Source organism: Antennarius striatus, chromosome 19 (assembly GCF_040054535.1).
Source record: "Antennarius striatus isolate MH-2024 chromosome 19, ASM4005453v1, whole genome shotgun sequence".
NCBI classification, from domain to species: Eukaryota; Metazoa; Chordata; class Actinopteri; order Lophiiformes; family Antennariidae; genus Antennarius; species Antennarius striatus.
The window spans coordinates 5041127-5092500 of record NC_090794.1 but is presented as its reverse complement, the minus strand read 5'-3'; the positions used below and the strand labels follow the sequence as shown (position 1 = coordinate 5092500).

The 51374-nt window shown below is 39.9% G+C and overlaps 3 protein-coding genes across 4 annotated transcripts; 1 reads left to right on the top strand and 2 right to left on the bottom strand.

The window, feature by feature from the left end:
* Positions 1-6763: 6763 nt before the first annotated feature.
* Positions 6764-14051, bottom strand: gnpat (glyceronephosphate O-acyltransferase). The gene is made up of 17 exons (XM_068342238.1): positions 13891-14051; positions 12576-12767; positions 12306-12482; positions 12094-12223; positions 11772-11899; positions 11489-11564; positions 11181-11332; positions 10894-11024; positions 10430-10680; positions 10222-10320; positions 9826-10002; positions 9669-9748; positions 9420-9560; positions 9070-9169; positions 8863-8956; positions 8563-8624; positions 6764-8443 (listed from the first exon to the last, which is right to left on the bottom strand). Exons 1-17 carry the CDS (start codon positions 13912-13914, stop codon positions 8400-8402), a joined length of 2058 nt encoding a protein of 685 aa, XP_068198339.1. The 5' UTR covers positions 13915-14051; the 3' UTR covers positions 6764-8399.
* Positions 14052-14116: 65 nt separating this feature from the next.
* On the top strand, positions 14117-17773 carry c19h1orf131 (chromosome 19 C1orf131 homolog). 2 transcript variants are annotated; one of them, XM_068342945.1, is made up of 9 exons: positions 14117-14297; positions 14711-14866; positions 15293-15396; positions 15919-15975; positions 16118-16213; positions 16326-16412; positions 16573-16607; positions 16697-16837; positions 16941-17773. In XM_068342945.1, exons 1-8 carry the CDS (start codon positions 14219-14221, stop codon positions 16824-16826), a joined length of 744 nt encoding a protein of 247 aa, XP_068199046.1. In that variant the 5' UTR covers positions 14117-14218; the 3' UTR covers positions 16827-16837; positions 16941-17773. The 2 variants fall into 2 exon arrangements, with proteins under 2 accessions (XP_068199046.1, XP_068199045.1); XM_068342944.1 differs by having other exon boundaries at positions 16697-17773.
* Positions 17774-20579: 2806 nt separating this feature from the next.
* Positions 20580-50113, bottom strand: LOC137613211 (E3 ubiquitin-protein ligase TRIM9). Its single transcript, XM_068342235.1, has 12 exons — positions 49137-50113; positions 38225-38320; positions 34935-35057; positions 30717-30827; positions 28373-28526; positions 26330-26410; positions 24827-24990; positions 24492-24630; positions 22890-23014; positions 22615-22793; positions 20789-20951; positions 20580-20701 (listed from the first exon to the last, which is right to left on the bottom strand). Exons 1-12 carry the CDS (start codon positions 49956-49958, stop codon positions 20654-20656), a joined length of 2205 nt encoding a protein of 734 aa, XP_068198336.1. The 5' UTR covers positions 49959-50113; the 3' UTR covers positions 20580-20653.
* Between the last annotated feature and the right edge of the window lie 1261 nt (positions 50114-51374).

Here is a 51374-nt window from a genome sequence, read left to right as displayed (position 1 = left end):
TATGTGATACATGAAACCACGTACTGCTGATTTGGAAAATTTACACCTTTCTTTCTCTCCATCTGTCATGTCTCTTCCCGTCAGAGCTCATTTATAACAGATGTAACTGCCTGAGAATGACATGAACTCTAATCTAAGTGAATCTTCTCATCATGGCTCGACTTTCCTGTCATGTACGACAGGAAAGTCGAGTGTTCCTTCTCATCTGTGAGAGGGAACACTCTCTAAACATCCAGCAAGTCTCCTAAATCCTCACCTTTCCTTCAATTTACTGGGTGATTTTCAAAGACTCAAGAGAACGACTAAGTTTGTGTCGTACAGTAGTTGCCCACCACCAATAACAATCAATAACATTTATTTTCAAAATGGAACCAATTTGCCCAATAAAGTTTCATATCAGGGGAGTCCAGCAATAAAAGATGGTATTAATAGAAGGTATGAATTTTACTTTGTTTAAAACATCGCCAAGAGCTTTCAAATCTGCACTTTTAAAACTATCTAATTAAAAATTATTTACAATAAAACTTTTCAAATGTAAACTTTGCAACAGCAGGTTGAGTTGTGCAACTTTGTGGTTTTCATTGCTCCACAGTAATTCTAAATAAATAGAAACCAGATTCTCCAAACCTTTCTGTAACTCGTTCAGGATGATAAAGGACTGCAGTACATCTTTACATTTTACAAATATAAACACTTAAAAATTAAGGCTTTCCAAACATTATCACCCAGGCTTGTTTTATTTTTTGGAATTACTGAAAACAAGACACCTCTCAGCTCTCTGGTGAGAATATCCTGATCATGATCAGACAAGTCAGCCAAGTGGACTTTAATAAATTTTACTGTGACATTAATAGAAAGGTTATATTAAGAAAATGCATCCATATTTTTTCCCATTTAATGGTACTATGCTGATGCTTTATTTCATATCTATCATTAATTAATAGGAAAAATAAAAGCTATCGAAATGTAACTGTTATTCGTGATGCAAACGTAAGGCAATAAAATGTTATTATAATGTAAATTTGCAGTATTAGATTTATTGGTCACATGACCAGCTCATTTTTGGCTTATAAATGCTTTTTTCAGGAGATAAAGACAAAGTATATATGATGGTATCTAGAGTTCCCACAAATGTAACATGCTTGGATGTAGCTCACAATCTATAAGGTGTATTAAAGTTTTATGTTGTCATAGTTGTATTTACACCTCCTCCCCAGACGTCAGGTGTCAGCTGGAAATGGCTTGATGAGCGTAAGCTGTCCAAAAGACATCAATCCAAAATCCTGTCCAAATAAATCCCAGTGTTTGCACAAGTCATGACAGATAGATTACCATTTGACAGCTTTAAACCATCAAAGCTCACACCTCCACACATTCTCTTTTGAACTTTACTTTGGTGCTTTATGGGTGGGTGACAGTTCCATACGGACTCGTTCTTCTATGGATCAACCAGCATCCAATTTTCTCTTGTGATACAGAATCGCAAGCCCACACATGTAAGGTGTGAATTGATACTGATTCACGGTATCATGTTGGAAACATACATGGGGGACAAATGATTTTCCCAGAATGGTGGACTCCTCATCCAGGTCAGTGTCAGGCTTGAAGCTGGCCAACTCAGAAGTAGGAATGGTCTGGTGGTGATTAGGAAACCACAAAGTCTAATGGTTTGTTTTAGAATGTTGCAGCTAGCGTTTGAAATAGCGTTCAATGATACATAAAAACTCCAATTTAACGGCGATCAAATGAAGATGATAATAAGGCCATGGAAAAGTGTAGGAATCCAAAAACAAAGCCATTCAAGCCAAAGCAAGAAAAGCAAGAGAAGCAAGAGAAATCCAAGTCGAAGCCTCTGCAGTGAACTAAGGAGACTCGCTTAGGACAAGAAAAAGCACAAAAGACACAAACAGGTGATGAGATATCCTGACAGGATGCCTCTTCACGGTGATCAAAATTCTGTTGAGGAGCTTTATTTAACAGGTTTAGTGAAATGACATTCAGACAAGTTAGTTGCAGGTATGTTTAAGTTTAGACTACCTTTGCAGTGTGGCGTTAGTAACTTTGATTCTATTTAGGTTGCTGTGAAGGGGGGACTTTGTGGACAAGCCTCTTGTTTCTTCTCTAATAGTGTTTCTCCTCATCTTTGTATGGGTTCCAGGAACGTTAGGAAGGCTCTCTTCTCATCTCCACTCCTCTCTCCTCTGGAGTAGGGAGGGCAGGCAGCTTTGTGATAACCTTGCCCTGTCATTGCGTTCTTAGAACAAATCTGCTCTTATCAGGATCTTGTAGCAGGCAGCAAATGCAATTTCCTAGCTCCCCCGGCGGGTGCCTGCTTCAAATCCTCCACGGGCAATCTGCCTGTGTGATCTGACGTCTTTAAGAGGGACATGAACCGAGGCAGCATTAGCCCATCTGACAACTAGCTCTGCCTCTGACAAAGTGTCAGCTTTGCCCGGTGCGCTTGCCTCACTCTCTCTTTCCTTTTCACACTGATTGCTTTCTGTCTCTTTCATTCTTTCTGTGCATTAGCATCTCTCTTTTCGTCTCACGCCGTCTTTCCTTTACACCGCGGTTCCACTTGTCCGTTCTCGGGCCCACAGATCGCAAGAATGCATTAACATCTTCTCTTGTCTATTATGACCCTTTTTCCTTTCTCCCTCCCTGACACGTCGAGGAGCCACTTCTTGGTTCTAAAGTCTCATTTCTCCACATTACAGCAAATCTGTTCAGACAAGCTGCTGCCGAAGTTGGAGTGTGTACGCGTAGGCCCGATGCAGTTATGTGTGAGAGTTGTGTTGTTGTGTTTATTCATCATTTTACCAATTTATTTTACGATCATCTACCTTGTTAAAATGTGTAGAAAGATGAAATATTAAAGCTCATTCCTGAGCTGGGGTTGGACTGAAGTGTGTGTTCCTGTTTGGTGCAGCCTACAGAGCTAATTGGTATAGATATGTACTGATTGACTGAAATGATTACAAATGTCTGGTTTCACATCCCATTACAACCGCACTCGTGACAGATTGTGAAGCTCCTGTTGTGAAGCACACTGGTAATGGGGAAAGGAAGACATTATTAAAATGAGTTGAAAATCCAATCTGTGGTTGTGCATAACTTGACAGCATATGCTGGAGGGTGCAGGGGCTGTTGGAGGGATGCTAATCAGATCTGTGTCATTTTATCTTCATGTATGAATACACACCCATCTTCCCTTCATTGGAGTGAAAGTGTAAATACTGTCCAGGCAGTAAGAGGGTTGTTTTTTTCTCACAGGAATCACTGCAGTTGTTTCTGAAGAAGCTGGGTATGTCATGGAAAGTTCTTCCAAACCCCTTTTAACAAATCTTTTTCCGTGTTGTGCACAACCTACTCCAACAGATTATAGAATATAACAATACCACACTGGGATGTAAGGAAGTGTGTGGCTTCTTTTACCCACCTCCAAACTACGCCGTACATAAAAAGTCACCAGGGTGTCCAGTAAGTACCGGCTTATTTGGAGAACATATTGCAAACATCGACAGAAACAGACCTGCCAGCTGTGTTTACTGAACCTGTTCTGTCTGTGAATAAAAACCTAATGTTCCTAAATCTTGACTCAAATGACAAAACTTGATTTTCGTTTTTTCAAAGGCGGTTCCACAGATTTTTGCTCACGCACACAAAAACACACACACACTCATGCCACTACAATTAGATTCTATTGGATTTTATTAAATCTTCCTTGAGCCTTCACTTTACGACGGCATCCATCAGAGGATTATTATTTATCTTGCTGTCAGGAACTGGCAGCTCACGCAATTCCACAGAGATGGAGAGGAAAGGTGTGTGCATGTGTGTGTGTGTGTGTGTGTGTGTGTGTGTGTGTGTGTGTGTGTGTGTGTGTGTGTGTGTGTGTGTGTGTGTGTGTGTGTGTGTGTGTGTGTGTGTGTGTGTGTGTGTGTGTGTGTGTGTGTGTGTGTGTATGTGTGAGGTGCTCGTGTGTGCAGGTGCATGCACGAATGTGTGTGTGGTCGTGTGAATTCTCATGTGTTAAAGATTAAAAGCAAATGTGTTTTGAATGGGAAATCATATTCTGGCTAATTGCAGGCATTAGCACAGCACATTAGACACTCGTGTGTCTGTGTTATGCAAACATAGTTAAATATGCAAATGTTTTTCATTCAGCGCTAATCACTCATAGCAGGCGAGATTATCTTTGATGTATTATAGAATAGAAAGAAGAGGAATGCTTTAATATGAACTAGTAAAACGGGAATCTTGAAGAGCTCTTTTAGTCGAGAGAAACCACTGGCCTTATGTGGTTAAATGTTAAACTGGAAATGAACATAAATTCAGTTACACCAGCTGTTGTTGCCAGATGCCTTTTAATGTATCTGCAACAACAGCTGATCATTTTAATGCTTTAAGGTGTGGAGTAAAAGTCATAAAAGCATTAATGTTCATCGCTGCAAAGCCCCAGAGTCACTGCATAAAACTCCCTCGTGTTCCAGAGAGAGAGCGAGATAAAAAACATTTTAATATATATATAAATATACAAACAATACATAAACAACACTATACAGTATATATATACATATACATATACACACACACACACACACACACACACACACACACACACACACACATATATATATATATATATATATATATATATATATATATATATATATATATATATATATATTTACACATATATATACAACACTCAGGAATTTAATTTAACAGATAGATAGATAGATAGATAGATAGATAGATAGATAGATAGATAGATAGATAGATAGATAGATAGATAGATAGATCTGATTCTGAAAAAACCCTGATACCTGTCAAATAAAGGGCAGGCACTAAAATAAAACATGTTCGTCTCAAATGTAGTGGACGGGCCGTTGAAACCAGAACTACTCCAGTGAAGCATGAAGTCACTGTGCTCACATGACGGGCTCCAGTAAATGCATTTCATTTATTTCCTGCCACTGACAGACCGCTGTTTCTCCTACAACAATAAGCAGAAATGATGGCTTTCTGTCCAAATAAAATATCCATCTTAAAGGAAACACTGATGCTGTTCTGAGGTTTCAAATGGTCCCCACAGTGCTCACATTGCCCAGAATTAAAAAGGAGGTGTTTCCACTGGGGGTCAGAGCATTAAATACTGCAGGAGCTCCAGTCACCAGTAAACGATTATAAAGGACAAGAAAACAAAAGCAGGAGCCATTTAAGATGCTTTCTGTTCTAATTGTGCTTCTTTGGGATGTCTTTAATCTACTTTTTGCTGGAACTCACTGTTAAATTTTTATGTCATTTATGGAGGACATTTGATTACAGTTCCTGAGCCATGAGGGTGGACCCTCAATAAGGACTGAAATGAACGGTTCCAGGACTCACTCTGCAAAGTATTGTAAAGTATGGGAAAGTCCTGGTCCCTCAGCAGGGGCCCTCTGCAGGTTCTATACTGTATGGAAATAGTCGGCCTCCAGCGCAGCGCTGATGAACAGAATCTGTTGGAGCAAATGAGCTAAATCCATCAGCACTGCATTACCTCAGGTTAACTGCTGAAACATTATCCACCCGGGTCCTTTTTTCTTTCAACCTATCCTCTACATATAGACCTCCACCGGCCCCTGGGGGCACAACACAGGGCTGTGTGCACTTAGCCACACATCGACACACATCACCACTAAGGGGATGGCAGATGCCAGACTTAAAGGAGCAAACTCAACACACTGTACTCCTGAAACAGCAGCCGTCTGTTTCTTTTGTTTCCCAGAGGCCGCCACAGGTTACAGAGTAGTTTATTATTGTGTTGCCCTCTTGCATAGGCCTAGATGAATGCGTGTGCCCCCTCCCTTCAATACAGTTTGTTATAATGCTGCCGATAAAGTGCTGATATGACTGCGGCTGACACTATTACACACCACCATCAGGGAGACAGAAATGGATGGAAGGAAGGAGAAGGCAGGAGGAGGAAACGGGTGGGTGGATAGATGGATAGGTGGATAGATGGACTGGAGTGTGTATATAAGCAATTCGGTATGGTAACTTTAGATGAAACTATAATTTGTCAGAGGCTGAGTGAGTATGAGAGAAAGGGCAATATGGATGAAAAGTGGTGGATTTGCTGGCAGCGGTCTCTTACTCAGCAGCACAGCTACAAAACATGATGAAAAATGCTGCTGTGAGAGTGTGTGTTAGTGTGTGTGCATGAACAACCTGCTATGAAGAAAAGGTTCACCGAGAGGCAAGTCTGACACCTAGAGGTTGGTGATGTGTAAATCTCTCCCAACAATCAGAGCTCCAATCCGCCGCACGAGAAGTTTGAATTAATAATCATTTTATTGTCATTATGAGATTCATCATTTTTCTTCAGGATAAAGGTACTGTAAACTATTTGACATTTAAGTGAATCAATCTGAGGAATAAATTTAATATTATTTGTTCATATCAATATTTCCTTTATTTCAAGTGTTCTACATCAGCAGAGGAATATTTTTTTGACTCCAGATTTTGTATTTGCCTGCTAAAATTATATAGATGTTGTGGAATTTTTGTTGAATATTAATCTCAAAAAAATGTAAAATTTTGAATCAAGTTCTTGTGAACACACTCCCACACTGCACTACAAAATGATTTTTCAAGCAATTCAATCATCCCTGCTCACCTGGTTCTCTTGTGGATTATTTTTTGATTAACCTGCACTAGCAGTTCTTAAACTCCAGTTTACGTACAAGACAGACACGAGCCGGGCTGTGATGTGTAATGCAAAACACTTTATTAACATGCTTTAGTATTTCAGCAGGTACATTTGTTAACCAAAAAGCCAAACCCAATACAAACAGACATAAATATAGTTAAATGTAGTAATGCACACAGTCACACATACAGGAGTCAAATATTTAAACATTATTCAGTATAAAACCAGTTACTGATGCAGAAAAACAAAATGACCACCGATGAACTCGCACTGCATGAGAGATGTCCATCAGATCATCGCCGCTTGTCATCAGCTCAAGAGAAGCCTGAGGATGAGTGTTTAACAGCTTTCTATCCGTATGCAAGTTGTTCAGTGATAAAGCGTCAGATCGACACCCGTAAACAGAACTTTTTACTGTAGAAACTTCAGCACAGAACACTGACGTTTCTACAGTCGGGATGGGCAGATTAGAGATGTACAATGAGTTTTGGTTTCAATGCGCCCATGTGTGTAAAATCTCAATCTGCTGCCAACTCTGAAATGATGAAGGTCAACATGACAACACTGATAGTTAACTACCAAATAAATAGCCTCAAAAGGAGGATCTTTGTAACTAATCTAGTCTGGAAAATTGTAATTTAAAAATCTAATTAATAAAGACAATCCTGAGTCTTTAAAAAAAAAACCTCAGCAAACTCCCAATGAGTTTTTCTTCAGCTATAGAGCATTTTGAAGCTGATGCTTATCCTTATTTTTACTGTTCCTCTCCTTCTTGTAACCGATAGCATGCTGCACTGAGCAACTTAATATTCTGTTCTTTATTTCTAAGAGTAAACAAAAATCAATTGCTTTGGCCTACCTGGTAAATTTTCACTCTCACAATTCAAAGTGGTTTTTTTAATTCATAGTTTGGCATGAGAAGCATTTCCAGTAAGTAAATAAAGTTGAATGTACTGCATATCCACAAAGCTTGGGAGTGCTGCTAATGTAGTTCTTGGCTCTTTGGCAAGTGCAACTCGCAATAAATATTGACTCGTGTTCATGAAGTGCAGAAGAAAAACACCTTTTCACCAAAATAAAATAAAACACCATCCACATTTTCTCATCTTGACACTTTAGCATCATTTGTTTCCCCTCACAAAAGGTGGGGGGGAGGACAAATGAAGACACTGTAGATCAAAAGAAGGTGAAGATATAGGTCCACAATACATTAAATGAATAAAGTGCTCAAACGAGAGGAACAGGGCTGTGAGAGATGACCAGACTGAAGGTCTGATGGAAAAGAAGATAGAAAGCAGAGTGAAAGCAGATACTGAGAAACCCATTAAGGGAGGGCGTCCACTATCGCAGGTGGATTCAGATCATTCAGGAGCTTTCACCAAGCTGCTTGTAGCAAAAAGGTCGGTTATTTAGAATGAGACACATAGCATAGCTCCACACCTTAACAGGCATCGCTGAGCAGCTGGGTTAATAACACATTAAAAAAAAAATCTAAAGGAAGACAGAAGTGAGAAAAGAGAGGTAAACAAAATGAAATTAATTGGGGAAATAACGGAGGTGCAGCTTTCTCCAGATGGCAACTTTCCTGTTCCATCTCTCACAGGAACTAGTTTGGCAGAGATGAGCTGAGGTGTCGTCGCATGAAGACGAAGCAGCGAGAAAGATTTGGACTGTTTCACTGCCTCCTCCGGAGGTCGGCGGTTTAGAGGCGAGCGGTGACGGCTTTCTGAGTGGGAAGTTTTCCTCCTAGACAAACAGACAGATTTGACTTTTGCTTTCAAGGCTGGGAGGAGACAAAGCAACACCTAATCCTGCTGGGAAGGGGAGGTGGGGGAGTGGGGTGTTGGAGAAAGGCTGTTTCTTACCCAGAGCATCTTGCAGAGAGCTCAACAGTACCTTGTTGACCTTTAAAGTCCTCTGTTCCCCTCTGAAGCAGAAACAGCGACACAAAAGCAAGTTCAAGAATTTTCAACAGCGCTCAGAATTTAAACGGCATGCTTTCTTAAAAATCGATGCCACTGGCGTTATTTTTATTTTACTTACTTTTTTGTAATCACAAATCTTTTGAAGCAAAAAAACACACTTAAATTGCACAAATATTATGGAACTTCCAAAGAAGCCTTGCTTACATAACTGGATACGAAGATGATCAAGACCAAACATACCCATTGAGTTTATGTACAGCTCCAAGTCTTTGCAAAGCCGCCAGAGCGTTCTTCTGGAGGTCAGACGACAGCACCTCAGTGTATCTTAGATGGCCTTGATAACAACAAATGGAGATAAGGTAACACTGAGGTAACACAGCTGAGGTAACGATATTTATAGTGCAGAAACAGATTGGGGAAAAAAAGTCAAAGTTGTAAAATAAAAACCTGCTAGAAGTTGTTTGGTGATGAATTTGCGGACAGCAGGAATGAATTCTTTCTCTGTCAGTGGCTGATCGTCCTCTTCACAAAGAAACCGGCACACAACCTGAGAACACAAACGACACAATGAAATGTTGACAGCGCCCTCTAGAGGATTGATATGGACTAACATAGAGACGCCGTTCCTAGTATGAAATCTGAAGCTGCAAATTCAACTTATAAATGAAACAAAAGAGTTTTACATGCTTATTAACTTAAGTGTCTTTACAAATATGTGTTTTTATGCTATTTAAACCATATTTAATACATTGTCTGTAGTCGAAAGGCTTGAAATACATTGAAGGCCTGTCCCTCACCTGGTACCCCTGTAAGAACGGATCTAGCAGACTGGTGAGGAATGCCAGTGTTCTGTGTCCCGTCTCTGTCACCAGAACTTCATGCTGGGTGATCTGGAGAGCGCCGGTCTTCACCAACAGGTAACAGGCCTCCTCAAAGTCCTGCAAAACATCTCATCAGTGTCTTAATGTTGATACGGTAAATGTACTCTAGACATTCATTTGAACTTTCAAGTGCAAATGTTCAGCATTTAAATGTTGTTCCTGCACCTGCACTGTAGCTCCAGGGCAGAGGATGAACTCATTAGACATCGTGTTTCTGAGGAAGCTGAAACTGTTGAAGACCTCCTCTGAAAAAAAATAAATAAAATAAACATGAAGGAGTTTCTGTTTTTGTGCTTTAATGTAAGCCTTGTTTCAGTCTTACGTTTCACGCTGGAGGCGGCGGAGTGGATGGCGGAGGCCAGCAGAGCTGGTCGGAGGAACACGTGCAGCCCTTGGTTCCTGTAGGAGGTGCAGGACAGTATCACCACCGCCTGCTTCAAAAGCTCCTCTTCTGGAGAGGCTTTGCTGTCAGGCTGATCTGGCATCGCTTGTTCTTCATCTTTAAGACAAGGTTGGAAGTCAGAGCATTGCTAAAGCATTGATAAGAGCGTGCGACATCCATAAAGGCAGCCACTGGTGTTTGAACAGCTGATAAAGAGTCGCAGGTCCGCCAAGGACCAACAACCCTCCTGACTGATGTCCCACCCCTTCACTACCGTCACACGGATTACCAAAGACAAACAGAAACAAAGCAGAAATCAAAGTAAGGAAATCAAACCTTGCTCCAGCGCGAGCCGGACTCTGTCCTCATCGATCCTCACAAGATCTCGGTGCAGGGAGAGACTGGAGGAAACCACCTCTGATGGAGGGGTGTGGTCTGAGAGAAGAAGTAATGGGTTCGCACTTTATCAAGACTGCATCAAATATTCAAACTTCATTAAACTCTCGAATGACACTTTAGGACGGGTACAGGGTTCATACGGTACCAGGCCAGTGGAGGAAAGCTCCGTATTCCCTGGAAATGTCCCTGAGCCACACAGCTTGAGTGGTCAGCTCATTCAGCGTCATGCCCCGCTTCTGCCCTGCCACCTGGTTGTGGTAGTGGTCTGTGAGCAGCAGGGACACCAGAAGGACCCACGGCTTCTGGACCACGTTCTCCTCCTGGGTCCTCAACAGCTTGTAGGCTGAGTCGTTCACAAAGTTTTGGATCTCCTCGCTGGGCTTCCTGGGGATGAATCTGAAAATGGAAAAGTCACAATTATGATTTTGAGGAGTGTTTTGTTTGATTATTTCCCTTTTCTGCTACTTTATACTTTTACTGTGCATGCATTACCTGAAAGTTGATTGTTTCTTATGATAATCCATTATAGTAAACCAGCTGAAATCAATCAGCACTCCATAGGATGTGTTACCGTTCTATTAAACCAAACACGACCAGTTCATGCCATACCTTGGCAGCAGGTTGAACTGGCAGCGGTTAACTCTGTCCTGCGCTAAACTCCTAACAGACACGGGTTGACCAAAGTAAACGTGGATGCTGCCATAATCCTCACTGAGGATCTTTCTGGCTTTAAACAGGCCCTACAGAGGAGAGATGAGGACCTGGGTTAAAGACAATCATCACGCTGCAGACTATGACATGTTGTTTCAAGATTTTATATTTTTAAATACTTTGCATAACCGTAACTCGTTTCCATTTGACATTAATTAATAATTCAGATTATTAAAATGACTCACTGAAGTGGACTCTTTTGGTTTAGGAACACCCAGCAGTTCTCTGGCGTACAGCGTCTCTTCTAAAATCCTCTCGTAGCTGATGCTGACGGGGACCACACTAACGTCAAACACCTCCCCCTTAAGGAAAGGCTCCATGACTATATTCAACAAACCTGCAACGGGACAGGTTAACTTTGCCGGTGTAAAGATGCTGGGATCCACTTCATGACAGATGCTGAGTGTGTAAATGTATGAGCTAAAAGAAGATTATATAATGGACACATTCCTTGCATGTGATTTTGTTGTTGTTGCTTTTAGTTGCAACTAACCTAATTTCGGTGTCAAAGACTTGTTTGTTCGACTTCTGGTCCCCTCTAGGAAAAATTCAACTGGAGCAAATCCATTCTGAGAAGATATATATTTTTAAATTGTTAAAAAAAATTACTTATTCCAATATTATCCATCTACAGCATAAAGGAATAGTCGTCAATCACAAGAAAGTCTGATGTATCGTATGGACACTTAAAACAGTCATCAATAAAAAGTAGTGACTCCTCTTCCACCTTCAATGCAGTCACTTACAAAAGATTTAGGTGAAAACAGCACCCTCACCTTGAGAATCGTCTTGACGTACTCTGAGAAGACACACCAGTACAGTTTGTCTCCGCCGAACGACCTGCGGATGAAGAAAGCTCCTGACATCCGCAGCATCTCACCGACGAATTTCATGCCCATGAAATCTGCAGGGAAACACAATGTGAAGTTTTATGTATATAAGTTTCATGTATAAATCACGTTATGAAGAGGAGCCACATCTTCTATTAAACAAGAATCTTTGTTGATGCTTTCAGATTCATTTCGAAACATCCTAAAACAATCAAAATATCTGCTATCTCAATATGGTCTATATGCTCTTGTTCTTTTTAAGGCTAACCCATGCCGGCTGCAATGACAGGCAGAGCCAGGTCGTAGGTGTACAGGATGTACGACATCAGCAGGAAGTCCATGTAACTGCGGTGGCTGGGCAGCAGGACTACTGGGTGATCTTGAATGGCCTGTTGGAGCTAAAAAGCAAACAAAGAGGAGATTAGCTTTGTGTCGGTGGTAAATTTTGACTCATCTTTCACCGTTTGTGTTTGTTCTCACCCTCTGAATGCCATCCTCATTGACACAGATGCTCCTGAACAAGGTTTTAAAAGCCTTGGTGAGAGTGAAGGCAAAGAAGCGAACAGTGCTGAGCTGCAGAGAGTGAGCCATCTCCTCCAAGATGGCTGACGCCTCCTCCCGAAGATCATCAGATGCCCTGCCCGTTTCTCTGGTAACCTTGACAATAAAAATATACCATATAATATATGTAATACACCAGATTCATCCTTTAGAGCATCAGAGCCTGGTCTCAGTCACCTTCTGACTCACCTGAGTGATGACGTAATGCAGCTGATCAGACTGAAGCACCATGCTCTTCAGCATGTTGGCGTTACAAGGCACAATTCCTTTGTAAAGTACAGGAGCGTAACATTTGAGAGCGTATCTCAGGTCACTTGAATGCCTCCTCTCCTCCAACATGTCCTCAAAGTCATCTCTCTTCTTCAGCATTGGTTCTCTATGCTATAGAAAACAGCATCGTAGCACATTAGAATCAAACATACATATCTCTTACATTTAAACATTTAGAATGAGTGCATTGTCCTGTTTTTAATTCACACCCTGTGACAACTGAGGGTTTACAAAACAGAACAGCCCTAATGTTTGACCAAATATTTTCAGTTGAGGTGTTATTTAGGACAGGAAAATCTGCAGATCAAAATTTGTGTACATTCAATGTAAAAAACGAAAACAAGACACAATTAACGACACTGAGACATGCGAACATTATTAGTTTTTAGTAATCAATCCATCCAGACATGTTCATAAATAAATTAGAGTAGGTCACCATGTCAGTACGCATACATTGTTGTGGAACTACACAAACACACTTTATTCAATCAGAAATAAAAACCCTTTCAGCAATTTGTGTCAACACAGATCTCTAAAAGAAGAAATACTTGAAATGCATGTTTGTCAGTGTGTAGAATGCATGCATTCCATTTTGCATCATTGCAAGAACATTTTTGAGTTGCTGCATATGTGCACAGAGAACACAGCACTATGGCACAAAAAAAAGGGAGGGCTGCCTCACGTCACATTAATACCACCAAATTAATTTATTCAAGAAAAACACCCCTAGTAATGGTGTGTTCATGAGACATGCGTTTATTATCCTCAGCTTAAAAAATGTCTGGGGGTTGGTAAAAGGATGGAAAAATAGCACACTTCAATCTGGAGGAATAATATTCAAAATTCCAGACGCAACTTTAAAGCGATGAAAACAACTCATGTGACCGTTATCACGTGACGAAGCCCAGGTTATAAATCTAGGAATGGATGCGCCGTTAATCTCCATGACCAGAAGAACTGTGGATTAATTCTTTTGGGTACGCATGTAAAGAAGTATTTACTTCACAATCTTTTGCATTATTTTAACGCTGCAAATTAAAATATCAACCGATCAGATTAAATGTATGTTACTATTCGTTAAAAGCAAGAACAGCGCGTTCCGATGCCGTGTTGTTACCGGTATGGATTAGGCGTGCACCTGATTGAACTGAATGTCAAATGTCAGAGTCCGTCCACCAAGCTGTCACAGCGGCGTGCTAAACGAGCTTAGCCACGGAAATCAAAGCATACATACCGAATAAGTCGTTTCCGACGCCATAATTTATCACACTTTATTGATTCGTAGACCTTGCATCCAGTCAAGTTACATGTGCACAAATATTTGTCCGGTGTTGGTTCTTGGACGACACTTCAAGTTGAGAAGATTCGCCTGAATAAGTTCGTATGGGCGTTTAAAAATGCATTTCCGTGTCATTTCCGCAAGTACGGCAGCCGAGAAGGACAAACGCGGTTGTGCCGACCCCACGTGCGTTACCGGTTTGTTGACATCAATGGCTGCACTGGTTTCTTTGAGCCCCAAGCAGTTCGTATTTTCATTAAGCCGACTGTAACAATTGTTGAAAATGAACTCGGAAACGAACAGAGAACCAGACGAAGATTGTCAGTTTCTTGAGCATATTCTGGATAAACTTTATGACTTTGGTAAGTGTGGTTAGCCGGGTAGCTAGCTTTACCGCTAACATTAACAGTCGTGTTTTGAAATGTTTCTTCCTTTTTACACTTTCCGGAAACTGTTTGCACAATAGCACTGTTAAAACAATTTAATGCATTTATTGTTTTACTTTTCATACTAAATCTAGCTACATCAGCTGTGCTTATTACTTTAATACTAGCAAACATCAGCTATCAGATGAAATGCTACATTGATGATAACTCGGTTTGTGAAGCCTTAGTTCTTCCAGGCACGTGTACTTCGTGCTATAATCAGTCCACATGGGTTGTGTTGCCATATAAAAAGAAGAAAGCCGAACCAAAGTGTATTTTAAGAGCATTGTTGATTGTGTTTACCAAAGGGGGTGACATTTATTTCATGCTCTTGTTAACTGACTGTGCAGGTAATGGTCCAGCATCCAAAAAGAAGCTCAAGTCTCAGAAGAAGAAGAAGCGAAAAAGATCCGTAGAAGATGAGGAGGAGGAAGAATTGTGTGCTGTCAAGGATGTCAGCAGAGGAAGTGAAGACAGAGCAAATCAGACTGGTCCTGAACAAACAGGTAGCAATGCACAGCAAGCCCAACACAATTCTCATTGTAGGGTTGTGCTCAATTGACTCCAATACATGGAGTTGATTAACAAGCAGATTTATTTAAATATTCTGTCAATGCATACATATGATGCTATGGTAATACAGTATATTTGAAAGAACATAAACATGGTTTATGCAGATCAGTTATAAAATCACTTACGGGACAGACTTGAGTCAGGAGATGGATGTATTACAAGAAATCATGTTAAACTAAAAACATTTGCTTTCATAAAATGCTACTATTCGGTTTGGAAATAACCAACAAATGTCTTTTTTAAATTTTGGCCTACTTGTTTTGTGTCATATCTGTTTGGGAGATAGCCTTAAGCCTCCTATATTCCAAAGCTTGGTATTCTAGTCTTCCTTTTCTCAATGGCTTTCATGTCTTCTTCAGGTCCAGCCATTCAGCTGGGGAGCCAAGTGGAAGTTGTCACATTTCATGACCCCAGAAAGAAACTGAAAACCACACAATCATCAGGCCCTTATGATAAAGTGCCTGTAAGTGTGCAATTTTTTTTTTTATTCTTGTTGGGAACACCGGCGAGGTCAACGTCTTGTTTTGACTATCTATGTTAACTTTGCTGTTCCTAGGAAGAATGTAAACATCATTATGCTCTAGGTTACATCTGGGACAAGGGCTAATATCTGGAATTGCAGAAAATGGATGTAATGACACTGATAAGGAAATAAACGGTGGAAACAACAATGTGTCACGACGAGTGTCAAAATTCAATGTATAAACTGGTTGAAGACATTTGATGTATGAATCGGTTGACAACATATTGTCATGAGAGAGGTGTTTGATTCTGGAGGATGGACATTTCACAAGCCAAATGGCTTCTACACAATTTGTACAAGTTTGTGCAAATTCAATTACTTTATCATTTTTGTTAAACTTTTGTTAAACTTTAAATACCTGACACTCAACTGTTTGTTCCTTAGTCTATTTTTCTTTATTCATATTCTTCATCAATATTTATTGATGCCACTTTGCCTCTTCCTTCTTGTCCTCATTTCCAGGCCCCTCAGGTGATAGAGAAGAAAAATGAAGCACTTGAAGAACTCAACCTGGAAAAGGTATGTAAATTTAAATTTACATCATTTAAAATTATGTCCAACTAATTATTTTTCAGTTGCACAATCAGCAACACATATTCAGCCTCCTTTACCTCTGGTATGTGTCAGGATTAATTCACTTATTAGTGAGTGTTTCCATCAGGCTCGTCTCGAGGTGCATCGATTTGGAATCACAGGCTACAAGAAGGAGCAGCAGCGTGTTTTTGAACAGGACAGAGCTGTCATGCTGGGAGCCAGAGTAAGAACAACGCATGAACATACATAATCAACATCACACCACTAGATTCTACTGCAGCAGATATTTTAATGCTTGAGAGGCAGGTTAACACTTGGATTTGTCTATTAATCAGCCTCCCAAAAAGGAATACGTCAACTACAAAATACTGCAGCAGCAGATTAAAGACAAGAAACAGAAACCAAAAGAGGAAGTCCAGCCGGTAAGAGCTGCTCCTCAATGCTCAGCTTTATATTCACAGCACATTGTGAGAACTTCTTCTGATTTGTGTTTGTATTTTAAAGGATTATTTGGGCTGTAACTGAATCATGTTTTGAAACCTTGCGCTTATCTTTGTTGAACCTTCTGTAAATGTTCTGCAGGACCTAAAGAAAAAGAAGAAGCAGAATAATCAAAGGTGGGTGTAATTCCCATTACGTTGCCATTAGCAGTTCTTAGAGTGGCAGGTAGTACTAAATTGTGGGGTTATGGTTCCATCTCCACCAGGGATAAGAAGAAGGTGTCCTCTGGTTCTGGCGACGCCCCCACAGGTCAGGTGGGCCGCTTCAAGAACGGCATGCTGATCCTAAACGCCAAGGAGATCCAGAAAATCAAAAGCAGCAAGCGAGGAAAATGATCGCTGCTGAGGTTGTTGGTGTAAAGATTCTTCTGACACCATTGGAATTTAAAGCTGAAGTCAAGATTTAGGATTCCAAATAAGCATCTGGTGAAGTCCTACGTTTGTTTGCAGGTGAAATTTTCCATGATGGGAAAACAGAAGAAACCAAAAGGAAGAATGGTATCCCAGATCGACAACAGAGCTCACTGCAGGACTGTGTGCAGTGTTTGATGAAGAGGAGTAGAGCCGAGTAGATGATCAGCCACCATAAAATATGTGTCTGAGTCACCAATGGCTGCTCAGCCATGGAAACGGTTGCAGCAGGACATCTTATGAAACTGGAGCCGTCAAACGTATTTCATCACAGTTAATTTATTTAGTTTTTATAAATGGCAAAAAGACATTTGTGTGGTTTTTTTTTTCACATTGTCAAGTTTTAAAATTTTTGCAGTTACAATACATTTCTCAAATATAAACCATATAGTCGTACAAAACATTTACATTGGCATGACTGGGGCGGAGGAGGCAGGGCATGGCAAGACAGATGTGGGTGATTATTAAAAAAACACAGGTAAAGTCCTGACAGACATTTTCATGATGCGATACACACACACACACACAAACACTGAATGATTTTTATAAAAAGAAAAACCAGGCCTGGTGTTACCATTGTAGGTTTTGATCCTCCACAAACCTACAAAATATCCAGAAGCCACTTGATGTAAACAACACATATTTACAGAAAGCAGTTAATTTTTTTGCTCTTGGACGCAAAAAAAAGAAAAAAGGTGGTTCACAGTGGAACAAGAAGGTAGGATATGGCAGTGTGCGCATCTGGGTGAGGTCACAAATTCTCACCATTTTCTTGAAGCAGCTTTTGTGGTGTTAAAAAAAACAAGTAAATATGAGGCAATGCAGCACAAAACATGTTTCTGTAGAATTTGTTGTCAAGCCTCATTTCAACCTTAATTAAACCATTCTGTAATCGACCATAAAGTATACATATATATATATATAAATCATAATTTAGCCACTGTAATGCTTAATACACTGAGGGCATTATACAAAAAAATCCAGAATTAAATATTTACATACTTTAAAAATGAAATAGTCTGTCATAAATTGAACTGCAGTGGCATGCTCTTATTCCCAGCACCATATCCTGAACTTAATTAAATGTCTCACATTCATGGGTGGGTATGTGGAATACAGACAAGGATTACATCATTTATATGTGATTTCTGTCCTAATTTTAAAAATATTTTGGAACGTATCACCTCATTTAACCTGATGGTCTGTCTTTTTGAAGGTCTTTTTTCTCTTCATTCCCTCTAGTCATGATTTCTTCACTGCCATTTTGGCATAAACTGCTGGCAAACATGTAACCCCAAATAATCCAGACTCTCAGGAACAAGAAGTATTTCACCTGTGGTTATGTTACAATCTATTCCTGGTTATGGTGAAGTCGACCTCAGGGCTGGTTAACTTTGCACTTCTCTGGTGTGGGAGGTGGGGGGTCAGAGGGGAGGAAGGATTGGGGTAGAGTGGAGCAGCCAGAAAGCCTAACACTGATGTGGATGTAGCCCTTAGGTGGGTCTGGCTGTCTGGGGAACATCAGGGGGAAAGAAATCCACTTTGGCAGATAGGTGTTTGCTTTCTGGATCAGGAAGTCAAACAAAGCGAGCTGATCCTACCTCTACGCTGAAATTCAAATGAAATCGTTTTCATTTTGGGTTTATTGACTTAGTACAGTGTTAAAAAGGCAATTACATATTTCATTAAACTTTCCAGTTCTTTAGCAGCGTTGATGAGCTAGAACAATTTGACTGTATACTTTTTACTCGTAAGCAAAATTATTTAAAGTCCACACCATAAATGTTAACTTGCCCTTGTTTTGGTCTCCATTTACCCATTCAAACTATGTGGTTCATTTGTAAAATGTTCCACGATATTGTTAGAGCCTACAGAGGTAGCAAATACTGAATTCCTACAGTTCAAGCCCTGTAAACATGTACATTATTCTAGCTGCTCATCAATTCTTCCTCCATAATGAATGTGGAGTCAGAGCTGGAGAAGTTTCTTGAAGATGTCATCCTGTTTAGCAGTTTCTGAGATGCAAATGCTAAATATGACATGCTTGGTAAGTTTGGGTTGTGTTGGGTTTTAAGTGCTTCCCTTATCATATTTTTTTGAACATATATAAAAATGTACTGGTAAATGACTGTTTTATGTCCCTGATTAAATATTTAAAAGTGAGATAGAGATGTCAAACTTTCAGCGAAAACCTGACACCTCGTCAGATGAAGTGTTTGCTGACATTTGTAACAAAGATCAGCCATCTAAAGGTCTGAAAACACAGTTTGATGTTGGACAACAGAATCAGTCCTGTTGTTGTCATCGTCACCATCCATCAGCAGAGGGCGACCTGCTGCATATCGATGCACAGACAGTAATACAGCACACTATATACAAAACACCTTCAGGTAAACTTCAATGATTTATCCATGCTAAGTATAATGCATCTCAATCAGAACTCACATGTAACATATTTACAGTTTGTGGACATCTCTTTGATAGGCAGGCCTGTCTGTACCTCAAGACTTCTGTCACACAGCATTCGTGTTAAAACAACTTCAAACAATGATGTAAATGTGCATTAAAACATCTTGTATCCTCAGTCACAGTGGTTTGGTAGATTTATGAGGCCGCTGTCCCCTACGGGCTGTAATCCTCAATGTCAAACTGTAGCAGCTGATCTAGCTTTATGTGATATTACAGACGTTTGCAGAAGATGATTCAAGGTTGTCTGAGATGCTGCAGAGACTGAAATAAATTACCTTGAGTTAACCACACTTTTCTCGACTAATGTTGATATTTGACAGTTGCTACCGGTTCCATAAAACAAAATTATGCGTCAGCTAAGTGCTGTTTCAGTACAATTTTCTGACCCGCATTATGATTGTAACCCCTCTCATCACTGACACTGAAAACTCTGCGTGAAACGCTGTGTGGGTGAACAGTATTCAGTCCTACAGAAATAAAAAACTAGCCAAGATCATAACCTTCCGAAAATGCCCAATTCTGTCAGACCAAATACTTCCATTTGACGACACGATGGCGCCATAAATATGAGGGTTTTATCATTTTATCTGTGCAAAAATACAGTTGGATTGGCAGCTGCAGCAAAATGATAAAAGGCTATAATGATGATTTAAGATCAACTGCATCGCTTTGAAAGAGAGAGGTAGGAGAAACTAGGTTTTTGGAGCCTCAGCTGGATTAAAAAAAATACTTTACCATTGAGATATTTCATCAGTGAAACATGCATGACTCCCATATTATGTCTTAAATCAAATCCTTGGAAAGCTAGAAATCAATGCACAAGAAATAAATATTTACCTAGTGGAAATCTGCACTTAATTCTGTCAAAGTGGGAAGGTTGGATCATTCTCAGGCCTTAAAGTGAAATTTTAAGCTGCATCTTCCTCTTCTAAAGCTACTGAGGTGTAAATTGGAATATCAGCATAGGCCTGTTGTATCCTGAACTTCAGAGGGGAATGAAAAAAGTATGGCAACCCATGGTAACAGCAGTCCTCTCTGTACTGATGTCCACAAGCTCCAGCAATTTATTTATAACCAATCATTCAGACTTATTCCTTCATTCCAAATTAATGAAACAGGGCTTCAAGTTAGTCTAATCAGACTAAGGACACCTTGAGAAGGAAAGTAACAGGTTTTAATCCATCAGACGTGACTGGAAAAGGTCCATGTGAGGCATCCTTTATGACATCGGACATCGTTGGTTTGACTCCAAAGCATGCTCGGGGGGTGGGGGTGGGGGGTTCCTATGGTTTGATATTCTTTGGCACCTCCAGGCCCGTCAGCAAGGTCACCTGGAATGGACAAACAGAGCAATCTGCATGACGAGGTTTGGAATTCAGAAGGTTTGAATGTATTTTCACTCTTTAACACACACAGACCTGTACGTTTCTGTTGAGGCTGACAGCGGGTACAAACACCCCCTCCATGCTCTCGAAGGCGGTCGGGCCGTGCTGCTCCTTGTTGATGTAGAAAGTCAGAGTGTGTTTGGTCAGATCCAACAAGACGCCCACGGTCGCTCCTTTGGTGATGCCGCCCTCTGCCCTGTACACCCACACACACACAGCAGAAGTTGTTATGTTTGTGTGTGTGTGTGTGTGTGTGTGTGTGTGTGTGTGTGTGTGTGTGTGTGTGTGTGTGTGTGTGTGTGTGTGTAGAAGTTCTGGTTGAATTCATTTCTTGTATAGTTAAAATAATTTTAAGGAATAACATACAGAAATTTAAACAAATCTGGTTTAACCTAGTTTTTATTTTTTGTAGCTTTTACCCCTTTTCTTAAAAAAATTAAAATTATTCAACTTTAACTTTTTCATTACAACTATTCTTAGCCATACCTGGTTTTCATCTAGTTTTGTCTATATTTCATTCTATTTGACTGCTGTGTCATGTCAAACTTGCCATGTAAGGCTACATGTTTGTATGAAAGGAGTCACAAAAATAAAACTGAGTCAACAATTAATAAACAAAATATTTCCAGCTTAATAGATTTTTCATTTTTTATCGTTCTAGCAAGTACTGTATATCAAAAACTGTCTGCTTTTCATTGTGAGAGTTTTCTGGGATTTGAGGCGCCGACTGGATGATGCAATTCTCCGCACTTTTGTTGGCTATTTAGATTAATTGTTAATGAAAATAATCATCAGTTGCGGCCCGACATCTGAATCATCAAGATGAACATATGAACATCTAAATCCTTTCTCCTTCTGTTCCCTCCAGCTTATTAAAAAGGCATTAAAACTGTGATTCACCAGTCAACCAAATTCCACACAAGATATTTAAAGTATTCTTGTTCATTCTATATTTGTCAGTAATGCATTCAAACTTTTAAATCCCACATTCAGTGATTTAGATTTTTACTTTCTGTGGCCATAAAGTTTTTCAGCCCATCAAAACTGTGGCTTGGGAATTCTCATTATTTTAATGTTTCATCTAGAAATTGCACTGACGGCAGCATGAAATAGTCTTTATGCATGTTTTTTTGAGCTCCAAACACACAATGGCTGCCTCAGCAGAGAGAGTGAAAAACGAAGGAATCAATATGTGGTAAATAACAGCAAGAAAGAAACATGAAATGATTAACGACGTGGAAGGAAACGGCGCAGTGAATAAATCTGAACGACGGACGGACTGAAGTGGAGGAGGAGAAATGCATCAGAGGGGTTTTTTTTGTGAGGAGTGGGATTTTATTTTGAAAAACAGTTACCTTTATTTTGAAAGACTGTTTAAGGAGAGCATACAAGTAAACACAGACAGGATTGATGCAGAGAGATTGTTTGTTGGCCTGCAGTCTTCTTCATCTTCCCGCTTGTTATTGTACAAACGCCAGGGATCTGTCGTGTGCGTGTGTGTGTGTGTGTGTGTGTGTGTGTGTGTGTGTGTGTGTGTGTGTGTGTGTGTGTGTGTGTGTGTGTGTATGTGTGTATGTGTATGTGTGTACGTGTTAATATCACTGCTGAGTAAGACCAAATGCAGAGGACAACATGATGGATGGGAGGAAACGAGTTCAACCACACAAAGTCTGTCTCCTCCTGATAATCTCACTAACATCAGAAGCTGAAAACTGACAATTTGTCTTAAAAATGAAAACCCAAAAAAAAGATGCTGGATCCTTGAATTGTAAAAAATTTACATTGCTATGAAATTCCAACTGTGGAAGATGCTATCTGGAGTTTCCATCTAAATGAACAACCCAGCTTCCAGTACCTACCTGTTGGTGTGAGAGTTGTTGTGCATGAACCAGGAGCGGTTGTTGTCCACATACATGGCCCACGCCTTGTCGTCCTTCCCAAGCATCATGTCCTTCATGGTGTTGATCCTCGCCACGCCAAATGCAGGATCCGGATGGTTGTCATAGCGATCGATGCTGATTTCCCAATAATGGGTGCCCTGAAGTTGATTAGAAAACTCAATACACTGGAATAATAACCGATGACTTCACCTACATGTTGTTCAAATGTGACCCGATGTAATTTGTGTGTTTACCTTGGAAAAGGCAGCGGTTCCCAGCACCACGCGGTCGTCGTAGCTGTTACAGCTCACTGTCTGGTTTTCGTTGGACAGAACGATGTCCCGATGAGCTGTTGTGGGGTCAAAGGTGAACCAAGCCACTGGAGGAAGGTAACATCACAAACAGCCACCTGTTCAGCATCACTTTTTCAAGAGTTGCCAACAATCAGTGTTTTTACTTCTACTATCAAGAGTACAAGATAGTAGAAGTATCCAGACTCCTGATCGGATGAGATTTAAGAAGTGTCTTAGAATAAAAGCAGAGCAGAATTACTCAACATTAACTTACAATATTTAACACGATTTAATTATTTTATGCTTAAAACCTTTTTATTCATCTAGAATTAACGCATTCTACCTCACAGTGAAAATACAACTCTATATACATTAAATATGTCGTGCAATACACTGCATGATACACATTTTCACAGGTGGTTTGTTCCAAATAAAGTATAAATATAAAATCCATGTCTGGCAATTTTTGAACCAATCATGTGTCAGCATTTAGCTAAAAAAAAATAAAAGCACACACCCACACACACACGCACACAGAAAAAAGAGGTTAGGTGGCATGAACAGTTATCAGTCAGAACAGACCATTGCCCATTGTTAATAATGTTGTATGTTTGTGTGTGTGTGTGTGTGTGTGTGTGTGTGTGTGTGTGTGTGTGTGTGTGTGTGTGTGTGTGTGTGTGTGTGTGTGTGTGTGTGTGTGTGTGTGTGTGTGTGTGTGTGTGGTGGGTGTGTGTGTGGGTGGGTGTGTGTGAGGTGAGGGAGCTTTCTCTTGCTTTATTTTCTTCTCCACTGCTATTTTTCTCTCTTCTATCCATTACTTTCCTCTAATCTTTCCTTTCTTTTACTTGTATTTTTTTCTTCTTTCCCTCCTTTTTCATTAGCTTTTTTATCATTTTCCTTGCATGGACAACTACATCTACTGCTACATCTTTTATTCTCTTTGTTTTCACCCCACTCTCATCACCTTGACTTCACACCATCCTTCCTTTTCTACCCCCTTTCATTTGTTGCTTGTGGTCTAATTTCCATCATTCCCTCTTTTTCATTTTCCATCCCTACCCTTTCTTGCACATGCATCGCTTTTTTTCTGCTCTTTTTCTGTCCTTTACAATAATGCACCTTCTTCTTTCTTTGTTCTTCCTTGATCTTCCTTTCCCATATGTCCTCTCCCTTGTTCCCTCTTTTCATCCTGTCTTTTTTGTTCTTCTCTCTTCCATATCTGCATCTTGATTGATGCACTAATTGACTCTAATGCTTCTGCCTTTACCTTTGAAAACCTCCAGACTCATCTTCAAAGAGGTTTCTTGTGTTTTTACATTTTACAAATTAATGTACTTCATGAAAACTGTTTTATGATGATCAAAAGAAAACCTGTCTGAACCAGTTCAGACCATCGCAGGGCGTCACACGATACAGATTACTGCCCTTTTCATGCCCATCGGTGCCAACCTGGAGAACAGGATGCAAAACGCACACACACACACACACACACACACACACACACACACACACACACACACACACACACACACACACACACACACACATACACACACACCTTACCATCAGAGGTCTTGAGCACCACAGTCTTGCTGTATGGCCCCACACCAATCGCATTGTAGGCTTTCACCCTAGCATTGTAGGAGCTGTTAAAATGGAGACCGTCCACCGTGCACACCGTCTCCTTGCCAACGTATACCTCCTGCAGACCCAGATAAATCTTCATTCACTTCATTCCATATGCAAGTTAATTGCATGCACACGTTAAGTTCACCGCTGAAAGGACTCACATCATAACTGAGCAGAATTTAAAATATTTATAATAAAATATTTATAATAAAAGTCGCATTAGTGTCAAGCATATATATGCTGCAAGTATTGCTTCATGCAATACCGACCCTATACTGTCCTCCGTTTCCATCATCCAGCTCCAGGATGTAGCCTTCGATGAGGTTGACAGATTGTGCAATTACCCTCCATGCCAGGGTGGCGCTGTTGTTCCTGGTGCAACACTTCTCCAGCTGCAGCAGAGGAGCCGCTGGCACAGATGGACCAGAATCCACTGCAGAGAGTAATTGATAAATAAATTGTAAAGATTGCAAAATGAAGAAATGGGGGATGAGAGGATGGAGAGATGAAATGACGGATAGATGAGGAGAAAAAAACAGAATTAATTTGTCAGCTGGCTGGTTGTCTTTAAATTAAACGAAGAGAGGTAAACAACAGTTTTTGCGTCATTCACAGGACAGCTGGATGGAGGTATTAAGCAGGCCATGTGAGGACATTATTTGACACGCCTATTGAGACAGTAGTGGTGGATATTTAGGAGTTGGATCATCCACACACAAAGTAAGCATACAGCATAAACTACACACTTCCAAGTCAAAAGATGCGATGAAACATGTAATATAAACAAGTTAGGGAAAGATTATCCAAGTTATATAAAAAATTCTCAAAAAAATCAGACATCGGTTAAAACAAGGTCAAAATAACCACTGAACACACAGGAGGAGACCTCAGGATGGTGAGGTTGGGTTCAAACCATTTGTCTTATTTATTTGACCAAAATAAGAATAGTGACAAAGGCAGCAGTCAAGTGAGGGATCACCAAAGTTGGATCAATGCAATACACAAGTACACAAGTCAACATGGACACCTAAAATCAGTGTATTTGCACAGCATTTGTTGCCAAAGTAGTTCTATCTCACCGGCCATTTTATTAGGAACACCTGTCCATCTGCTCATTAATGCAAATTACTAATCAGCCAATCACATGGCAGCATCTCCATGCATTTAAGCATGTAGACGTGGTCAAGATGATCAGTTTGTCTCAGACTGGTTTCTTGAACGTGACTATGAGTTCACTGTACTGTACTGCAAATGTCCTCCACAGTCACCAGATCTCAATCCACCGGATCACCTGTGGGAGTTGGTGGAACGGGAGATTGCAGGTGACAAATCTGCAGCAACAGTGTGAGGAGATCATGTCAAGATGAACCGAACTGACTGAGGAGTGTTTCCAGTACCTTGTTGAATCCATGTCACGAAGGATTAAGACAGTTCTGAAGGCAAAAGGGGTCTAACAAGCAAGGTCTACCTAATAAAGTGGCCGGTGAGTCTGTCTAGGACAAAATGTTAATTTACATTAAAAATGATTAGGATCAAAGTACTTCAGGCAACAAATACTTGTATCTTTGGGTTTAAGGAGACTTGTGATCCAGTGAAGGCAGTACTATTGTGCAGAGGTGCCATTCATTGGAGAGGATCTGGAAAACGACAACCATGCAGAGGAAGGAGAACAGAGACACTGTGAGGTGAGTTTCCAACCAGAAAACCACGAGGGCTACTGAGACTTGGAAAGGGTGAAAATTTAAAGGAGTTAAAACATCAAAGACAGATACCTCCTTCGTTTTCTGTTTCCATCTCAGCCTCACCACTGCCTGATGCCTGCTTTTGTTTCAATAATGGAATTTCTTGCACATCTGGAAATATGATGTTGGTTCAATGAAACAAGGCAATGACAAAAAATGATCTACAAAGCAAGTGGGACTAGGTGAGTGTGGAGATGTGTTTAAATAGTGACATTAGTGATTTTTAATCTGGTTGTGACATTTCATTTTTATAATTTTATTTACGCCTTAAGTAATATTAAGACAATTTTTCTAATGATTCAAACAATAAGATTTACCTTTTTCTTCATCATTTCTCATAGGAATTAAAAAGTTCTACTGAGTTTTGTTTATTCTGGTTCTCTGCCAGATAAATGAAAAAGTGTGACTGTTATGTAAGATATCCTGAGGGTTTATGTCATAAAGTAAATGCAGCAGGAATATAATAAGTCCAAACAGGGTTGTAGTTATGATAGGAGACAGTGAGGTGACGTCTTCAGAGTCTTCACTTGTGATTACTGAGAATTCTTCCGGACTTCTTGTGAATCAAAATAACTCCCACAAGCTGTCGGTCCTGAGGAAGTCAAATACTATGAATACCAATCAAACCCTCCAGCGTTCTGAATGAACTCTCGGATGTGAAAGTGTACAGATCTTTACCAACAATCGAGGGATGAACAAAGACGACCTCCTACATGATCAGATCTGCTCGACTGTGTGGAATTAGTCAATCTCCTTTAAGCAGAACTCAGACTGTTGCAGATTTAGGTTTGCATTCTTTCATTAAGAGTTGTATTTTGTCTCTGAGACCCTCAGATTCGAGTTTGCTTATAATGTCGTATGGTTGTTCTGAGTCTTTCTACGCATGCATAATGAGGACATGATCATTATAATCGCACCATGGTATAATAATTATGAACTATGCATCACTGAGCTGAAAACTGCATGTGATTTTAATGGTTTCCTAACGGACCACAATGTATTTCCAGTGAGTCCCGCATTGGTACTCACTAAACAAATATAATACTGAATGCTGAAATACTGAAATGCATTAAGTTATTATTGATAGGAAATATCGATGGACATAATTTAGTGTTTTAGCTCCGCTGAATCCAGAACTGCAAAAAACCAAAACTTTTTACTGCTTCAGTGGAACAGTAAAAAAATATAATAATAATTATATTTAATACATATTTAATGTAGTCCAACAACGCATCTGGGTATTCTGAGGCGGTGTGGAATGTTAGGGGTGCTGCATTTACTCATGCGTGCCAAGTGTTTGCTGCGTAGCAACAGCCAATGAATAGCTAATCAGTTGAGCACGATGCTGTGTATCTTGAAAAAAATCTCAGAAGGAAACGGTGATGGAAAGTTAATGCTTATTGGTCACTAAATAGCTCATCAAAGCACTTCTTTTTTGTGCATCATGTCATAAATGCTTTTACATGCTAGTGTACATCGAGCTAATTTATTTATAGAGCCTGGCTAAATGGAACCCTGCTAAGTTCAGTTTACTGTTCACAAATAGTACAATTCAATCTGTGGAAACAGCCTCGTAAAGTCATATGTGCCCCAGGAAGAAGCTTTTAAAGTTTCAAGAGATAATTCGAGCTACAGAAGACAAATACATGCAGAGTTAGCTGAAAAACAGAAAAACAAATTGAAGTGTGCAAACATTTGTCCATTCCCAATCCCCCTCCTAAGTTTGTACTTCTATAATATAACCAGCCTCTGGTATTTTTGCAGCTCTATCTCATGCAAAAAAATTCTGGATACCTCAGCCTGTCTGTATCTTCTAAATAGCAGACAATTTTTTGTTTAAATGTGTCATTAAAGAACAAATGTTGGTAGTACAATGTAATCTCGCTGTCAGAGTTCAGACCGGCTCTCTGTAGCCCTCACTTTGTCTGCCACCTCCCATGATGGAATGAATAAACTCCTGCTTTTCTTCAGAGTTGTTGGAAGTCACCTCTTTTAGGAAAACAACAATGTGATCAGTGACACCAACAAGACTGTTCATGATCTAAATGCAACAAGAAGTGTGTTTTCTTGCACCTTTGCCCTGGCAGAAGTCCAGCAGCAGGATGGTCTGGAGCAGAGAGTCAGTCGTCAGGGTCAGGTCGAACTCTGGGCCTACTTTTGGCTCCAGGGCCCCTTTCACCCACTGGTCCTGAGACGATGTCACCCGTTTGATCAGAGCATCTGAGATCTACACATGTGGACATGTTGAAAAAACACACAAACCATTAAATAAACCCATTAGCCGACCGTATCTTGATCTGTGATACATTCCTACATACAGAACCGCTTCTGTTGTAGGATTTGTTCCATCGGCCTGATTTCATTACATTGTGTCTGACAAATGAAACGAGGCAGGCATTAGTGCAGTTCAAATATTTAAGGATGAGAATTAAACCTCTCATCTGCTGGAAAGAGCTTCATAGCCTTAGGAAGAAATTTTTTTTAAAAGTCAAGTGTATATATTACATTAAACTGCACTCAGTGCAAAAATGAGATTTTTATCTTCTTTAAAGGCAAAACATGAACAGGGGATTTGCCGATTCATCCCCCAGCAACGAAATGTAAATTGCTTCATTTTGCCACTTCAGAGCTGTTGCATTATATTTGTAAATGTTCCTAAACTTACAAAAGTACCATTTGGCTTTAAGAGCCTCCAGTTAGGAATTTGGCACGAGAACCACATCATCAATACATGATGAAATATTCAGATTAAATGGAAGCAAAGGGAAGTGTGTCTCTCGAGAGAGTATTCCGTTTCCTCTGTCCTTCTCACTCACTTCATTTTATTTCTCTCATTGTTACGGAGTCTTTCTCCCAGAAGAAATAACTATTCAAACCCAGAACTAAACAGAATTACAGAAATTGAAGCAACCATAAATGTTGGTCAAAGTTTGAAAAAGTTAAAATGAAAACACATTCTGTAAACCTGCTTTTGTTTTCCCAAAACTTATCAAGAGATAAAGAAATGTAGCTCATCACCCACAGTCGCATAATATTTAAACTTCAAACATTAAATGGATAAGTAATGACTTATTCAAGGTTTAGAGGGGAACGTGAAGCATGAACACATAAAAATGGATTGTGTTCAAACCTGTTTAGTGTTATCAGTTCAGAATCTATCCATCTATTATCCCCTTGGGGAAATTATTTTTCCACTCCTATATTTTTTATGTGTGTGTACAGACCCTGAAACAAACACACTCACTGTAAGCATGCAGATATATATATATATATATATATATATATATATATATATATAATATATATATATATATAATACTGTATATAGTGAGAGCTAGAGCGGTGGGCAGCTCCGTCTGGGTGTGCCCCAATGGGCAGCTTGTAAGGGGCCCGTACCTTAATCAACTTCTCCACTTTTTGGTCCACACGGGCCTTGAACCGACCACCCTCTGGTCCCCTAGTGGACTGAGATGCAGCTGCCCCATTAGTGATAAGATTTAAAACAACTCATGAAGGATCAGGCTGTTATAAAGGCCTTAAGAGTTCATGTCCTCTAAGTAGTAGTAGCCATGTGTCACATTTGACCTTTCTTATTTTGACCTAATTGTCTAATTGTCACTGATCAATAATATTGATCCACGTACATTCAGCTGATGATTTAACACGCCCAGTCAACTAAAACTAGAAAATCTACAGGATATTAATTTTTGTGTGTGTGTGTGTGTGTGTGTAAAGCAGACGGTTGTTTTTTCCGTGTTGGTGCTGTTTTCACTTCAGTGAAGTCGTTGTCTTCTGACACATCGGAAGCCCCCCCCCCCATCTTGTCGATCCTTGTATGCATCTTTATTGTCTTTATTATTTCAAAGGTGTAGGTTGGCGTTTGTTCATCTTTTTCATGATAATTATAAATTTCTCTTGAGAGATTTCTGACAGGGAATCATATTTATGGTGCTGTTCCATACATTATTCCATCTACTTACTGTCACTTCATGTAATTTTTTTCAAGTGAAGCCTGTTGATAAGAGTAAATATTTTTCCAGTGGCACAAACCACACATCAGGATTTATTGTGAGCTGTCTTGAATTGGAGTAAAAAGGCTTTCCTAAGACAAGAAATCGCCACACTGACTTTAACCCATGAATCCCAAAAGACCCTATTTTATTAAACTCACCCACTTCTCCGAAGATAAAAATTAATTCATGGGGAAAACACATTGGAATTTCTATGTTGGAGGTGGGGGACGCCATAAGATGTGACAGTTCACCATTCAACACTCAGTCATGATCCATTAAAGGTTCATCCGAAACAGTTTTAACTTCATATTTAACCAAAGAAAAACCCATTGAATCACTTAAATATCAAATACGAAAGAGGAAATACTTGTTCTGTATTTGATTATGTGACGACCTAACCGTACCTGGAGGAATCCACTGGGATCGTTTTCTTTCAGGACTTCCAGACAGTACTCCATCATGCCAGTGGTCTGACGGAGCTTCATGGTGCAGTGGGTGATCTGGTCACGCACCACCTGCAGGAACACAGTGGATAAATCAGACTGTAAGGTTACGTTAGGGAACGAGACTTCCATTGACTCATCGTTGTCCGGTTATTACGAACATAAATGATGCTGTTAACGTAGGCGCAGCTGAGAGAAGGAACAACTATTATAACATGTTATTAGATGAGTATTTCCCAGCCTTGATAAGTCAGGTGTGGTTTTTTCCATTTTTTCCACTGTCTTTGGATCTCTCCTCCACGTCTGTCTTTCACACTGTCTGCCGGCTCAGATCTGAAAAAATCTGATTTGGATGGATGTCAGAACCGGTCGTTTGATGCTAATTGAAACTCAGTGAACTGTCACCGCTTTATTAGCCTTTTGTTTATTTCATAACATCTTCAACTGACTGGTGATCCGTGACTATCTGCGTAAAGTGCAAATAAGGTATAGGCCAATGTGTGCAGTTCATGTATGTACAGTATGTTGGGATGTTTAAGACATATTAGTTTTTCAAAGATGTGATACAAGGCGGAATCTTGTGATGTTGGTGAATCCGAGATAATTAATTACACCGTCAACCAACGGCAGTCTAAATGATTTAGCAAGTTAATTAGACAGAGTCTTCAAAATTAGTTCCCTCATTTATTTTGTGGTTAATGAGATCACAGTCAATTATTCACCTGTCAACTGCTGTATAAACTGAAGTGTGAAGAGAGTCTCTGAGAGAGGGGAGGAAAAAAAGTCATCAATCCAAGATGAAGATGTGGTGTCATAGCGTGCTTACTGGGTCAAACGTCACCACAGAATCACACGAGCAGCAGGGAACTAAAAGCCTCTAAAACACATTACTAGCCTGGCCATGTCTTTGGTATTTCTGGTTTTATATTTTGAGTTTCTGTCTTATTTTTGAGGACTTTGTCCGTTTTGTCCAGAATTTTTTCTTTACTATATCTTCAGCATGTCTTCGTGTTTATTTTGGTTGTCATCAGTGATTTAATAACCCACAAACATAAAATTCATACTTGGTTATAAATTGGTATAGTACAAAAAAAGTTTACAAGAGCTGCCTTGTCCTTTGTTCAAGGCTCTCACATCCAAGACTGAATCAAAGGTCAGCGGACAATCGTGTTCTTGCAGCTACATGTCGCCTTCACACCACCCAGCTAGGATTTAGCCGTGTCAAAAAACAGTCACTCAAATTATTTGCCAAGAGAAAATTGGCTTTTCACTTCATGTTGGCAAAAACCACACTCTTATCTCTTGTGTAAATAACATCAAGATGACGCGTGAAGCCTGAGCAAATCTGAGATGAATTTCCATTTCCTCCTGTCCCGCTGAGATGTGCCGTCATCCGCCTCCTACTCTCTACTGGCAGGTTTGGTTGAAGGGATTTTTCAATATATTCCACATGCATATGGAATGAGTTTGAGGGTGCAAATATCGAAATATGCAAACCTAGATATGAGATACTGCTAACATTATTCCCATCCTGTTTTCGCACACCTTGAACCTTTAGGCTCTGTTTAATGTTGGATATATTTGGCGTACAAGTAGAAAATGTCATTGAGAATCTAGGAATTTATCTAGAGCATCAGATGATGTAGAAAATACAAATGTTCCCTGTTCCTGTTACAAGAATTTCTCTTGTCATCTGTGTTTAAGGGAACAGATGTTTAAGTCTTCCTAACGTTTCAGCTGTCTGTGAGTGAAGTGTTAAAACATGACAGTCGTGTTAGTTAAAGTTTATGTAAGAACATGGCAGTAATAGGTTAGGAATTCAATAAGCAAGACTGCGTGAATCATAATCTCATTCATGGAAAGACTCAGACATGCACAGCATGAGTGAGAGAATATTAATCCATCAATCACTGGATTATGGTTCCGTGTGTGTGTGTGTGTGTGTGCGCGCGCGCACGCACGCAAGAGAGATTGCCTAACATTTTAACTCCTTCAAAGAGCTGTTTGAAGATTTACAATAAATTTTATATTTACAGTTTGAACTAGATTAAGGCTTGCAAGAGTTGGTGTTGGAATGCGCTTTCTATTGGGGTCCTTGTGCAGGTTTTACCATGTGGAGGTAGGACTGCTGTGCCTTTCACTGCTCCTCATCTTTCTCTATACATCACAAATGTGAATGCATTTTATTGTTTCCAAAGTGCTTCGATACATCTGTAAAAAGTGACAGGAGACGCTGACACCTCCATGTTATACTCAAGACTGTCTTCCTTGCTAAATGCCAGAATAGAGTTTATAATTTATGAACATCTTTACAGAGATACAACTTTTTAAAAATGCTTTTTGTCTATATACAGTACATAAGATGTTTATCCCTGAAATCTTGCGCGATGTGAGTTGCTGCCATTGGAAACATGAGTTGGAGTTAACCCTAGAGGAAAAGCCATCAACACTTCAAGGCTGAATATTTAACTGATACAGCTCACAGCTCACCTTTCCTCAGATTCCTCACAGCAAAAAAAATTCTTGACCAAGATTTATGTTTCCACTCTGGGTGCAGCATCTCTGGGTCTCACGCCAACTGGAATTTTAACAGCTGTGACGAGTTAAACTGTGAGACTAGTGTAAATGGATAGAAATATAATACTTCTAGAATGACATGCTGTAACAAAACATGAAATGAAAATTATTTTTTTGAAAGAGAAATTCAATATGTTGCTTTTAACAGCTTAAGTTCTGGCTCCGGTGTTGACAGGCTCCTAGATTTCATTTTATTATTTTTAGCCTTGTGTCGCAGCGTTGTCGAGTAAAACAGATTAAATAGCGTGTAAGTGCTTTTGAAAAAAAAGTGTGCAGAGGCTTGGTTGATGGCAGAAAACACAAATCACGTCCTAAAGATGTCACAAAGGCTTCAGTCATTGCTTTCATGTTATAGTCATTTATCTCTCAGCCTGCTGTCAGGGTACCACATTATTAACCTGGTTTTTATCACATTAATATACTGTAATTTCTCCCTGGCAGCAGAATTATAACTCTACTGGTTTGTTCAGTGAAACAAGTGCAGAGACGGTTCTTTAATTCAGGGTTATAGTTCAGCCTTTTAATAAAAAGGTCTAAAGGCTGACAGATATGAGGCTGAACTCATCCACTCCCAGCAGCCTCGGATCATCAGCCAACACTCGTCTGGTGATTCCTCTGTCCTGCATGGAGACTTACCATCAGAAGGATTTGGCAGACTCTGGGATGCTGTACATGTCTTTATTACATGCCTTTCCAAAGCAAACCTTATTTCAAGGTTATACATAAATATGGGTTAATATTTTGCTTGTCTACTTCATGAATATCAGGCTGTCCTGAATATTTCATCATGTGAAAATGTCTAGTTTATCTACAAGCAGCTATTTCTCTATTCTCGTTCTGCCTCCAGCTCTTTGCCCTCTGACTAAATCTCAATCCCCAGCCTGCAGATAATGACAACAGCTGTCCTTGGGGCTTCAGTCCAACCCTCCACCCCCTCCCCAACCTCCCCCCCGCCATCAGACAGGCGGTCAGTCGGTCGGTGGGCACGTTGAGACTGGGCATGTTTCCATGTGTTTTTCTAAGACTTAGGAAAACCCCAGTGATGGATTTACAGTGGAAATTAGAAAAAATAAGACAGTTGATATCAGCTGTTTAGGAGCTTCTTCAACTTTGAAAATGTTTTATAATCACCAATGCACAAATTATTATCTTCCAAACTTAAAAAGCAGATTTGATTCTGACCCTGACTCTAATTTGAATTTAGCTTTGAATACTTTAGCATGAGCAGTCAAGCAATAGATATAGATAGATAGATAGATAGATAGATTAATAATCCCGGAGTATTGTGGGCTTTTTAACAGAACAAACTCAAATCAGATGTTTGTGAATTTTTATTCTATAAAACAATTATGTCTGAATCTCACTTGATGTTTGATCACTTTGTTATAAATAATAGAAAATGTGTCTAGAAGCTTGACAAAAAAGTTCTCTTTCTGCCATAACTTCAAAGAGATTTCCCCTTATTTAAACAGGATTGTGTTGATGTACGCAAAGACACACAGATGTGTTTGCAATAGTGATCACATAGTGGTCACATAAAATAGCTGACATAGTGCCTTTATGTTCTATATGTAGAAAAACGTAAAGATCACTCGATCCCACCTTTAGTTTGTACTCCTTCTCCTTGTTGACTTTGGTGAGCAGCTTGACTTTCTGTCTTGTGAGAGCCTCGATCAGAGAGTCGCATTGAGCCACGACACAAGCCTCAAACTCCACTCCGTTCTCCTGAAGCAAAAAACACCGACACCAGTGCAGTGAGAATTCAACCCCCAAATCATATCCTAACATACACAGCTGAAAAAAAGATCTCTTAAAAATGTATGTCAATATATTCGTTGGCATCTATGTTCATTTTCATTTCAATAATTTGTCATATTAAAATCAAAATGATTCCAGATTTTTAAATGAGAATTGTTGTTGATTTTCTTTGAATTCATTTGAAGTATTTGGACAGATTCCTGTCTAAAATTTAAAAAAAATGTGTCAGATGATGAAGGGAGAAACAATCAAAATGTGCTCCATCTCTACCAAATACAACAGCAAACATGCTTAAATCTTAATATCTGGTTAATAATTATCACATTACACCACTTGGTCTCATGGGACATTTTTATAAAGTGATCACTGTACTGTGCTTTTAGCACAGTATCAGTCCAGTTTCCTTATTATGCATTCATCCTTTTATTTTGGTAACTCTTTGATTGAAGGACTTATAACTGAGTATTACAGTTTGGTTTTAGTACTTTTACTTTTATATAGGATCTAAAGCCTCTCTCATTAGTCAGAAATAATTAAACCGACACACAGACAAAAATAGACCTACTGATGTATTTTGCTTTGGTTAGCAGCGCAGAGCTGCTTTGCTTTGGTGTTTCACACCCAGAATTTGTTTCTATTTTAGTTTCTGCCACACAAACAAAATGAGTCACTTCAACAGACTGCAGACAAAAAAATGAATCATATTCACTACTGTTGGGGCTGCAATGCATTCCAGCAATATCCCACAAGACACGCAAATACGTAGAAAAAGGTCTTTTCCTTTTGGCTTGTTAGTTGTCTCCATAGGCATCCTTTTCCATGTCAGCCTACTTTCTGCATCCTTCCCTCTAACACCAAGTGCCCTAATGTCTTTTTAGATCATTTTCTTCGCCTCCTTACCACACTCACTGCTGCTCTAGACTGTTGACCCCAAGTATTTGAAGTCCTCCACCTTCGCTAGTTCGTCCTCCCTGCTGTCACCGTAGATTATAATGTCATCTGCAAACATTATGGTGGATGGGGATTCCAGTCTAACGTAATCTGACAACCTATCCATTACCACTGCAAACAGGAAGGGGCTCAGAGCTGATCCCTGATCAGTCCCACCTCCACCTTGAACTCCTCTGTCACACCTGCAGCACACCTCACCTCTGTACTGCTGTCCTCGTACATAGAAAAATATAATATAGAAAATATAGTACATGTACAGGAAGATGTCTACGTGCAGCCTCCACTCCTTTAGGAATGCTTTTCAAAAGCTTACTGTTCTATTTCCACAGTTTTATAGGCCATTTTTGATGATCAGGGCTTTATACAATAATTAAATTTCTGGAACTTGTATTAAATTTAAGAAAAATCCTGATTGAAAGATTCCAATGTGGGTCAGAAAACCATTTACTGGTTTGCTTAATTTCATGGATGAGATGTTTTTTTCAGTCGAGCTGTCACAGTCATTGCATAATCGCCTTATCGAGTTTATTTGAGCGAACTGCAATTTGTTTTGTATTTTTGCATAATTGTTGTATTTCCATCCCTATTGCCACAGCGGTTTACAGCGTCTGTCTGGTGCTTGACTGGTGCCTGTTTAATGGATCATCTGGTTGTGCCACTGTGGGCACTTTTTGGTTGAGTTTTGTTGAATTCACATCAGAAACATACTGGTCAAAACTGTTAATACCATAAATCACTGAGCCGGGACACACGGTCACAGCCGCAAGTCCATGCGGGAAAACTGCTGTTACCACAGTTTTCAGATAAATAAACTTGGTATACTGGTTGGATGGAATTAACAGTAGAAATATTAGATTGCTGTTACCTGTATGACAATGTCATTGTCAGCTCCTTCTTTTCAGTTTCTTACATTTAAATGTACGCGACAGCCTGCATCCGACCTTACTTCCTATAATTAAAGATATCAGGAAACTCCATGGTACTGCAGATTAACAACTAGCATCCTAATGCTAACATGAAACACAAACATTTTAACATTGAAAATTAAAAAAAAAAAGCCACCTGACTTATCGGCCTCAGGAGCTAAAGGTGAGAAAGAACTGAAGCTGTGTACAGCATGTTGGATGGTGGCTGGATGGGTCCAAAAATCATTTACTTTAACAGTAATAAAGGAGTATTTTTTCTTAGACGATGAAGTCTTCGAGAGTTCCAATCAAGCTTCCTCTGCTGAGTCACACAGCTGAGCTCTATAAGAGGATGAGTGAGATCTTGATTCCTCACTCCCACACTTTTGTCTCTCTCCATCCATCATCTCTCCCTCTGCTATCTGCATCTTACACAGAGCGAAAGAGTGCAAAAGAGGGTTGTATTTCCCCATGCTTAAATGAATCCTCTTCATCTTAATTCCTCTTAATTCCTTCTCGCATGCCCGTGCAGACAGTGTGTGCACAGCATGTGTGTTAGTGGGTATGACCGGCAGATGCTGTGGGAGAGGTCTGCGACGCAGCGCTGCTGTCCACACGTTAAATACACACACATAAAAACACTCTACACACATTTGGCTGATATGGTTTGTTTTAGTCTAGTGGTTCAGTGGATTTCGTTTCCTGCTACACTCTGATTCTCTGTGACTGATTCAGCTGGAGCTTATTGTCCATTACCAGTAGGTTCTCCAGAGCAAAATGCATTTAGTTGTGATAGAAATTATGTAAAGCCCTCGATGCGTGGGGAAAATTGATCAGACATGGGTATTGGTTCTGGTAAAATCTGACGTTCCCCTCCCATGACCTGACCATACAGAGATCCTGAGACAGGACAAACACGAAGGCGGCTGTGTGATTGGCTCTGAGCTCTTACACAAATGCTTTCAGAATAGAGAATGGGTGTGAATCAAATCATAAGATGGGTCACAATTCCACCTGTCAAACATCAGGATACTGACTGTAAACAGCCGTTGTCGTGTACTGTTTAGTGTGCTGTTCATTATAGTATATAACAGACATGGTAGCACAAGAACAGGAAATGCATTTATGACCCTTCTAAAGCACGTTAGCTTTAATAGCAGTACAGAACACTCAAAAGCCATTCAATTTTATAAAAATGAAAACTTCTTTAAATGTCCAGCTGATAAGATAAAGATATTTAAAGAGTATAACTCGTCCAGTACTAAACAGAAGTGTTACCTGTATCTGCTGAAGCATGTTCTTAAGCTGAACCAGAAACTCCTTGGCATCTTTAGCTTTGTCGGATACACCGTTCAGGGCCTGGGAAAGCTGGCACTGCAAAGACACACAATGAAATAAGCCTGGAAATTAGGTTTCAGGTCACATGAGACAATTTTAATACTTTAGTGTTATGTTTATGCTCTAAAAATGACAAACTAATACGTAATCAAATCTGCAGCAAACAGATACACACAACCTGATTTAGAAAATAAAATAATGGAATTAGATGAAGAGCTCAAAATGATGTAAATTTACAGATATAAATTTCCAGACATAAAACATAAGTGTGCTTGTGAAAGTTAGTCTTTCAGGTTTCAACCACTGAATGACCTACTGGGAAATTTAAAATGTACTGAAAAGCATAAAATGAAAATAAACTGAAGCTTGTCATTTTATTTATTTATAGTATGTAGTCACATGTTGAAAGAAGAGAAGCAACAGAAAATGACAGCAAACAGGCAGCTAATGCATCTCTCTCCCGCAGCTGCAAGCACAGATAAAATACTTTGCTGTAAAAACTGTGAACATAGGTTAATTAAAAAGTTCAACCCGGCAGTGCTGCTCACGCCTCACATACTCAAAAGGCTGAATTTAGGCAGTTCACATTGATTTAACCTCTGCTTGTATGCTAGACAGATGAATTTAGATTCAACAATGTAAATATAAATTTCCTGACATGCAAAAAACAAGGCTGTGCATTGACCTTGCTGTTTAGTTTGATTAGTTATTAAGATTCACAATTTCACATTCTTAAATGTTTAGAACAATAGCTTACAGAATGATTTTTTTGGTGTTGGTTTATTCATTTCTATAAATGTAGTAAATCATGATGAATGCAAACCATCTGAGGTTGAAAGGTTTTAGTAGGAGTATGTTTATCCATCATCTAAAGTTTTACGTTTTTTAAGTTTTATTAATTGTATGAAATAAATTATAAATTAAAGTTAAGCTCATGTCACATAACAGACTGCGAGATTTCAAAATGACAGCTCATATGATTAAAGATATTTTAAGGACTTTGTAGAAACAGTCATTAGTCAAAACAGACAAGTCAAGATCATCATCAGTGCATCAGCCACTGGTAAATGAGAAAAAAGAAAACACACACACACACAAAGATCCAGACCGTGATAAGATGAAGCGAGTGTAGCTCTTTCTTTGTGGGTAGGAATAATAACAGCTATATTTGCTACATGGAGCAAAGGTCTGGTCATGTTGATGGATTTAAAAGTGATGTGATTTCTGACAGGATCAGCCCAAATACACCCACAAACATCACAGCAACTCTTCTGTCTCATTGCTGAAGCAAAGGTTTGACAAAAGCAGAAAGAAGGGAGTAATCAGGAGGATTTTGTCATGACTTCGCCGTTAATTATGGGTGGAGAAGTGATCGCTAAGTCTAGGCAGTCATTACACATTTAATGACTGCTTAGACTTGGCGAGCTAGATATAATTTACTGATTCTCTTTCACATGCTTTGTGCGAGGCCTTTGTCTTCCTCTCTTCTCTGCACACACTGAACGATGTTTTCATCCACACGTGATTTTGAGTTGGAATGAAAAATTTCATTCTAATTCTCAGTGAATGAGTAAAAAACAAACTATGAACAAGTGAACTGATACACAAACTTCTGAGTGATGACCTTTTAACCCTGAATTAGTATTCATTATTATGTGATTCTTCTGCCACTACTCCCTCTGTCATATATCAAAGTAGGTCTGACACACACACACACACACACACACATTATCCCCGTCCATCCCTCTATCTCTCCTCTGCACGTGTGGTCCAGAGTCAGGAGGAGGGACGTGTGGAGGTCAGGGTTCATGAATCAAACCAACCCTTCTGTGGAGCTTCTCGCTGCTCCTTACCAAGAGGCCATCTGTCCCTGCAAGCTGTTATCTGTGTGTATGTCTGTGTGTGTGTGTCTGTACGGGTGGATGTGTGTGCGCACATGTGCGTATGCCAAGATGCTAACAAGAGGATGACGGATGCGCCGTCACAGGGCCACCCTGGCACACCCCCTCCTCTCTTATTTGAACCGTCTGGCTCATTCATTGAATCGTTTAACAGCAGCTCAGGATTTTGAGCGTCATCCACCCACCTGCCTGTCGGCGCCTTCATTTACAACAGACCCACTTAACTCATTTATTGTTTGTTATTTTTAAACCACTGGTTGTATTTCAAATTTTCAAAGTGGTGGGGACCTGCAAGCTTTCACAGCAGGCATTCTGTGTGAGGCTGAGAGATGTGGCGACATTCTTCATAAAGTGTATTTTCCTAATCAAACAGTGGGATAAACTCAACAAAAGTGATCTAAATTATTAAAACCAAGCTTTTTATTCTAATGTACTAAAAGTCTTCAGCTGTTTGGTTTGCAACAAAATTCTCAAATTGTCTCTCAGTGGGTTTTTGTTTTACCAACAATGCAATGCCAGGTAGTAGCCCAGTTCATTTATAAATGACTTGCTGTTGTTGCCGTAGCCTTTCTTTTTGTTGTTGTTGTTAGATTAATGGTTATTGAAGGACAACTCCTCACAAATAAGTTCATACAGTCACTGTGAGGTCTAAATTGGGCTACAGTCACGTGCTTCAACATCAAGTAGACCCTAGCAAAAGCTTTCAAATGTGACAAGTCTGCCCAGCAGGACGAAGACCAGCGAGCCACTGAAGATATTTGAATCAAAAGAGACACAGAAACACGTGACTATAAAACCAAGAAAAAAAACAAAAAAGAGAAATCCATCTGAGCAAAGATCAATGTGTCTGCAGAGCTGAAACGTACATTCAGAAATCCAATTTCTTCCATTCATTGTTTCTTTTGTTCTCCTCCCCTCGACCTTTTCCATCCTTTATTACTCTTCCAAACAGGAGAGTCATTTTTCTTTTTTCCAGCTGTCAGCACCTTTCACTTCTCCTCTCAGAGACAAGTGCCATTATCTCATTATCTTATTATGGGAACGATGGAGGACCATTTATTCAGTCCGTGACATTCAGAGAGACGGCTGACATTCATCAAGCTCCAGATGTGTTGCTTTGCTGATACGCAAATATCAGGATGTTAAAGCAAAATGACGGCTGAGTGGCAAGTAGGATGAGCATTAAAACTTTCAGAACAGGAATTTGTCAGTGGAGATAAACTAACTCCCTTACAAACTGAAAAATTGAATATGGATATTACTGTTAATTACAGCAATGACTGATGAAATGTTCAGTGAAAATTGTAATGATAAATGTCTTAAGAGACAATCACGTTCGTCAAGCTCAGGCGTGAAAAAGGAGGTGATTTTAGAGTTTTAAAGAGGGTAATAAATCAAATGCTCAGTAGAGCGATCCCAGACAACGATGGAACATTTTATAGTCTGGTGACTCTGGCTGTTGGTGGAGGATTTCTACCTGAATACCAGCGACAACAACTTGGTTAACACCGCAGGCGTTCTTTTTTTTTTTTCTTATCAATAATTGCATATCATTTTTTGGCACATTTGAGGTTAAGGAGTTCGGGTTTTGAAATACATTACCTCATCTCTTATGTAAGTCGACAATTATTCTTGGGTTGAATTTCCTAGAGCCCAGGACAAATCATGGATTCAACTGAAATGAAGGTGACAGAGCACAAATCTTTTTCGGAGTCTCTTTTCTAGCATGACTGCACTTTAAAGTGCAGTTGTCGGATAACTCTTGCTCAAAATGTTGAATAACGTCGCCCAATAGATCACGTAAAACAGTTAATAAATATGAAGAAAACTAGCTTAAAAGTAATTCAATGGAACACATATATTATTCTTTTATTTGTTGAGGTCATCAAAACTAAGTAATAACTAACTACAAGTCCTTTTGTTGTGTACACAAGAACTATTTCTACTTTTGATATTAATTTTTTTGTAATTTATGTTGTTGAAGATCAACCATTTGTATTCTCTTAGACAGGATGGAGGTCACTGTGAACCAAAACCAGATGACAGCTATGGGCAGCTCTTGTGTTTGGCTGTCAGACGCTGAATGGTCGATGGTGGTGTTGACCTTGTCAAAATCACACCCAGGGGACGTGGAGGAGGGGTTGAAACCTCTTGTGTACCTCCAAAAAAAATCCCCTTTTATTCCTCCTCCTTTGCATCGATTAGCCTCTAGCTTCTCCTTGCATAGAACTCTTAAACTGGTTTTGATATTTTAACTACATTTATTGCATTACAATATAACTGTACTACGCCAGAATAGTCTGTCTTTCCTCCCTCAATCCAGTCAAGCGGCTGTGTTACACAGTATTAGTGTTCCACACCTGGAGGTCAAAACCAATCTCCACTCCCCTTCATCCTCTCATCCGCCAGCGGCCAGCCGCCCAATCCTCGCTCTGCTCCGCCACACAGCCATTTAAATGTTAATACAGCAGGGTGGACAGCAGCATTACAGCAAGAAAACCTGAGTGGCTACAAGAGTTGGACAATGTACTTATGTATCAATGAATGTACCTGTGCACATCTCATTGAGTCATTTAGAAACAAATATACGCATTAGATAAAGATTCAATAAGCCGATGTGGAGCAAAAGCTGTTCATCATACGGAGCAGAAAGGCTTGACACAGTTACACTGCTGTAAATATTGATTTTTACATGTAAATGGTGAAAAAGCGTCCTATATGCTCAAACATGTAGATTGTGTAGATTGTTTTAGCCTGCTTCAAATCCCAGAGTCAGAACATTTTACATAGTCGTAAATAATTAGTGACTGTTCATCCCTTATGAGCCATAAAATGCTTAATATATTACAGTAAAATGTGGAGTTCAAGTTCACTTTCATGTGCCTTTTTTCCATTAATAAATCAAAATCATATCCTTGCAGAGACATAAAGATCTACTTCAAATGCTTCCACTTCTTCTCTCTGTCAGACGTCCCACAATCTACCAACCAACCAATACACAACATCATCTCAAGATGATTGTCTTAAAAGAACTTTTAAGGGATCGGTGGCTACTGCAAGTAGCTTCAGAAGGAAGGAGGAAACATGTTTTTAATCACCCTTGCTTTACCTCCTGGGGGTTAGCTTCTAAAGAGAGAGCCCTGGAGCAACAAAATGAACTGCAGAATAACCCAACTAATCAATAATTGATCGGGGCATCTTCCATATTAATAAATGCAAAGGGTAGGTATATTGCTGAGGGTGTAACTGTCATGGAACAAGTGTAAATTAGGTTTGTTGGAGATGGTGTATGCACAGCAGCCTCTCATGGGACTCCATTCATTTATTGTGTGTAAAGAGTTTAGTACGATTCACTGTTACGCTGCAGCTAACAGAAGAGAAGCTGAAGGCAAATGCACACTACACTCATCTATCCACTATTCTGCCGGTTTAATGCATTGGGCTTCCAAATGAATGAGTGGTTGCTTGTAACCATGGTAACAATGCTCATTTTTCCACTATTGGATGTCCACGTTCTCCTTAGAGGTCTGGCATCAGCTCTCATTTTGTTACCAAAAATAGACCACAAACACTCTTTCATGCATGTGCACATACACATACACACGCAATAGAAGACTGGGTCAGCAGCACTTACACACAGCCTTTCTTTCAGCGTGTGCCTTCAGCCTCAGGAGAGGATGAGTATGCATTAACCTACATGCAATGCAGAAATCCAGCACAGCCTTCAGAGGAACTTCACACTCCTATATTGGATTCACAATGGATCGTTTAAAAGAGATATTAGAAATGATTCTGGAGAAACAGATATACGTACTGTTTTTTTTTTTTATTCCATAGCTCTGAAATTACCCATAATGCACATTGACTGGGGAATGGTTGGAGGCTCAGAAGTGTCATCCTAGCATCAGCTATTGTAGCTAAACTGTTGTAGCAGCCATGAACCCCTGAACTGAAGTCACTTCTTTCTAAATTCACAGATAATACGGACTCAAGTAAAACAGAATTTTTACGAAGAGTGGAGTCACAAAATGTTTAAATTTACTTTATTAATATATAAAGCAATTTCATAAACTGTAAGTTTGATATTTGATATCGAAAAGACGGACACGTTGTGGCGATCCCCAAAGTGACGAGCCGAAAGGAAAAGATCTTCGTTCATTTGTTTGGTATGGCCATTATTATTCCACATGTGAGCTGATAGTTCTGTGAACTTGAAGAAAATCTCATTGGTTGACTCGACATCCTTGTGTGCATATGAATTATGAAACAATCTGAGGATGCATCAGTTGGCATTTAGCATATTCTCAGGCAGAGGAAGCCTAACGGCAGCAGAAGGTGAAACTGCAGTGAAACAACATCAATTGTTTGACTGCAGAAGAGATGCCAACACGGGGACTGGCAGGTGAATGTAAGCTCATATTTTTTCCAAATCATGGAAGTAGAATATCAACAGCACCTTTTTATTTCAGGGTCTAAAACAACTCAAACATATCCCGACAGAGGAGCATGAGGATGAGGTGTCAGAAGGAAGAATAACAAGAGACATGGTAGTATTTATTAACAGGCTTGTGTTGGGGCATCAAAGTACCAAGAGAGCCATTAAGGTTTGTTGCTATATGGAATCCTTCATCATTCCTCACTCAGTACTGGGCCAAACTCGGGTACCACACAGAAAACTTAAAAAGCCAAGAAGGAAAAGCAGAAGATTCACTGACATCTTGGGAAATAGAACATATTATGATGCCGCCTACAAATTTGAGAAAAATTCCTTTCACAGGAAATGGCAGATATTTTACATCATTGTTTTTGGATCAGCCGAGTTTCAGGTGTTTGGAACAGAGAGAGAGGGCGAGAGTGTGGATTTCCAGGAGGACAGGTTGAAAGACTTTTATGAGAAAAACAGCATTAGAGGGATACACCGGAGCCGAGAAAAGAAGAAGAAATTTGGCTCTAATGTCTTCTGCTAAATAAATTCTGATGAAAACATAACTGCTGTCTTTGTTTGGCGGCGGTGTGGATGACGGCAGATGGTGGGTGTACGTCGCAGACATTTTGGCACAGAAGATGGAGGAAGTAGACTTCTTTACATCTAAATAAAGAAATTTGAAGCTGGTTCTCCTGCTTAAAACCACGTCTAGCATTTGTAATATTAACAACACCACAATCCTCGCCTCATTGGATCAAATGTTTGGCTTTTACCACACTGAGCTGCCTGGAGAAGATATTACTTTATAGATGTAAGAACAAATGTAATATTATCTTTAAACACTTCATTATTCATAAGAGAATATGATATTGGAGGAAGTAGACTGGAAATAGAAGGTCAAGCCTTAGATGGGGAATGTTGATGGTTCAGACTAGATTGATGAAGAGTCAGTGTCGGGTTGCCGGTTCAGAATATGTGTCAAATATGATAGAAATATCAATCAACAGCTTCAGTTCACAAAGATCATTACTGCAACACATCACAAATGATTAGTAAACATCTCTAATGTGATATTAATCAAATCTGTCCCGTTTAAAATCCATGATCTCAACATGATGCTGCAAACAGTGAATTACACTCAGCAGGCAACTTTGCATTTGTGCTTTTTTTAATAATTAAACCAGAGCAGTGCCAAAGCTGACTGCTCTTTACTGCTGAGTTAGTTCATACATACATGCAAACACACACACATGTGGATGCACATATATGTGCATGCATGCAGGCTTTTAATAGACAGCGTGTTTTCTGCTTGACTGATCAGTGGAAACTGGATCAGTGTGTCCTTCTCAGCATTCTCTCCAAGGTTCAGTCACTTTGCATATGCATATTCATGTCTTCTAAGTGTGTGTGTGTGTGTGAGAGAGAGAGAGGGAGAGTCACCCTCAGGGTGCATCATGATGTAATTAATATTTGATTTACAAATATAATTCTGATCTAATGTCTTTCTTTGATATCTCACATACTGGCTTTTAAGAAACCAATTATGAGATGCACACCTTAAGGGCCCCTAAAGCATCATGTAAAAGTTCATCAAATTCTGTCCAGCAGTTTTTAAGGAGCTGTGAATGGACCTAACTTGATTACATATGGACGTTTATTCAGATAGATGAACAGATGGACGAGGGTAACCTAAGATGGAGAAGATTAGAGGAAGAGAAACCTTTGCAATAAAACCCAGATCTGCAGGTCTGAACTCCATGAGTCAAAAACTCAGACTGTGCAGACTGAGCATCAGTCATATATCTTTCCCAACATGAAGGACACCATATTAACTAAGTGGCAGCCACCTCTTATTCATATGCTGCTCATTACTTACTAACGCCCTCACACTCTTGTCCTCTGATGGGATTTTCACGGCCCATTTATGGGACATTGTGATAAATGGGAGAGGAGGAGGGAGGATCGGTGGGGAGAAGGGTTAAATACCAGGAGAGGAGAATGTAAATAAGAGACAGGAGAATGAGAAGCAAAGGGATACAGGCATGTGGAGAAGGTGAATGACGAGCAGAAAGAAGTTGATGTAATGATGAATGAAAAGACTGGAGGCGTTCAGTTTCTTTAAAAAAAAAAAAAAAAAAGCCAGACAGGCAGATGAGTCCCAGTGACCCACTTAGCAGGAGATGGGTGGAAATGGTTTTTAATTTACACCCAGGAAATGTGAGTGTGATGACTGTGAAGATTATGATGCTCACCTCGTGAAATGTTGCATTAAAAACGGAGAGCTATCTGATTAAAGAATGGACAGATATAAAATCCAGCTGCAGTTTATTTATCTTAAATGAACCCGTTTGCTTCGTGTCCCCAGGGCGTTTTTATTCATAAATTCATCATTTATATGGAAATTACATTGCAATTATTTGCTAAAATGTTACATGTACCACATCAGCACTGGTGAAATTAAATATTTACTTCAGGACGAAAAAAATTATCACAAAAAAATCAATTAGGATTTTAATAATGAAAGCAGGTCAACTGAGGAAAAAAAGTGAACTGTGGTTGACCCCATCGCTGGAAAAGATTTTTAAATTCATGAAAGTCATTTAGAAATGAATTAAAGTATAAATCATTGTAATCATCCCTTAATGAAGGCGATGAGGGGGAGTATGGCAAGGAGGTAGTGGCTAAATGTGGTGTTATGTCCTAGTAGACTACAAAGAGAATGATTTTTTATTTTTTGCTGAGGAGGTGGTCTTGTACTCCTGAATCTTTCAGGGTTTTCAGGAATAAAAAAATCTTTCAAATCATCATAGCATAAACACAGAAAAGTTACTTTTTATCAAAATTACAAATGTAAAAATCCTCAACGGGGGTCAGTTTGGGTTAAAAAATTTCCTGACTTCACACCTTCAACTGGACCTGCCTCAATATCTAACAAGCGAAATAAAGTGTTATATTTAACATAGTGGAATAAAACATGGAACACAAACATCAAATGAATTTTAGACATCAAAGTAAAGTTAAAATGTCTCGCAATTACACTAAATTATGACTGAAGCAAATTAATATTTACTTTACATGACTAGTGATATGAATTAAAAGTCATTTAATGAAGGTATTTTCAAATCAAATTGCTCCACACTGCACTTCCTACACCTCTACTCACATCACAAACAGATGTAGGCTTGGAGAAGTAGAAAAAAACAACATAGCAACACAATGCTGCGTGACCTATGCCAGGGCTGACTCATGTTGCACACACACTAACACAAACGGGGGTTTAACACCTATGGTAATTGTGTTGTGGTGTGTGAATCCTCACCGTTCTGTCATTTACAGTCTCAACACAGGATCACAAAGGTTTTTGAGTTGACTTTACATTTCAGCCTCCATATTTTAGCATCCTCTCTCTCAGAGGAGACATGACAGTTTTCATTATGACTACAAAATGCATCCAGGAACAGTCCCTGGAACCTGTGGTGAAGCAGTCAGGAAGCAAATACCTCTGCTGTCACTAAAGCTTGACCAATCAGAGAGCAGTTTTCAGACTACATTTCAAAACACAATCCAGTCAAACTTCCATTCTGTGCCACCACGAGGAAAACACTGATTGCATCAGTGCACCATCAGAGCATTGCACACAAGATGCTGATGTCACCCTGATGACATCATATTTTTCTCAAACCAAATGAAGAAACACCGTCTGATTCCTCAACCCTGAATTTTCCTACTGGTGGTTCTATTTTTTCATATAGGTGTCATTTCTTATCTTTAAGATACATGAAAGTCATTTAAATGACCCTGAATCCGCATAATTTTGTAATATGTCTCATTCACATTACATCCTACATCTAGATCATGGTCTGGATCTGGATTCAATTGCACCCAGGTGTGAAATTACATGAGGTGTCTGTGTCTGGGTATTTTTATTTTAGTGGTACTGACCAAATGTCCACAAGGCCCCATCTGACGGTGCTGCAGAAGGTGTAAAAGTGAGTCAGAATTCACATCCGTACTCGGAACTGCTGCAAAATATGAGTAACGCTTCATTGGCCCAAGATCCGTCTATACACAGCATTTCGGCAGTGTTAGATCACAAATTTAAAACATATAATCAAAGAAAACTGATACAGGCTGTGAGAGCACATCAGGCAGTTTGAGTCTGTGTGTCTTCTGATCCTTCAGTTTGGTGCCCATGCCTCCCTGATCATGCAGTATTTTCCACACTATCAGGCGCACTGGACTAAAAGGCGCAACTTTAATGAATGGCCTATTTCAACACTTTTTTCATATATAAGGACACTGGATTATAAGGCGCACGGTCAGTTTTTGAGAAAATCAAAGGCTTATAGGTGCGCCTTATAGTGCGGAAATCACTATGTAGGTTATAGGACTCAGGTGTGTGTGTGTGTGTGTGTGTGTGTGTGTGTGTGTGTGTGTGTGTGTGTGTGTGTGTGTGTGTGTGTGTGTGTGTGTGTGTGTGTGTGTGTGTGTGTGTGTGTGTGTGTGTGTGTGTGTGTTCGCTCACCTTGTGTTGTTTCCACATGACGGCCAGCGGTTTGACGTCGTGCTTGACGTGTTTCCCCTCATCCAGACACTTCATGCACACCGGACACTTGCAGCTGTAACAGTACATGCCGAAGTTTTCCGCTTCGTGATCCACGCAGGTCGCGGGTTTCCGCGCGGTGGCGGGCGGCTGCTGACCACCGCTGCCGCCGCTCGCTCCACCGCTCGCCGCGCCTCCTCCCGCCGGTTTTACCCGCGGCGGAACCAGGCGGTGCTTGGCGAGCGGACCGCGGGACGGGTGGCACCGCTGCTGGCAGGCGTTGCAGTAGAACACGTCGCACTGCTCGCACATCACCGCCGCGTCCACGGGGTTGCGGTCGCACAGCTGACACTTCACCGCGTTAGAGGAGGACGGAGCTGAGGCGGAACCGGCGCGGCTCTGCTGGTACCGTGCCACGATGGCCTCCAGCAGCCGGTTCCGAGGGAAACCCCGGAGCCCCCGCTCGTCTAAGGAGACGCTCCTGTGGCACAGCGGACAGGTGAGCGAGCAGTGCCGGTGCGGGTTGACCGGGGGGAACACTCGCACCCCGTTTGGAGACTTGAGCTGGCACGGCGTGTAGGAGCCGTAGCCGCTGTCCGTCTCGCTGTACAGACTCATCTTGTCCATGTCCAGGTAGTCGTAGTCGGAGCTGGCCGACGCGCGGCTCTGCACCGGGGTCTCCCCCTCCGGGGTCTGGACGGTGATGTTCCGAGCACACGACAGGCAGACATTGTGGGAACAGGGCAGCAGGAGGGGCTCCTTGAACAGGGAACCGCAAACGGGACATTTTAACTCTTCCTCCATCGCTCCCGTCTGTTTCCGTGGGTCCAGCGGGGAGAACGGAGCTGCAGCGCGAACACTCTCCAGCACCGACTGATGCGGACAGCTCCCCGCACGGCTCTGCGCATGCGCGAAGAGGGGCGGGGCTTGTGGGGTGATTGATTAGATTAAATTAAAGACTTGGAAACGCCACAGATCCCATTTATGTCATGACATATGAACAGAACACAGAGTTGTTGTAAAGCAGAGGCAATGAAAAGAGTTATAGAATGTAAAAAACGTTTGGATTTTGTCAAAATAATAGGTGATTAAATAACAGTTGTACCTGGGAAGTACTGGGAAATATTAGGAAATACTGGGCAATATTGGGAAAATCAAAAGTACTATGTAGATGTCATGCCTCATTCAGACCATTTCTTTGTGTCATTATATTCTTACATTAATATGTAAAAAACGTTGTAATTTTAAATATCTGTTTAAGCTAAATATTTGAATTGGAAAGAAAATACATTACAGTAGGATATGTTGTCACAAGAATGTGATTGTGTGAAAGTGCCTTATAAATACTGCGGTGTATTAAGTGTCGATAAAAAATTTTAATAAGTGAAAATGTGCTTCCAAAGTGTATGTACAGAAAATACAGCAATATAAAAAGATTGTAGGGAATTAAAAGTCAAACATATTTCATTAGAGAAATGATGAGGTTAAATACCTTAAATCAAATAAAACTAAAAAAAAATAAAAGACCCTTTGATTCTGCCAAAGAGGACAGATGCTCACAACTGATTTGTAGTCAGTTCCATCCTGTTTCCTTTCTGTTGTGCAGCATTAGCCCTCAGTGTTACCTGATCATTTAATTTCACCAGACAGCAGCCACGACTGAATAATCCATCGGGACAGCTTTCCCATTTATTAGCCTTGTTAGCATCCCATTACTTATACTCGCTGATCTCTGTGGTAACATGAGTGCAAATATACTTGATACCCATTTTAATGGAAGGATACAAGTACACAGACATGAAAATCTTTTTGCTATTGGAACGGTTTAGCTTCCCCTTGTCTCAGTCCTCATAAATATGTAAAGGCAGGCTGTGAATGAGAAGGTTCAGTGTGAGAAGTGGAGATGAAAGCTCACTTTGACAGTGATTGGAAAGTCTGAACAGCTTTTAAAAATTTGAAGCCATCCCTGTAAGATCTTCTTAAAGAACATCTGAACAGCCAACGGTGGTGACCCTTAAAAATCACAGTCACAACTGTGGGTTACTCTTAGACAGTATTCTAAAGAAAATTAACTTATTGTTATGTAATTTTTTCCCCCAATTTGTGTTCAGTCAGCTGAGGAAAAGACTGAAAAAGTCTTGTGCATTTTTTATATAACATAATTTCATATTTTTCTCCTGATTTCAACTGTTCATATATAAGCTGCTTTTAATTAAAAAT

Coding starts and splice junctions, on each gene's coding strand:
- c19h1orf131 (XM_068342945.1), top strand. CDS start 14,219: ATGAACTCGGAAACGAACAGAGAACCAGACGAAGATTGTCAGTTTCTT. Junction 15,976..16,117: donor AAGAACTCAACCTGGAAAAG/GTATGTAAATTT, acceptor TGTTTCCATCAG/GCTCGTCTCGAGGTGCATCG. Junction 16,413..16,572: donor CAAAAGAGGAAGTCCAGCCG/GTAAGAGCTGCT, acceptor AATGTTCTGCAG/GACCTAAAGAAAAAGAAGAA.
- gnpat (XM_068342238.1), bottom strand. CDS start 13,914: ATGGCGTCGGAAACGACTTATTCG. Junction 11,025..11,180: donor AACCAAAAGAGTCCACTTCA/GTGAGTCATTTT, acceptor TCTCCTCTGTAG/GGCCTGTTTAAAGCCAGAAA. Junction 9,561..9,668: donor GCCCTGGAGCTACAGTGCAG/GTGCAGGAACAA, acceptor GATGTTTTGCAG/GACTTTGAGGAGGCCTGTTA.
- LOC137613211 (XM_068342235.1), bottom strand. CDS start 49,958: ATGGAGGAAGAGTTAAAATGTCCCGTTTGCGGTTCCCTGTTCAAGGAG. Junction 38,321..49,136: donor TCATGTGGAAACAACACAAG/GTGAGCGAACAC, acceptor GTGTCTTTGCAG/TGCCAGCTTTCCCAGGCCCT. Junction 20,702..20,788: donor GCCTCAACAGAAACGTACAG/GTCTGTGTGTGT, acceptor TGTCCATTCCAG/GTGACCTTGCTGACGGGCCT.